General features: G+C 43.7%; 1 protein-coding gene and 2 non-coding genes across 3 annotated transcripts; all 3 read right to left on the bottom strand.

Annotated features, from left to right (window-relative positions):
• Window positions 1-18,249: 18,249 nt before the first annotated feature.
• Trnas-cga (transfer RNA serine (anticodon CGA)) lies at window positions 18,250-18,324 on the bottom strand. The gene has a single exon. It is a non-coding gene; the product is annotated as a tRNA-Ser (tRNA).
• A 19,937-nt stretch (window positions 18,325-38,261) lies between these two features.
• On the bottom strand, window positions 38,262-38,345 carry Trnas-gga (transfer RNA serine (anticodon GGA)). The gene is given in 2 exon segments: window positions 38,262-38,296; window positions 38,306-38,345. It is a non-coding gene; the product is annotated as a tRNA-Ser (tRNA).
• An 11,438-nt stretch (window positions 38,346-49,783) lies between these two features.
• On the bottom strand, window positions 49,784-64,022 carry LOC126234231 (uncharacterized). The gene is made up of 3 exons (XM_049942919.1): window positions 63,650-64,022; window positions 58,304-58,780; window positions 49,784-49,842 (listed from the first exon to the last, which is right to left on the bottom strand). The coding sequence occupies exons 1-3, from the start codon at window positions 64,020-64,022 to the stop codon at window positions 49,784-49,786; spliced, it is 909 nt and encodes a 302-aa protein (XP_049798876.1).
• Between the last annotated feature and the right edge of the window lie 8,067 nt (window positions 64,023-72,089).

The raw sequence follows: 72,089 nt of genomic DNA, 5'->3' as shown, positions 1-72,089 counted from the left end.
CGCGGTCCGTTAGTATACGTCGGACCCGCGTGTCGCCACTATCAGTGATTGCAGACCGAGCGCCGCCACACGGCAGGTCTAGTCTAGAGAGACTCCCTAGCACTCGCACCAGTTGTACAGCCGACTTTGCTAGCTGGTACTTTTTACTGGTGGTAATATTTGTTTCTCTTTCTCTCTCACTCACACACACACACACACACACACACACACACACACACGTCTCATTTGCAGAGACGGCAGTTCAGCATAGCCTTCAGCTACGTCATTTGCTACGACCTAGCAAGGCGCCATATTCAGTTACTACAATTACTTCAAGAATGTATTCTGAACCGATAATATTGTGAATCATGTACCGTCAACAGCGAAGTTAATCATTAATGGATTAAATTTAAGTATCAAATTAATTACGTCCGCTTTCTGAACTCTCATTCTTTGTCATGTTCCAGACCTCACGTCAGTATAGTTCTTCCCTCCTCACGCCAGCCTGAGTGAGCTAAAATGCGTGCATTTCGGCCTCCACTCGTAACACGGTGTTGGCTCTTCTGCTAACACAAAAGAGAGCTTGTGACAATACAAGCTGGAATAATTTTAATTCCCCTCTTGTTTTGGCATCTGCCTACTTAAATTCGTTTTGTTCCTTTTAACTATGTAACATTAACGTACGTGAATATTATCTGCATTTCCATAAAAGAGAAAGATAGGCCCTCAGTTTTAAAGAATATAACACCAGATCTAATTTTGTGCTTAGTTTTATCCATGTAATTGATTTTCTAATTTTTTTCGACTATTCCTAGTTTGTATCGTTTGTTACAGTGTGAAATCAATGATTGTTTCGTAACTTAAATTCTATTGTTGACATACAAACAAATATAACTTCTGTAATAATTGTAAACATTTGGAAGACGAAGTGCTAGTAATCTTCAAGTATCCATTTGGCTATATACGAAAACATGTTAGCAAAACCAGCCCTGAATTAATTCCAAAGTAATTAACAGTTTCGTCAAAAGTATTGTTTGCGCAACTCTATTTGTTAATTTCATTATTTAAACAAATAATTCGGCCTAACTCTTATAGTAGAAGAAACTGTTGAAAAGAACCAATTTTTCGATGTACTCAGTTAATTTAATGAGTTAAGTTTTAATTGTAATAATCTGTAAATTTAACTTCGAACAATGTGTAATTTCAGAACCGATTATTGAGATCATATATAAGGGCCCGATTTTTGGTCACGAGACAGTCAGTCCATGGCAGAGTTTCAGGCGAGTTCAAATGGCTCTGAGCACTATGGGACTCAACTGCTGTGGTTATCAGTCCCCTAGAACTTAGAACTACTTAAACCTAACTAACCTAAGGACATCACACACATCCATGCCCGAGGCAGGATTCGAACCTGCGACCGTAGCAGTCGCACGGTTCCGGACTGCGCGCCTAGAACCGCGAGACCACCGCGGCCGGCTTCAGGCGAGTAACCTGTGCTGTTTAGAACAACAACAATGCTTCAAATTAACTGTGGAATAAGTGTTAAACAATTAGGCCGTATGTAAAAAACAGTGACGGTGTCTGCTCTATACGTACCTGATTATTCTTCCAGAACTGTGAACTTTGTGGTTAGGTTTTACTGCTTATAGGTGTTCAACAGTATTCTACTGTAGCAGTATGTGGAGTTTCAGCTGCAAACTAATAATGAGGCATATCGAAGGTTAAACAATAGTGCACTGGCCATATAACTGCGTAATGTTGGGGGTTGTGCAAAGTGAAAATTAAAGCACTGTGAAACACAATTGTGCGCCTGTCCGTTACATGATTTACAACCCACTTTTTCAGCCAGTGTAGCAACGCATTAAGTCGACATCGAGGGCAACAATCACCAAATGAAGAATTAAAAGATGATGGAACCGCCAGAAGCTAATTGATTTCTACTGATGGTAAGATTTGTTTCTCTTTCTCTCTCTCTCTCTCTCTCTGTCTCTCTCTCTCTCTCTCTCTCTCTCTCTCTCACACACACACACACACACACACACACACACACACACACACACACACACATATGCACAGAAATAGGTGACAACAGCCAATAGAGAAGTAAACATCTCCATATAAAGGGTGGTTGCTCGTACTCGAGACAACTAAATATTTCGAAAACGACGCAATTTTGTGTTCTAACGTTTGATATTGATGTTCAAACGTTACTTGAGTGTTGCAAATGTGATTGTACAGCAGAAATAATATGACTAGACACTGACTTTTTTGGCGCATAAGATACGCTTATGGTAATGTACTTTTCTCTTTCCTCCAGGATTGATTGTGGTGACTCCTCGAACCATCGGAATGCTTGATTCAAGTGGTTGCCCTCGAACCCCTCCGTCAGTGTGTTTGCTTTCATTAAAGCGCCGTGACTCTCGCCCTGGCCGCTGCGCGGCTACGGGAGGAATACAAACATAACCATTGTAATGAGGTGAAATGTCCGTGAGGTGATAGTGCCGCACCTGCCATGGGTGCTCACCGAAATCAATCAGGGGGACTCAACGAAATGAAGCACCCCAATGGTGAAACCCAAGGGGCTCACCAATATAAAGCATTCCAATAGTAACAGAAAACTATTACATCAAAGTCGTTGTTCTTGTATCATTCTAAACATAGTTTCTAATCAGACATATTGTACCGTACAATTAAACTTGTCGCACTAACGTAAATTTCGAACATAAATATCAGCCTAACAACACAAACGTTCACATTTACATTGTAAATGAAATATAGAATCAAAAGAGTCGGCCTAGTGGTTTGAGAAAATCACATGAGTAAATTGCACTTTTGTTTTGGCGTAGAATTCGAATATACAATAAAATATGGGGGGGGGGAGGGGGCGTCCATTTGAAAATACAAAGGCGACCCCACCCAAGCAGAAGAGGTGGTAAAGAGGTGGCCAGTTGTCACAGAGAAAGGTGTCCCCTTTACTAATATTAAATTTTGACCAAGAACAACTTTTTTTTGATGCGTCGTTTTAGAGATATTTAGCAATCTGAAGGTTAAACAGACACCCTGTACATGGGATCTGGGTTGACATAGATTGGGACTTTCACACTGCTGTCCCTTTCGTCTAAGCGACCACAGTGAGAGAGCGCAGATATGCGTAATGTAAGATAAAGTGCTAAGATTTGCCCACCGTCTGATTTCTACTTGTTTTCTTTTGGGGTGGGGGGGGGGGTGAGGGGAAGAGTAATCAGGTATCTGATTTGATGCTCCCTGTCACGGCCTCTTCTCGTTTACCAACACCTGCATTTCAGGTCAGCGCTTACACTATATGTGAAGTTATTTATTTGTAACTTTATGTCATATGAAGCTGGCGAAAGGGAGTACAGACGTCTAAGACAATGAAATTGTCAGAAACTGCAAACTGCCTAAGTAGGAATGGCTTGAAGGTAAATGCAGTATTTCACAAGCATTCATAGCTAGGGGAAAGATAGAAGCCTTCTACTAGAAAAGTGGAGACCTTTGGAGGAAACCAATGCAGGTTTATGGAAATCAAGAGCTGAGATAGCAAGCCAGTACTAAGTAATGAAGGAAAGCTAAAATGTGACAGGCATTCACAGAGGGTCTATACAGGGTGTTACAAAAAGGTATGGCCAAACTTTGAGGAAACATTCCTCACACACAAATAAAGAAAAGATGTTATGTGGACATGTGTCCGGAAACGCTTAATTTCCATGTTAGAGCTCATTTTAGTTTCGTCAGTATGTACTGTACTTCCTCGATTCACCGCCATGATTTCATACGGGATACTCTACCTGTGCTGCTAGAACATGTGCCTTTACAAGTACGACACAACATGTGGTTCATGCACGATGGAGCTCCTGCACATTTCAGTCGAAGTGTTCGTACGCTTCTCAACAACACATTTGGTGACCGATGGATTGGTAGAGGCGGACCAATTCCATGGCCTCCACGCTCTCCTGACCTCGACCCTCTTGACTTTCATTTATGGGGGCATTTGAAAGCTCTGGTCTACGCAACCCAGGTACCAAATGTAGAGACTCTTCGTGCTCGTATTGTGGACGGCTGTGATACAATACGCCATTCTCCAGGGCTGCATCAGCGCATCAGGGATTCCATGCGACGGAGGGTGGATGCATGTATCCTCGCTAACGGAGGACATTTTGAACATTTCCTGTAACAAAGTGTTTGAAGTCACGCTGGTACGTTCTGTTGCTGTGTGTTTCCATTCCATGATTAATGTGATTTGAAGAGAAGTAAAAAAATGAGCTCTAACATGGAAAGTAAGCGTTTCCGGACACATGTCCACATAACATATTTTATTTCTTTGTGTGTGAGGAATGTTTCCTCAAAGTTTGGCCGTACCTTTTTGTAACACCCTGTATAAATGTAATAAACATGAAGACAATATTGTAGTAAGAGAAGAGGAATTAGTGACGATGATGAGGCAGACTTGATACTGCCAGAGGAATCTGACGGACCAAAGCCGAAAGAAGCCCCTAAACCAGACTACATTCCCTCAAAATTATTGAAATGCTTATGTGAGCTAGCTGTGACAAAACTATTCCATCTCGTTTGCAAGATACAGGCGAAATGCTCTCAGGCATCAAGAGGAATGTAATAATTAATATTATAGATAAGACATGTGCAGGCAGGTGTGAATATCATGGAAGCATCTGTTTAATAAGTCAAGTTTGCAAAATACTGGCACAAATTGTTTACGAAAGAACAGGAAAGGCAATAGATGCGAAATCGAGAAAGATTAATTTGGCTGCAGTACTGACCCTACGACTTACCCTAGAAAACAGACTCAAGAAAGGCAAATCTACGTTCATACCATCTGTAGACTATGAAAAAGCTTTTGATGATGTTGACTGGATTAAACTGTTTGAAATTCTGGAGGTAGCAGGGATAAAATACAGCGAATGATAAATTATCTACTCCTGCAGAAACTAGACTGCAATTGTAAGAGACGAAGAACATGAAAGAGAAGTAGACAGAGAGAAAAATCTGTAGCCTATCCTCAATGAAATTCGATTGTACATTGGCGAATTGTGAAAGAAACAAGTAGAAATATGGAAAGGGAATTAATATTCAGAGAGAAAAAATTAAAACTTGTTTTGCTGATGAGACTGTAATTCTGTCAGAGACGTGGAGGAGCAGTTGAATGGAATACATGGTGTCGTGAACGGAGATTATAAGATGAGCACCAATAAAATTAAAACGAACGTAATGGAAGTAAATCAGTCGATGCTGAGGGAATTAGGTTAGAAAATGAGACACAGAAAGTAGTAGTGATTTTTGTTATTTGGGCAGGAAAATGACTGAAGTTGGGCGAAATGCAGACAGGCAAAAAGGCCACTAGGCCGCTCCCATTCACCCCGCGTAAAGTCTGGAATGCGGATCTTTTATTCGTATATGGATAACCACAAATTGTCTAGAATTTAATATTGTTATTGTGCACCTATAAAATTTGGTTATTATGGTATGACTCGTCTCGAAAGTATCAACTCGTTTATATTAAAAAATTGGGAATTTTAGGCTCTTGTCCTCCCCCCTCCGTGCCGTCGATAATTTTCTGCGGACGCCCTTGACATTATTATTATTATTATTATTATTATTATTACTGATCGAGATTGCGCAGTGGTTACCAAACAGGACTGGCATTGCTGAGGACGATGATTCAAATCCCCGACTGGTTATCCGTGATTTCCCTAAATCGCTCCAGGCTAATGCTAGAATGGTCCCTTTGAAAGGGCACGGCCAGTTTCCTTCTCCATCCTTTCGTAATCCGAGCTAGTGCTCCGCGTCTAATGACTGCGCTATCGACTGTAATAAAATTCAGTTTACGAAAACGAGAGGTATGGGAATGTATTTGCTACAACATGAGTCGTTGCTGAAAACTATAGTTGATGGGACAGTACAAGAAAGGAATCGCAGGGGAAATATAGGTACAGATATGCGGGCGTATCGTTGGTGATGAATGCTACAGCAGAGATACTGAAACGAAGAAAATACCTGACAAGCAACTGCACTTGAGAGCGGACAAAATCAAACTCATGATTGATAATATAAAAAACGAATAAATACTATTAGTAAAAAAACTACGCGCAGAAAAAAAGTGTGCCACACGGGAGTACTTAATTTTAAATTATAAAATTTGCGAGATTTCCACACAGATGTCGATTATGCTGGAAGACCATTGGAAATGGACCACGCAGAAGCAATTCTCTCTTTGTTCACTAGTTAAACATGAGTTATCCAAATGCAAATTGTGTTTACTGAGTAAATGCTGCAGGTACTTTGAATGCGCTCATGTTATTAACCTAAAATCACCTGAAGAAATGTACAGAGACGGCGGGGATAGAATTCCGAACGACAAAGCTTCCAAACAGACACCATGCGAGGTTCTGACTGCCCTTTTCTGAGCTAAAAACGGTTATTGTGAACACACAGCATTGCCTCAAATGATGGTAAATGAGCAGAAGTAATCAAATTATACAATCTTACGTGGTTCAGTGTCGCTGACTGTGAAGATTATTCTTTAGCGCAGATTGTACAGGTAACTGAGTACAATATCAGTGTGTGATGCACTCTTCTTCGCAAGTCTACTTGACGACTGTAGTTTCTGAGTAAATATTACGAAATAATGTACCCTGTAAATTATAATCAGGTTATACACTATGTGATCAAAAGTATACGGACGCCTGGCTGAAAATGATCACTCCACACAACGTTTCTCCACTGTTCAGTCGCCCAATGTTTACGCTCCTTACCGGCGTGATGAGTGGCTTATGAGCAGCTGCTCGACCATGATTTCCAAGTTTTCTCACCTCCCGCCTAACTGTCATAGTACTTGCAGTGTATCCTTACGCTGTTTTGCCGGCCGGAGCGGCCGAGCGGTTCTAGGCGCAACCTTCAGGAACCGCGTGACCACTACGGTCGCAGGTTCGAATCCTGCCTCGGGCATGGATGTGTGTGATGTCCTTAGGTTAGTTAGGTTTAAGTAGTTCTAACTTCTAGGGGACTGATGACCTCAGAAGTTAAGTCACATAGTGCTCAGAGCTATTTGAACTCTTACGGTGTTTCGAATTCTAGTGTGATGGTCGTGATAGATGTGTGCCTGTTACACATTACGACCCTCTTCAGCTGTCGGCGGTCTGTGTCAGTCAACAGACGAGGTCGGCCTGTACGCTTCTGTGCTGTACGTGTCTCTTCACGTTTCCACTTCACTATCACGTCGGAAACAGTGGACCTAGGGATGTTAAGGAATGTGGAAATCTCACGTACGGACGAATGATATTTGTGACACCCAATCACCTGACCACGTTCGAAGTCCTTGAGTTCCGCGGAGCGCCCCATTCTGCTCTCTCAGGATACCTAATGACTACTGAGGTCGCTGATATGGAGCACCTGGCAGCAGATGGCAGCACAATGCCCCTAGTATGAAAGACGTTTATTTTTGTAGGTGTCCGGATGCTTTTGATCATATAGTGTATGCTGACTTTCAGGTCATAATTGTCTCCTGTCGCATCAAAACTGTGTGAAACTGTACTCTTCAGTATTTTATTAACTGATTCAGTTTCCTTCATGCTTATGTCCCGTAAGAAAGTATAACTATTCCAGAACACAGATCTTAAAATTTTCTCTTACTGACCAGTTCAATAACATTTTAAGTCGACTTGTGAACAATTAATGGGACATTCTTATTAAATTTATATCACCACTTGTGGGGCGGCGGGTAGACAATTTACTGTTGTATAAATGTTTGAATGTTGAAACACTTCCCGGCCGATTAACCATATGAGGGGCGGCGGGTGGAATTAATTGTTATATAAATGTTCCTATTATTTATGCTGTTGTTTGCCGTTCTCAACACTGGCTCTCTAACTACAATATTGGCAACCAGAAAGTGATTAGCGAAACGTGAAGCCTGTAATTAGAATTCCTAGTGCCCACTTCATCTGAGAAACACACTTATAAAAAAAAAGAAGAATCCACACAATCTAACTAACAGAGCAGTTCAGAGTCTAATGCGCTGATGCCACTATAACTGTCCAAATTAAATATTTAAATGAATGCTCGCCATAATTTGATGAATATGCTCATCAAACGCCACGCTAAATAATGGTAGAATGTTTGTCCCGCGGCGGCACGTGAAAATAGGACATACGCAAACTGAAGACATATCATTACAGTCATCCCAGAATTAACACTTCACTCGAAAATGATTTCATGGTTACGCGTATCCCGAGTAACTTAATACGGCATCCGAGGCTGTTTGTAGCAATGATACCGACGCGATGCGACTCCCGACACATATGGTGTGCTATTCAGCGTCTGGAGTGAACTGGGGCCTTGCTTCCTCCCGCAGCGTTCTTATATATAAAGCCGTGGTGCGGACGGCTAAGGGAACGCCTGATCAAATCGGCTCTCCCGACTAGCCGCTGGGCTAGTAATGCACCACTTTAAGTTACCGAATAAATCATAGCTTCTTTTGCTGATGGCCGATGAAGCTCTTAATTTAAATGTGCATTCAGCACACAGGTAAGTAATCATAATAAAAGTTTGACGAGGCTAAGTTAAATATTTTGGGCGAGAGAATTAATTTAATTACACTGCACGCAGTAGACGAGCTCTGAACTTTCCCTTTTGAGATACGCTATCGCTATAGTTTTATAGTTATTCAAATGAAACTTCTCACATATTTATGGTTATAGCGGATCTCCATTCTACTTAAATCTAAACATCATAGCCTTATTTATTAGCCTACTTAATCTATCTTGCTTCCTTAAGTTTTAAGACAAAAACCAGAAGATTATGAATTTCAACTAAAATCTTAATCTGTGAGATCCAAAGTACTGTTTCTATTAAATTATTATTGAAAAGGAATCTAAGTATAATTTTTTAAATCTCTAGCTCTTTTCTGTTGCGCCAATGATTTTTACAGAAAAACGTCCAAATTTCGAAAATGGTTAAAGTTATTGAACTGATATTCAACACATATTAATTTAGTATTACTCCTGACATGCTAGAAACATTTTAGGTTATTTACTTGATTTTTTAAGTATTGCGCAACATTTATGACGTCAGAGCTAGTTACAGCGAACTGGCTGGCACACAATGGAAAGACTGATGTGAATTTACTACAGCGTGAGTAGGCTGCTTCCCTACACACTCTGGTGGTTTTCTGAAGCATTCATTTTAGCAAATAATACCAGACTTTTGGAAACAATTTACTTGAAGCGCCACTGCATGACGTGAAAACTGGAGTGTGGCGTGCAGTTAGTGCAACAAAAATTATTAAAGAGACTTTTTTCCACGAGAACCGTAACTTCTGATAGCTATGTGTACAATATACTTCTAACGTTTCAGAGAACTAACTATGGATGGAAAGACCCTACCGTTGTTTTGTGCAGTACAATGCAAGAACATACACCCGTAATGAGTTTATGCTAGTTATATGAGGCGTTTTTGATGCCAGGAACTATCTCGATTGGTCTCTAGATGCACCACATAAATTTTTGTAAGGTTTCAGTTTGATTTTTTGCTCTCCAAGGAAGCTGCTAGTTCGACAAACGTTGGTACGTCAACGTGCCAAGTCCGAAGGACGGGCCAGGACACATGCGGCGACGACAGACTACTGGATTCTGCACGACGTCGCGTGTGAAGCAGCCAGTAGAACTGCACCATTCGACAGTAAAAGCGCACACAATGCACATTCACGCAGTGCAGAATCAAATTTGACACTTCACCTACAGGACGGAACGACACAATAGCAAACTCTGCTGCCTGAGGGAAGAGAAAAACCTCTTCACCGGTTGAGACGGAGTACAGTGTTATTTCAGTCTGGAAGCATGCTCTAATTCGATTGGGAAAGGTGTCACAAGGCCGTTGAATCCTCTTCTGAAACAATCTGACCCACAGCTGTTGTAACTGGTCCTTGCTATCCTGGATGCTGATACTGGAAAAGAATTGACGTCTGTGCTGGTACCACACATGTTCAACTACCTCAACACCACGCAGAAAGTTCATAGAGACACGTGGCATGTGTGAACGGGCGTTGTCCCATTGAAAAATGGCTTCACGGTACTGTCGAACGTGAGGTAGCACATGAGAATGTAGGATGTCGGTGACGCACAATTGTGCCGCGAGACGTCCCTCATCACAACTTTTGCGTGACCTCTAGTCATACCTGATGGCTCCCCGTACCTTATCGCCAGGAGTAATACCGCTGTGACCCTCCAGAACATTGGAAGAATGGGACCTCTCCCAAGGTCGCCGCCATACTCGCCGACGACGGGCATCCGGGATAGAGCAGAACCGCATTTTATCGCAGAACACAATGTGGTGGCATTCACTAGCAGCCCACACTTCCCGCTGACGACCTCACTCGAATCGCAGCCATTTGTGTTGTGATGTTAACGGCATCTGTGATCGGACGGTAAATACATAATGCTTGTCTCCGATCAATATTGAGGGACAATATAGAAAGTCGCAGGGAGTCCATTACCTGTTCTGGGATGGCGGGTTCGATGTGCTTGATGAACAATCCGGTGAGCTTCCATTGTGATGGTCAGACATGGTAAGTCAGAATATTAACAACGGCCATCATGTCCAAACGTTCCCACGCATTCCAATATCGGGCCTCAGTCGCATCCCAAAGCTCCACAAGTCTGTTATTGCACTATTCGATCAGCCAGCCAAATGGAGAGGCACAATGGAGGCCACTTTTCAAGCAGTTCCAGGTGCTGGTGACACTGTCTCGAGAGAGTACACGCCGTCTGCGAGTGTCTCACGGTGATCACTCAACAACTGACGCAGTTAGTGCCCGTCATGTGTCCTACCAGGAGTGGCAACGACTCCACACACGATCTAAACTGATGTTCTCTGCTGAATGTTCTACCAATCACAGCGTGTTGCCCTTGCAGTCATATACATATCTGACGATCGTGTGTTCGTGTACGAAGTTACACTGACATCGAACCATGCCTTCTGGATGTTTCACCTTTTTTTTTCAGGCAGTGGAAATCCTCTGTAACTTTCAGAAGAACCCACCATGGGATCAATCTTGGTTCAAATGGCTCTGAGCACTATGGGACTTAACTTCTGAGGACATTAGTCCCCTAGACCTTAGAACTATTTAAACCTAACTAACCTAAGGACATCACACACATCCATGCACGAGGCAGGATTCGTACCTGCGACCGAAGCGGTCGCTCGGTTTCAGATTGTAGCGCCTAGAACCGCTCGCCACCCCTGCCGGCGATCAGTCTTCGTCCAAGCATTTAGACATGAAGTGATGAACTGTTAATGAATTAATTCCTTAGGTCTCTGTTATTCCGTAATTTAAGTTTCCTTTAATTTACGTCTATGATCACAAACTTTTTGTTAACAGACTACCGGTTTCGGTCTATAATGACCATCATTAGATCTGTTTTGTTGTTGTGGTCATCAGTCCTGAGACTGGTTTGATGCAGGTCTCCATGCTACTCTATCCTGTGCAAGCTTCTTCATCTCCCAGTACCTACTGCAGCCTACATCCTTCTGAATGTGCTTAGTGTATTCATCTCTTGGCCTCCCTCTACGATTTTTACCCTCCACGCTGCCCTCCAATACTAAATTCGTGATCCCTTGATGCATAAGAACATGTCCTACCAATCGATCCCTTCTTCTACTCAAGTTGTGCCACAAACTCTTCTTCTCCCCAATCCTATTCAATACCTCCTCATTAGTTATGTGATCTAACCATCTAATCTTCAGCATTCTTCTGTAGCCCCACATTTCGAAAGCTTCTATTCTCTTCTTGTCCAAACTGTTTATCGTCCATGTTTCACTTCCATACATGGCTACACTCCATACGAATACTCTCAGAAACGACTTCCTAACACTTAAATCTATACTCGATGTTAACAAATTTCTGTTCTTCAGAAGCGCTTTCCTTGACATTGCCGGTCTACATTTTATATCCTCTCTACTTCGACCATCAATGTTATTTTGCTCCCCAAATAGCAAAACTCCTTTACTACTTTAAGTGTCTCATTTCCTAATCTAATTCCCTCAGCATCACCCGACTTAATTCGACTACATTCCATTATCCTCGTTTTGCTTTTGTTGATGTTCATCTTATATCCTCCTTTCAAGACACTGTCCATTCCGTTGAACTGCTCTTCCAAGTCCTTTGCTGTCTCTGACAGAATTACAATGTCATCGGTGAACTTTAAAGTTTTTATTTCTTCTCCATGGATTTTAATACCCATTCCGAATTTTTCTTTTGTTTCCTTTACTGTTTGCTCAATAGACAGATTGAATAACATCGGGGATAGGCTACAACCCTGTCTCACTCCCTTCCTAACCACTGTTTACCTTTCATGTCCCTCAACTCCTATAACTGCCATCTGGTTTCTGTAGAAATTGTAAATAGCGTTTCGATCCCTGTATTTTACCCCTGCCACCTTCAGAATTTGAAAGAGAGTATTCCAGTCAACATTGTCAAAAGCTTTCTCCAAGTCTACAAATGCTAGAAACGTAGATTTGCCTTTTCTTAATCTTTCTTCTAAGATAAGTCGTAGGGTCAGTATTGCCTCACGTGTTCCCATATTTCTACGGAATCCAAACTGATCTTCGCCGAGGTCGGCTTCTACCAGTTTTTCCATTCGTCTGTAAAGAATTCGCGGTAGTATTTTGCAGCTGTGAATTATTAAACTGATAGTTCGGTAATTTTCACATCTGTCAACGCCTGCTTTCTTTGGGATTGGAATTATTATATTCTTCTTTAAGTCTGAGGGTATTTCGCCTGTCTCATACATTTTGCTCACCAGATGGTAGAGTTTTGTCAGGACTGGCTCGCCCAAGGCTGTCAGTAGTTCTAATGGAATGTTGTCTACTCCCGGGGAGTTGTTTCGACTTAGGTCTTTCAGTGCTCTATCAAATTCTACACGCAGTATCATATCTCCCATTTCATCTTCATCTACATCTTCTTCCGTTTCTATAACATTGCACTCAAGTACATCGCCTTTGTATAGTCCCTCTATATACTCGTTCCACCTTTCTGCTTTCCCTTCTTTGCTTAGAACTGGGTTTCCAGTTCATACAATTGGTTCTCTTTTCTCCAAAGGTCTCTTTAATTTTCCTGTAGGCAGTATCTATCGTACCCCTAGTGAGATAAGCCTCTACATCCTTCCATTTGTCCTCTATCCAACTGTTTGGACTACTGTGTTAGTAATGGGATATACACTGAAGAGCCAAAGAAACTGCTACGCATGTCTTATATTGCGTAGGACCCCCGCGAGCATGCAGAAGTGCCGCAACACGACGTGGCAAGGACTCGACTAATGTCTGAAGTAGTGCTGGAGGGCATTGACACTATGAATCGTGCAGAGCTGTCCCTAATTCCGTAAGAGTACGAATGGGCGGAGACCTCTTCTGAACAGCACGTTGCAAGGCATCGCAGGTATGCTCAATAATCCCCCTGTCTGGGGAGTTTGATGGCCAGAGGAAGTGTTTAAACTGAGAAAAGTGTTCGTGGAGGCACTCTCTAGTAATTCTGGACGTGTATCGCATTGTCCTGCTGGTATTGCCTAAGTCCGTTGGAATGCACAATGGACGTCAATGGAGGCTGATGATCAGACAGGATGCTTACGTGTCACCTGTCAGAGTCGTATCTAGACCTACCAGGGATCCCACATCACTCCAACTGGACACGCCCCACACCATTACAGAGCTTCCGACAGCTCGAACAGTCCCCTGCTGACATGCAAGGTCCATGGACTCCTGCAGTTGTCTCCATACCAGAACACATCCATCCGCTCAATTTGAAACGAGACTCGTCCGAACAGGAAACATGTTTCCAGTCGTCAACAGTCCATTGTCGGTGTTGACGGGCCCAGGCGAGGAGTAAATCTTTGTGTCGTGCAATGATCAAGGGTGCAGGAGTGGGCCTTCGGCTCCGAAAGCCCTTATCGATGATGTTTCCTTGAATGGTTCACACCCTGACACTTGTTGATGGTCCAGCATTGAAACCTGCAGCAATTTGCGGAAGGGTTGCCACATTTATCACGTTGAACGAGTCTCTTCAGTCGTCGTTGGTCCCATTCTTGCAGGATCTTTTTCCGGCCGCAGTGATGTCGGGGATCTGATGTTTTACCGGATTCCTGATGTTCACTGTCCACTCGTGAAATCGTCGCACGGGAAAATCCCCACTTCATCGCTGCCTCGGAGATACTGTGTCCCAAGGCTCGTGCGCTGACTATAATATCACGTTAAAACTCACTTAAATGTTGATAACCTGCCACTGTAGCAGCAGTAACCGATCTAACAACTGCGCCAGGTCCTTGTTGCCTTATATAGACGTTTCCGACCGCAGCGCCGTATTCTGCCTGTTTATATATCTCTGTGTTTGAATACACGTGCCTGTAACAAGTTTCTTTGGCGGTTCAGTGTAATTGTGGATCCACGTTCATGTATGGTACATCATTCTGGGTCATAATACACTAACACTTTAGGGGTTTCGACAACCAGCCATCTTAAGGATCAAAAGGAAGGTAATTAATACAAGGTATCTTAGCAGACATTACCAGTATTTATAAAATTGTTAAATAATTTCTTCTGAGCGGTTCCTTCCCTTTGTTGGTGCAGTTTTAGTTCAAACCCAATAGAAGCTATATCTACTTATGCACTCCACAAGTCACCGTAGGGTGCGCAGCATACTGTATTTAGCATCAATATTAACAGCTTTCTGTCTAGACTATTTACATATAGTGGAAGGAAAATGTGTCTATATGCCTTGGTATGTCCCTTTATCTCTTTGACGTCTCTCCTTCCGCTTAGCTGAATGGTCGGCGTGTCTGACTTCCATGCACAGGGCCAGGGTTCGATTCCCGGCCGGGTCGGAGATCTGCTCCAATCGGGGACTGGATGTAGTGTTGCGTTGTGTTGTCCTCATCGTCATTACATCGACACGCAATTCGTCCACTGTGACGTTAACTGAAAACATTTGCGACTCGGCGGCCGAACGTCCGCAGGTGGGGGCTCGTGGCCGTCGATGCCATAGGATCATTTCTGTTAACTGTTTCTCATCTCTTATGTGTGACGTATCAGAATAGAATTCATCATAATTATTGTGCCTTCTTCTTCGATAAGAATTCTTTAATTTTACCCAGCATGGCGAGAACAGATCCGTCTTTGTTCGACAAATTAATAAAATGGTTCAAATGGATCTGAGCATTATGGGGCTTAACTGCTGTGGTCATCAGTCCCCTAGAACTTAGAACTACTTAAACCTAACTAATCTAAGGACATCGCACACATCCATGCCCGAGGCAGGATTCGAATCTGCGACCGTAGCGGTCGCGCGGTTCCGGACTGTAGCGCGTTAGAACCACGCGGCCACTCCGGCCGGCCCGACAAATTAATACAATGTTCCCTTGGCAACATGTAACAGACCTTCGTCGTTAAGTTTTAGGTCGCCACGAGTAGCATCACATTAAGCAGTTAGGGGTAGCGACTTACGGTCTAAGTTTTTGCATTCCGATTTTCATGATTAGCACATGTGGACCAGTTGATAGTCTATGACCCCGTAAACTACAGGCAGGTGATATGGTTTTGTTGCCCAGTCAACGCCAACCAGTAGCCCCATCGTTCAGCTCGTAAATTCTTAAATTCTTTAGCTCCAGTAGTTCTTTACATAGGGCCATGATTCTTCAAATGCCAGTTTCCTTAATGCTAGTCAAACCACTGTATATTCTTTATTCAGTTTTTCAAGAATGGCTTGTGCTAATCACAATGTGTTCGCTGACGAGTTACCGGTTGTCTACAAGTGTGTTAATCCTTCACAATACTCATCGAACACCGTATTTTCTATGCTTACGTCCATTCGTTAACAGTTGACCCACTTGTATAGTGTAACTGCTCCTCTTAAGATATATTGGAAATGTACGTTGATGAAATTTGTGTTCCGACTAACTAGCGGTAATATTGTCTTATGAGGAACATTACATAAAAAAAGTCTGTCCTGCTGCGCTGTATTCACGCCGAGTGCATATCAATGATACTGATCAGTTCAAATAACGCTGGGCAACAAATAAGAAAATGTTTGAATGTTTCGAGCACTTCATGAGGCAATTCCTACTAATTTTGGGTTGAGAAAAACAAATATGACAATGAAAAAATTAGCTCTAGTTTCTATGATATACACAGGGTGGAAGTATTAAATATTAATGGATTGAGAGAAAAGGATATATTTTAATTACATACATGCTAACAACTATGAAAGTGCATTTGATTTTTTTAACTGGTAATTACGTGCTAAGAGTTTTAATTTCTGGAAAAATACTTCGCAGGTGGTCGTGTCTGAAGAGAATCATGTGGTGGCCAAATGACTTCGTCTTTTAGCTTGCCTCTTGTAATGGAGTTCCGCAGAATCCCTACACAAAGACCAACAGTAATCTGCAAGCATTACTTCATTCCAACGGTACTGATATCTTTGTTCCATAACAGAAATGTCCTGATGGAATCTCTCACCATGTCCATCACTAACAGCTCCACAACTAGGAGGGGAAAAGTCTAGGTGGGAGTGGAGAAAATGGATCTTAAGGGACATGTTGCAACCAAGGTTACGGTATTTTTGCAGGAGCACTGTCACCAAATGCTTGTAGTTGTCATTTCTTTTCTGGCCTAAAAATCCATGAACAACACCGTTGAAGGCTTCCCAAGCTTCCTTTTCTTTCCCCTCCAAAACTTGGTCAAATGCAGGATCCTTTACAAGTTCTCTTATTTTTGGTCCGACAAAAATGCCTTCCTTAACTTTTGCATCACTTAATTTCGAAAATTTCTGTCTTATGTACTTAGAGGCCCGTCCTTCTCGGTTCATAGCTTTGACTAAGTTTTTCATCAAACCCAGCTTGATATGCCGGGGTGGAAGAAGAACGTCTTTTGGGTCCACAAGAGGCTTGGCAACGACATTTTTCTCACTAGCGTGAAGATTTCTTGCGGGCCAGTCTTCTTTAATATAATGCAGTTTCCTATCTCTACTGCCCCACATACATAAGAAGCAGCAATGCTTTGTGTAAACCAGTTGCATTCCTAAGAGTATGACAATGACTTTTAGATGACAACAGATTTTTACATTTGTGTTCATGATATTTAATTGAGTCCAAGAGAGCTGTCATATTTGCATATGTCTCCTTCATGTGAACAGCATGACCAACAGAAATAGCCGGTCGGAGTGGCCGTGCGGTTCTAGGCGCTAGAGTCTGGAACCGAGCGACCGCTACGGTCGCAGGTTCGAATCCTGCCTCGGGCATGGATGTGTCTGATGTCCTTAGTTTAATTAGGTTTCATTAGTTCTAAGTTCTAGGCGACTGATGACCTCAGAAGTTAGGTCGCATAGCACTCAGAGCCATTTGAACCAACCAACAGGAATAGACGAAAGAAGGTTCCCGTTGTGAAATAACACAGCTTTCGAACTAAGCTTGGAGGAGTCTATGAATAGCCTCCATTCAGTTGGATCATGGTTCAAATTCAAAGATTTCATCAAGCCATTAATGTCGCAGCAAACAACAAGATTATTTTTCTTCTCAAAAAAGGGAAGCAGTTCCATGTGACATTTTCTGTACTGTGAGATTCTCACATCACTTTTGAGAAGATTCCATTGCTTTAGTCGAGACCCAAGAATTTCTGCATTCTCCTTTGACAGGCCAAGGTCTCTAACGACATCACTCAATTCCGCTTGACTCAGTCTGTGCGGTTTATCTTCTTTCCCCTCAAAATCAGGGTCATGGAATGTGGAAGGCTTGTTTGGTTCTTCTTGTTCCACACTGCCTTCATTTTCTACTTCAAACACACAATTTTCGGATGGAGTAGGAACTGGTAAACTATTCGAATGTTGAATGGGTCGAATAGCAGATGGAAAATTCGGGTACTGAACTGTTCTTCTCTTCTTCATAGACAATCCAGCCTTTATAGGTGGAGTCAGGCAGAAATAGCAGTCATCTGTATGGTTTTTAGGCTCCCGCCAAACCATAGGCACAGCGAAAGCCATAGATCGTTTCTTCTTTTTAGGTCATTCTCGCAATGTAACTGAACATACGTTGCAACATATATGTGGAGCCCAAGACTTATCCTGGTTCCCTGCTTTCATACCGAAATAATACCGATAGGCAGTTTTTACAAGAGCCATCAGATTGCGTTTCTGCGAAGAAAATGTTATTTCACCACAAATATAACAAAAGTTGAAATTTCCTGGCAGATTAAAACTGTGTGCCCGACCGAGACTCGAACTCGGGACCTTTGCCTTTCGCGGGCAAGTGCTCTACCAACTGAGCTATCGAAGCACGACTCACGCCCGGTATCCACAGCTTTACTTCCGAGTTCGAGTCTCGGTCGGGCACACAGTTTTAATCTGCCAGGAAGTTTCATATCAGCGCACACTCCGCTGCAGAGTGAAAATCTCATTCTGATAACAAAAGTTATTCACCATATTTACACATTTTCGTGGCATTTTTACGAATTATACACTAAAAAAGCACTCGCGAACCAGAAATTTTGCATTAATTTGAGTAGAAACTACATGTAATTCACAGTCACAATAACAGTATCTATGTTTATGACTTACAAACAGCTGAAGAGCATTTGTGTTTTTTATTTGACAGGTGCACCAACTCCCCCCAAAAAAAAAAATTCCCCCAAGTTTAAAATCTTCACTCTAAAAAATGAAATGTCACTTTATCTTCAAAACAAGAGCTAATCTGTCAGTTTTATGGTGATTTTTGAATTCAGCAGATGGAAATACATTAAATTTACTATTTTTAAGCCCGAAACATTTTCATTGTTGCCCAGTGTAATTATATGCTCCCTGACGCATACGAGCACAGCTACACGTAGTTGCACACGAATGGCTATACATGTACTAATTATGACTACAGTCCACGTACGGCAATAGTTTCTCCCCTAAAGTTTTCAGTTTACGTAAGCTTAATAGTTCGAATCGGTAGGATAACTGTCTAACGCGGCAAAGAATATTTGTGCATGCTGCGCTCTGTTATTAAGCTATGTCGTCGCACAAACAAATATTTCATAAACACACAATATTAAATGGGTTGAAAGAAATTTCACACGGTAAATCCACTTTATGATTATTTATTCTATACTATTCACGTCCTATAATTGTATTGAGGAAGTAACTTTTCCCTAAACTGGGAGGAATTAGTTACGTAAATTTCAGTCGAAGAGGTTGTAACAAGATCCAGATTTCATTTGCTACTTTAACGAAACTTCAGTACTTTCTCACAATTCAATACCAGTGTTCACTTCCTATGTCGGTAAATAGCTAACAGTCTATTACTTTGGGGTAAAGTTCAGTCTACCCTGTACGATAATCAATTTAAGACAAGTCCGGAACTTTTCCTCTCTTGGCTTCACGTACTGAGGTACTCAAGGTTGCTGACCTACCTATTTCAAGTTTAATGATTCTTAGCAGATCGCAAAATTTCCAAAAATGCACCAAAAACAATCCCGTCGCGCCTACGTACAATAGCATACGTTGAGATACGACCTGATCCAGCAAGCGCTAGCAGCACATTAACAATGTATGACTTTTTTCTTCCGTATTGCGCAGTGTCCTCTAAGAGTACTCACAAAGAGTATTCTTTGAGTTCACTCGTTCTATTCCGTGATCTATAAGTACACAACTTTGCGATCTTCTATTATTTTAATGTGAAACTAATGGATACTGTTTCCTTTCTTTCGCTTTTTAAAACGGTACTTCACCTTATACTGGATTTCCTTTCTATATACTTTCTACAATTCAAATGGTAGTATTCCAGTGGGACTTGAAATTTCGATCTTGGATTTTGGGATTTTTCTTTTAGGTTTCGGGTACTATCTTAGATTTTCAATTTTGCGTCCAAGGGAAGCGGCGTTACAATAGGAAATCATATCATGACTTTTAACGGTAATTGCTTCACATTTAACACTTCTACAGATATGTTACAAACCTCTGAGCAATGGTTCATGGTGCACCTAGTCGCTTTTACTGGGACTGTTATATGCAATGTAATTTTAGGTAAAGTTCCAAAAATGTAACTAAGAGCCAATATGTTTTCAAGGGAACGCGTACTGTTCTCCTGCTTTGGGGTCCCGTTTTCCTCAACGAGCGGCAAATGGCACGCTGAGGGACGGTTGCATTCGGTACAACATCGTACTCCGCTTCCTGCTGCGCTACAAATTGCCGTCTGTCATGTTTTACGCAACGGGAAAGCCTCTGACGCGCACATTCTGAGACGAGGCGTGGACGTACAAATAATCGTCTCTTCTACTAGCCACTTCCTCGCCTTGCGTCAGCTGTGAATGGATACGGACGGCAGCGCAAATGTATCCTACAAGCGTGAAGGCTTGGATCACTTTCGTTCCCTACCACAATGTGAGTGACCGTGTTCTGCCGTCTACGAGCCGCCCTCATTCTTTCATAAACTTACAGCAGGTGGCGCTTAAATCCGGACAAATTTCAATTTAAATTTCCCGCCATATCGTAGTTCCGCCGGAGGTCGCGATTGGCGATCTTGAAAAGCATACGCATGTAGCAAATGGTCAGAACCTCGAAATGGCCGAGATGTTACGGACAAGTGCGGAGTACAACCGAAGAGCTGTGATTATCGGAAGTCATCGCTCTAGGCGTTCGCCCACTGAAATAGAACGATTCTTCGGGTATCCGAGATCAACTGCTTACGGTATTGTGGCCAAGTGTAATGCTTCGTAGAAGTCTTGGGAAGGTTCCACTAACCCGGCGAAATAATTTCATTCTAGGAAACGCGTGTCACGAAATACGGGAGTAATCTAAAAGGCCAGATGCTGACTTCTACATCTACATCTACATCTACATCTACATCCATACTCCGCAAGCCACCTGACGGTGTGTGGCGGAGAGTACCTTGAGTACCTCTATCGGTTCTCCCTTCTATTCCAGTCTCGTATTGTTCGTGGAAAGAAGGATTGTCGGTATGCCTCTGTGTGGGCTCTAATCTCTCTGATTTTATCCTCATGGTCTCTTCGCGAGATATACGTAGGAGGGAGCAATATACTGCTTGACTCCTCGGTGAAGGTATGTTCTCGAAACTTCAACAAAAGCCCGTACCGAGCTACTGAGCGGCTCTCCTGCAGAGTCTTCCAGCGGAGTTTATCTATCATCTCCGTAACGCTTTCGCGATTACTAAATGATCCTGTAACGAAGCGCGCTGCTCTCCGTTGGATCTTCTCTGTCTCTTCTATCAACCCTATCTGGTACGGATCCCACACTGGTGAGCAGTATTCAAGCAGTTGTCGAATAAGTGTACTGTAACCTACTTCCTTTTTTCGGACTGCATTTCCTTAGAATTCTTCCAATGAATCTCAGTCTGGCATCTGCTTTACCGACGATTAATTTTATATGGCCATTCCATTTTAAACCACTCCTAAAGCCTACTCCCAGATAATTTTATGGAATTAACTGCTTCCAGTTGCTGACCTGCTATATTGTAGCTAAATGATAAGAAATCTTTCTTTCTATGTATTCGCAGCACATTACACTTGTCTACATTGAGATTAAATTGCCATTCCCTGCACCATGCGTCAATTCGCTGCAGATCCTCCTGCATTTCAGTACAATTTTCCATTGTTACAACCTCTCGATATACCACAGTATCATCCGCAAAAAGCCTCAGTGAACTTCCGATGTCATCCACAAGGTCATTTATGTATATTGTGAATAGGACTTCGGAGGACCTTGGGCCATAGCTGTCGAACCTGGCGTCAGTACTGAATGTCAGCGAGCGAATAATGCGTCGGAAGGGAGAGGAGGACCTCATAGTAGCCACTCAGTCCAAAACAGGTTCTCGGATAACGTTGACATGTTCTGGTCAAGTGAGTTCTGGCATCTGAATAGCCTGGATTTGAAACCCCTCGACTACTATGTTTGGAGCGTAGTCGAAACAGTTGTCAGTAAGACGATTCGCCCTGATGTCTCATCTCTACTCACTGCTATCGAAGCAGCATTCGCGATTATGAACAGCGCTGTTTATAGAGTGTATGCGATTGCTTCAGGACAAGATTGGAGGCGGTCATTGCGGCTGAAGGGGGTTACATCGAGTAATGTTACTCTCGAAACATACCACTACCTATATGTGTACAAGGACTTGCATTTTTATTTGTATTTTATTTAACAAACTTGCATTATAAAACAGTTTCATTTGTCCGGATTTAAGCGCTGCGCCCTGTACATACTTCGCAAGTCAGCTTAGCGGAGGCTGCCTTGAATCACCAGTAGTCATTCCCTTTCCTGTTCCACTCGCAAATGGAGTGAAGCACAAAAGACTATATACAGGGTGGTCCACTGATAGTGACCGGGCCAAATATCTCACGAAATAAGCATCAAACGAAAAAACTACAAAGAACGAAACTCGTCTAGCTTGAAGGGGGAAACAAGATGGCGCTATAACGCGCTGGATGGCGCTGCCATAGGTCAAACGGATGTCAGCTGCGTTTTTTTAAAAATAGGAACCCCCATTTTTTATAACATATTCGTGTAGTACGTCAAGAAATGTGAATGCTTTAGTTGGAACACTTTTTTCGCTTTGTGATAGATGGCGCTGTAATAGTCACAAACGTATAAGTACGTGGTATCACGTAACATTACGCAGTGCGGACAGAATTTGCTTCCTGATACGTTACCTGTGTTAAAATGGACTGTTTACCAATTGCGGAAAAGGTCGATACCGTGTTGATCTATGGCTATTGTGATCAAAATGCCCAACGCGCCTGTGCTATGTATGCTGCTCGGTATCCTGGACGACATCATCCAAGTGTCCGGACCGTTCGCCGGATAGTTACGTTATTTAAGGAAACAGCAAGTGTTCAGCCAGATATGAGATGTCAACCACGACCAGCAACAAATGATGATGCCAAGTAGGTGTTTTAGCTGCTGTCGCGGCTAATCCGCACATCAGTAGCAGACAAACTGCGCGAGAATCGGGAATCTCAAAAACGTCGGTGTTGAGAATGCTACATCAACATCGATTGCACCCGTACCATATATCTATGCAACAGGAATTGCATGGCGACGACTTTGAACGTCGTGTACAGTTCTGCCACTGGGCACAAGAGAAATTACGGGATGATGACAGATTTTTTGCACGCGTTCTATTTAGCGACGAAGCGTCATTCACCAACAGCGGTAACGTAAATCGGCATAATATGCACTATTGGACAACGGAAAATCCACGATACCTGCGACAAGTGGAACATCGACCTTGGCATTATGGGAGGAAGGATAATTGGCCCCCATTTTATCGATGGCAATCTAAATGGTGCAATGTATGCTGATTTCCTACGCAATGTTCTAACGATGTTAGTACAAGATGTTTCACTGCATGACAGAATGGCGACGTACTTCCAACATGATGGATGTCCGACACATAGCTCGCGTGCGGTTGAAGCGGTATTGAATAGCATATTTCATGACAGGTGGATTGGTCGTCGAAGCCCCATACCATGGCAAGCACGCTCACCAGATCTGACGTCCCCGAAATTCTTTCTGTGGGGAAAGTTGAAGGATATTTGCTATCGTGATCTACCGACAACGCCTGACAACATGCGTCAGCGCATTGTCAATGCATGTGCGAACATTAGGAAGTCGAACTACTCGCTGTTGAGAGGAATGTCGTTACACGTATTGCCAAATGCACTGAGATTGACGGACATGATTTTCAGCATTTACTGCATTAATGTGGTATTTACAGGTAATCACATTGTTACAGCATGCGTTCTCAAAAGTTCACAAAGGTACATGTAACACATTGGAACAACCGAAATAAAATGTTCAAACGTACGTACGTTATGTATTTTAATTTAAAAAATCTAGCTGTTACCAACTGTTCGTCTAAAATTGTGAGCCATATGTTTGTAACTATTACAGCGCCATCTATCACAAAGCGAAAGAAGTGGTCCAACTAAAACATTCATATTTCGTTACGTTCTAGACGAATATGTCATAAAAAATGGGAGTTCCTATTTAAAAAAAACGCAGATGATATCCGTTTGACCTACGGCAGCGCCATTTAGCGGGTCAACCATAGCGCCATCTGGTTTCCCCCTTCAACCTTGACAAGTTTCGTTCTTTGTAATTTTTTCGTTTGATACTTATTTCGTGAGATACTTGACCCGGACACGATCAATGGACCACTCTGTATATGCTGCCTGGTAAGGGTATAATTTGTTCAGGAACTTTGCTAAATCATTATTCATAATTCCTGTAGATACTTACTCTCTTAGTCAGTCACTTATGTCAGGGAGGATTGTTTGCAACTTACAGATGATTTCATTTTATTCAGATCGAACAGCGAAACCAGTAGTGACTCCTTATCATTCAGTCTCGAAGGAAACTGGGCTTACATTTGAAATGCAATAGTCGCGTCTTATGATCTAAACCAATAACTCGTGCAAGCAGAAAGTACACGCAGCGTACCATTTTCACGTACCCCTTCAGTCTAAAAGTTTTGAGACTGGCTTAATAAAAAAAAAAACAGAGAAACATAACATGGTATTTGCTTCAGGAGTCTGACATAGTCCTCTCGCCCTCCCCCCTGCCCCACTCACCCTGCCCCTCGCTCCATTTCAAACAACTCAGAGAACTAGAATGAAATTTTCACTCTACAGCGGAGTGCGCGCTGATATGAAACTTCCTGGCAGATTAAAACTGTGTGCCAGACCGAGACTCGAACTCGAAGGCGAAGGTCCCGAGTTCGAGTCTCGGTCCGGCACACAGTTTTAATCTGCCAGGAAGTTTCAACTCAGAGAACGTTCATACTAACATGTAAAACGGTCAGAAAAGACATTCTTTGGGATGTTGTTGAACTCACGCGTCACTTCGGCCTTAATGTCGGTTATGTCGTCAACACCTTGACACTTCATGTGAATTTCTGCGTTTTGTCGTTTTGTGGGATGTTTGTGTTGATAACAGCAAACCGCGTCACCCGTGATAATTTTTGCAGAAAAGAACATATCGCATTTTGAATTCCAGTTAACCCGCGACAGGCGTCTGCATGTCGTTTATATTCTGGAGTAAGGCTGTACGGGACTAACAGTGCGTAAAGTTTTCTTTTCTTCAAAAGATTGTAGAGAATCTCTTGAACATTTTATTTAGAGATGCTACTCCAGTGCAGTTTGTGACACAACGATAAGACACTACGGTCGCACGTCCGCCACTTAACACTGCCTGCTCACAACTGACAGATCGAATGAACAACTCTTGTTTATAGTTGTTGATTCAAGCTGGCACAGTAGTTACTGCGCCGACGTTGCTTGTAAGCCATGGGGGCTTTCTAACACATGAGGTGGTGTGCTCGTGGCCCACAACTACGTACCCACTGACTCAGAGTTGAAACATCAAAAGTTCTGGCTGGTTTCGTTGTGTAGGGGCTGGGATACGTAGTTGCCGCATTACAAGCCAAATACTGCTGAGTCTACAGTATAAAATATGACTGTACACATGAATCGAATTTTATAAATGAAAGATTGCAATTAAATAAGATCTGCGGGTACTATGTTAACGACTTTAAATGATTACGATAGTATAAGTACTTTTGAGAATGCGGTATATTTCTGCAAAACACTTATTGGTGTCAATGGCCCAGCAATTAAATAAAATATAAGTTGAATAACAGGGAAACAATAGATTCCTACTGCACGTAATTAGTTATGATCAACAATGTAGCTCGTGAGATATTCCCTTCGAAAGGCATACTACGTCTTCACTGTAGAAACAACGGAAATCTCACAAGTTCACAAGTTGGCACTCTGAAGTATTTCTATCTCTCGCGACCACGCGCAAACCGCTCCACACTCTCCAAGACTCCCTCGTGACCGTGCGTCCGTCGCGCTGTATTGTCCCAGACTCTCTCGTGTCCTCTCCCGTACTACCCCTCGCGCCGCACTGTTCAAACTTCCCCTTCATTCATTTCGGTAGTCGTCTCCCTTAACAGCGAGCGCTGTGATAGATGATAGCACTCCCGTCATGTCTCCAAGCCAACACACACAGACACACACACACACATACATTTTGAAACACATTCGAAATACTGGAAATACATTTAAATAACTTGAAATTAAATAAATGTTCCTACGGCTGGACCATAAACAATCTCTAACACACATAATTATATACACCACTGGCAATTAAAATTGCTACACCACGAAGATGACGTGCTACAGACGCGAAATTTAACCGACAGGAAGAAGATGCTGTGATATGCAAATGATTAGCTTTTCAGAGCATTCACACAAGGTTGGCGCCGGTGGCGACACCTACAACGTGCTGACATGAGGAAAGATTCCAACCGATTTCTCATACACAAACAACAGTTGACCGGCGTTTCCTGGTGAAACGTTGTTGTGATGCCTCGTGTAAGGAGGAGAAAGGCGTACCATCACGTTTCCGACATTGATAAAGGTCGGATTGGAGCCTATCGCGATTGCGGTTTATCGTATCGCGACATTGCTGCTCGCGTTGGTCGAGATCCACTGACTGTTAGTAGAATATGGAATCGGTGGGTTCAGGAGAGTAATACGGAACACCGTGCTGGATCCCAACGGCCTCGTATCACTGGCAGTCGAGATGACAGGCATCTTATCCGCATGGCTGTAACGGATCGTGCAGCCATGTCTCGATCCCTGAGTCAACAGATGGGGACGTTTCCAAGACAACAACCATCTGCACGAACAGTTGGACGACGTTTGCAGCAGCACGGACTATCAGCTCGGAGACCATGGCTGCGGTTACCCTTGACGCTGCATCACAGACAGGAGCTCCTGCGATGGTGTACTCAACGACGAACCTGGGTGCAGGAATGGCAAAACGTCATTTCTTCGGATGAATCCAGGTTCTTTTTACAGCAACATGATGGTCGCATCCGTGTTTGGCGTCATCGCGGTGAACGCACATTGGAAGCGTGTATCTGTCATCGCCATACTGGCGTATCACTCGGCGTTATGGTACGGGGTGCCATTGGTTACACGTCTCGGTCACCTCTTGTTCGCATTGACGGCACTTTTGAGAGTGAACGTTACATTTCAAATGTGTTACGACCCGTGGCTCTACCCTTCATTCGATCCCTGCGAAACCCTAAATTTCAGCAGGATAATCCACAACCACATGTTGCAGGTCCTGTACGGGCCTTTCTGGATACAGAAAATGTTCGACTGCTGCCCTGGCCAGCACATTCTCGAGATCTCTCACCAACTGAAAACGTCTGCTCAATGGTAGGAACTGGCTCGTCACAACTCTTGATGAACTGTGGTATCGTGTTGAAGTTGCATGGGCAGCTGTACCTGTACACGCCATCCAAGCTCAGTTCGACTCAATGCCCAGGCGTATCAAGGCCGTTATTACAACCAAATGTGGTTGTTCTGGGTACTGATTTCTCGGGATCTATGCACCCAAATTGGGTGAAAATGTAATCACATGTCAGTTCTAGTATAATATATTTGTCCAATGAATACCCGTTTATCATCTGCATTTTTTCTTGGTGTAGCAATTTTATTGGCCAGTAGTGTACATAATCAATTTAAATAAACATATATCAAAGTAATTGAAACAAAAGGTAGGTCAGTAGACTAAAGTCTCTATGCTTTCTAAAACACAGTAAATATTTAACCAATTTCTTCATGAATAGTTTGTATCAGATATAAACAAAGTCGTAGACGAATAAATATATTTATAAGCATGCTGCGACCGTTTTTTCGTGTAACTGTGGAGTACTTATGGCCTGACGCGATCAATAGTAATCGGCCACTTTTACCTCCAATAACTCATGTAGTATTAAAGATACATGCCTGTAATTGATACCAATTTAGGTTTACATTTTCTAAAGACACGTCGATCAACAAAATCGGATGAACCGTTTAGATTTTGGAAATTCGTTGCTGGGTGTTATTTGTATAATTTATCGTCAGATACCAAACTTTAATAAAGATATTTAAGATCTTATTACACCATCAGAATCGTCGTGCAAATAATGGTAATGTACATGTTTCCTTTTGAGGGCTCATGATTCCTCTGGCTGCTATTAATTTCTATACAAACTGTAAAATGTCTGCCATGATGGTTTCACAAAGTCCGCACATCTTTGGCACTCTCGGCATACAAGTCTCTTACATCGACACAGCGTCACCATGGAATTCCCAGCCACGCGGCCGATGGATCATGTGCTGTGGCTACCCCTCATGTTCAGGTAACGTTCGGCGCCACGTGGTTGGTGCCAGGCTGCAGACATTCGAGAGGCCCCTGCGTGGCCACGCCAACTCCGAACTTAGAATATTTCCAGGGCGCCACAACTCGCCCATTACCTCACAGCCATTAGTCCGGGAACTTTTTGGGGGGACGGTGTCTACTACAAAGGAACTAAATTTAGTGACATGGAAACTACAGGGTTATTACAAATGATTGAAGCGAGTTCACATCTCTACAATAACTTTATTATTTGAGATATTTTCACAATGCTTTGCACACACATACAAAAACTCAAAACGTTTTTTTAGGCATTCACAAATGTTCGATATGTGCCCCTTTAGTGATTCGGCAGACATCAAGCCGATAATCAAGTTCCTCCCACACTCGGCGCAGCATGTCCCCATCAATGAGTTCGAAAGCATCGTTGATGCGAGCTCGCAGTTCTGGCACGTTTCTTGGTAGAGGAGGTTTAAACACTGAATCTTTCACATAACCCCCCAGAAAGAAATCGCATGGGGTTAAGTCGGGAGAGCGTGGAGGCCATGACATGAATTGCTGATCATGATCTCCACCAAAACCGATCCATCGGTTTTCCAATCTCCTGTTTAAGAAATGCCGAACATCATGATTGAAGTGCGGTGGAGCACCATCCTGTTGAAAGATGAAGTCGGCGCTGTCGGTCTCCAGTTGTGGCATGAGCCAATTTTCTAGTATGTCCAGATACACTGGTCCTGTAACGTTTTTTTCGCAGAAGAAAAAGGGGCCGTAACCTTTAAACCGTGAGATTGCACAAAACACGTTAACTTTTGGTGAATTGCGAATTTGCTGCACGAATGCGTGAGGATTCTCTACCGCCCAAATTCGCACATTGTGTCTGTTCACTTCACCATTAAGAAAAAATGTTGCTTCATCACTGAAAACAAGTTTCGCACTGAACGCATCCTCTTCCATGAGCTGTTGCAACCGCGCCGAAAATTCAAAGCGTTTGACTTTGTCATCGGGTGTCAGGGCTTGTAGCAATTGTAAACGGTTAGGCTCCTGTTTTATCCTTTTCCGTAAGATTTTCCAAACCGTCGGCTGTGGTACGTTTAGCTCCCTGCTTGCTTTATTCGTCGACTTCCGCGGGCTACGCGTGAAACTTGCCCGCACGCGTTCAACCGTTTCTTCGCTCACTGCAGGCCGACCCGTTGATTTCCCCTTACAGAGGCATCCAGAAGCTTTAAACTGCGCATACCATCGCCGAATGGAGTTAGCAGTTGGTGGATCTTTGTTGAATTTCATCCTGAAGTGTCGTTGCACTGTTATGACTGACTGATGTGAGTCCATTTCAAGCACGACATACGCTTTCTCGGCTCCTGTCGCCATTTTGTCTCACTGCGCTCTCGAGCGCTCTGGCGGCAGAAACCTGAAGTGCGGCTTCAGCCGAACAAAACTTAATGAGTTTTTCTACGTATCTGTAATGTGTCGTGACCATATGTCAATGAATGGAGCTACAGTGAATTTATGATATCGCTTCAATCATTTGTAATAGCCCTGTACAATATAGAACCATAATGTGATGGAAAGCGTCCCTTTACGACCTTTACGACGAACCTGCACCTACCTGTGAACATTGTCTCAGCAGATCATCAGTAGGAAAGCCGAGTGAAACCTACTGTACTTCGATGTCAACCAGGCTGCAATTTAAGTCACTAATCTACGTTTCGGGAGAAACACGAAATGAAAGATTGGAAATTTTGCCCTCAATTAATATATTCTGAAACTTAGGTGAACAAGTATCACTGCCAAGCCCGTGCTAGTCTCAACACAGTCACTCACAATCCCTTTCACTCACGTTAGCAAGTTTATGGTGTTGCATTTCCAGAAAACGTAATAGCTACAAAAGTACTGATTGTTTTTGATTGATAATGCTCGACAAATATTAAGTCTGTCGGTACGAAATGCAGTCACAGTTTTCAGCCACCGACCTGCTCAATACGCCACGCGGAATATTTGTCTTTTCTCGTCACAAAATTCACTTAAAAATTCCGAAATTTCTACACACCTTCGGAATAATTATGCCGTCACTTCCCAACACTTTTGATGTATGAAACACTGCTCGATCCGGCAACTTATGATTTACATCGGAACTACTACTGCACACGTCCGAATTCTTTCATGGCTAGGCTTCGACTCCTTTCTAGAATACCTGCAGAGAAAAGGCGCGCGAAGAATATTGCTTTACTATTGGTCACTTTACTCAACAGCCAATAGCAAAACAACATTCTTCCGCGTGAGTCCGCGCTTTTCATCCATAAATAATCGCAAAATAGTAAACCTAATGACTGCACTTTTTACCGACGTAATTATCTAATATGCTGAAGTTTTGTTTATGCATAAAGTTATTTACTGTTGTTATTTATACTTGAATTAACTTTCCCTTTACCATAAACTTACTTTACAAATCTATTCTACAAAAATCCCCTTTGTTCATATCCATACTCCTTCGAAATGTTCCCACACTAAATCCTACTACATAACTCGTTAAACAATTATCTTCATATTGACATTAATCCACACTCACCAATCATTCATACTGTTAAAACACATTTATAACATTTTACATACACAAAAAGACATAATAACAGTTTATGAAAATACTAGAACAGTTTATGAAAAACATTCTATTACTTTAGTGCACTCTACTGGGAACAATCGAAACTAAATTAGTCCCCTATCCTATTCTGTCCTCTATTGGCTGATACATAAACTACGTGCGCATCCAGTCTCGCGTCACCATTTGTCACTATCCAGCTCTGAGAGACATCTCCCACTTAACCGCCTCCAAGGCAGGATCGGCATACGGCGCTACGCCTCAGGTTGCAGGCCGAGTGTCCACGAACTGTCGGGACCAGATTGCTGGAAGCTGAGTCGAGGTCTAGAGCTGGCATACATACGTCGTTTAAAGTGTAGACCCTACCGCAGGCAACAGAAACTTGCTTGTTGAGCCAGAGTTAAAGGTCACATTGAGTATTTCGTGGCGTTCAGCGATGGGGTTCTCTTCTGTTTTTGGCCGTCACGCAGGTGCCAACGCGCCCGTAAACGACTTGGTAAAACGTGAGAGGAAGCAGCTATTCTCGAGGACCTCACCTCTGCAGCTCCTGAAGTCATAGCTAGCTGTGTGCAGCTCGCGTTGACGCCGTTCATAGCTTGGCATCTTGTAATAGCGATTGTGGCGTCTCGTTTTCTTAGTGTGTTCACTGGCGCCACTACGTTTGCTCGCTTTGTCTGTCCGTGAGTGGCAGCAGCAGCGCTTATCGATAGCGCATGCTGCGGTACCATCTTTGGAGCGGCCTCTAGTATTTCCGGGTCGTCGTTTGTGGAGGGAGTTGAGTTGGGACGGAGCAGCAGTGAGGTCTGGACAGCCAGTACTCGCCCGACCGCTGGCGACACACGTGCACTGTCCGACGGAAGGATGTGGTCGCGAGAGGGCACGACCTCGTCAAGGACCGGATTCAGCGAGTTTTAGCTGAATGGACCGTGATACGCGGGTAGTGCAACTTTCACTGGTGTGTGTGTGTGTGTGTGTGTGTGTGTGTGTGTGTGTGTGTGTGTCCGCCCGTCTAAGTGACCTCATGGCAATAAGTTGGCAGTCGACGATTTATACTGGGATCTTCCCCGTGCCCGACTTGAGTGGGGACGACCGTTGGTTGGTCGTTCGGTCGGTCGTCGCAGCGGACGACGAGCATTTGGTCTTCCCACCGCTTCTGTGTTTAGGCCGACTTATAAATCGTCCGTGTTGTTTCACAGTGACTGGTTTTAGTAATGTGAGTTGTTGGTGGAATTGTTGTCCCGCATCCATGTGTATCTTGTGGTTTTGAATGAGCAGTTATTTTAATGCTGTCTGCGTACTGGATTTGGAGGGAGAGTTACGAAGGGACATCAGTTCGTTTGGGGCGCAGCAGCGAGCAGGTCTGTGCAGCGCGTGGGCAGGCTGGGGCCGCTGGCGGCATGCTGCCACTGTCGGATCGAGGAGGCGTAGCTGCGAGAGCGACGACTTCGTTGCACACCGAACCCTGGACGTTTACGTTGAGTGAAGAGTTAACTGCCAATGCAACCTCGACTATTCTGAGATATCACCTTTGGTCGGCGGGTTGTTGCTCCCAGGGCCGCTGAGCCTGGCGGCAACGAGTGAAGTGTTTCAAGGTGGTGAAATATTGCAGCCGTCTTTCTCTGTTAGTTATTCATCATTGAATTTAGTGTTATTCTTATTAGTGAAGTGCAACCAGCAGTATTTTCTGCCTTGTGGCCTGGAGGTTAGCGTACTGTTCCGGCAGTGTACCTTTTCCTCGTCGTGTAGTTCGACAGCCTCTTGTATTGTACTGTGCATATTCTTTTGGGAGGTCTACCTTTGTTCTTTTTGTGTTAGCAGAAGAGCCAACACCGTGTTACGAGTGGAGGCCGAAATGCATGCATTTTAGCTCACGCAGGCTGGCGTGAGGAGGGAAGAACCATACTGACGTGAGGTCTGGAACATGACAAGGAATAAGAATTCAGAAAGCGGACGTAATTACTTTCATACTTAACTTTAATCCATTAATGATGAACGTCGCTCGTGACGGTGCATGATTCACAATATTATCTGTTCAGAATACATTCTTGAAGTAATTGTAGTAACTGAATATGGCGCCTTGCTAGGTCGTAGCAAATGACATAGCTGAAGGCTATGCTAAACTGTCGTCTCTGCAAATGAGCGTATGTAGACAGCGAACCATCGTTAGCAAAGTCGGCTGTACAACTTGGGCGAGTGCTAGGGAGTCTCTCTAGACTAGACGTGCCGTGTGGCGGCGCTCGGTCTGCAATCACTGATAGTGGCGACACGCGGGTCTGACGCATACTACTGGACCGCGGCCAATTTAAAGGCTACCACCTAGCAAGTGTGGTGTCTGGCGGTGACACCACAGTTGTAGTGTTTCCTTCGGCATTGGGTGTTTTATGAAGACGTAGTGCTGTCGGTCTCTTTGCCCTTGACTAAAAGTAAAAGTATCCATCGTTGTACCTGTGAACGGACGTTAGGCGGATTGGTTAGTCGGTCGGTCGGCGCTTAAGTTGCCCCTAGTTTGAGTTGCCATCCTGTTACGTGGGTACAGCTCTTGGCTGCCTATCTCACCGCTTAGACAGCTGTAGTCACCTTCCTCAGCTCTATCCAGGAAGCACTGTCTGTGGATCACTCTGTGTTACCTGGTCAAGTTGTCATAATTGTTTAAAATTTACCCTAATGTTTTAATGTGTGTAACATGGATAGTGGACTTCAGCCGACCAATAATTTGCAATTCTTTCTTAATAAGGCCTTCAGCCGTTACTATAGCTTGTTATAGTTTACTGTTTAAGAGGGAAATATCTTAGTATTTGTTAATGTGTAACTGCCTTCCTTACTTGAAATTCAGGCCTTCAACCGATGTGTATTCTGAAATTGCTTGTGGCCTTCAGCCGACGTATAATTTTGAGCCTTTCGTAATGAGGCTTTCAGCCGTTACTATAGCTTGTTACAGTTCTTGATTAACAACTCACAATACTAAAACCGGTAGTGCAGGTAATTTCGTTGGTACCCCAGGGGATAGGACCACTACTGTTGACAACATATATAAATGATCCATCAGAACTTGTCGGAAGCTCTTTGAAGCTGTTTGCAGATGATGCGGCTGTCTTTAATAAGGCATCAACACCACAATACTGCAACGATTTGCAGACTGACCTCCAAAGGGTTGATGAACGGTGTAGACTCTGGAACAATTGACCCTGAACGTAAATAAATGTAATGTATTGCGCATAAACAGGACAAGAAATACAGAACTGTACAACTTGACTTGTTGACAAATTGCTGGAAACAGTATCAACCGTAAAATATCTAGGAGTAACTATCCAGAGCGACCTTAAACTGGGTGACCACATAAAACAAATAGTAGGAAAGGCAGATGCCAAACTGAGATTCATACTGAGACATAGTTTCATAAAATCTTAAGGAAATGTAATTTATGCACTGAAGATGAAGCTTAGGAGGCCCTCGTTCAACCGATTCTTAAGTATTCACAATTCTGGGAACCTTACCAGGTAGAACTAATTCAGAATGGCGCGTTTCGTCACGGAATCGTTGAGACGGTGCGAGAGCGTTATAGATATGTACAACAAACTCTAGTGGCAGGCGGTAAAAGAGAGGCGTTGTGCATCACGGAGAGCTTTACTGTTGGCATATAGAGAGAGCATTTTCCGGGATGGGTCGGACGTCAATTACTCCCTTAAATATATGTCTCTCGACGGGACCATAACGAGAAATTCGAAAAATTAGAGCTAATACAGAGGTTTGCTGATAAACATTCTCCCCACCCGTCATTCTCGAATGGAACAGGGCGGGACTGGTCAGTTAGCGATACCAGAAGAGCCCTCTGCTGCACACCGTCAGGTGGCGAGCGGAATATTGAGGCAGATAAGTGAGCTTATACTGCCAAGTGTTTGTAAATTCATATTGCCGTCCCTGAAATAATAACGCAAACCCTTACCCCGTGAAGTTTCATTTCGTTTCGTCCTCTCCATCTGAATGCCTTGCTACTTTGTCAGGCAGTGTGTAATGAGATAGAAGTATCTAGTTCAGACGAGATATAGTTCGCCAAAAAAAGACTGATCAAATGAAAGAACATGAACGTAATTCACATAATGCCAGTCGCTTCCCAAGCAAGTGAAAAACTGCTCCCAAAACGTCACCTTGTCATTTTCTGAAAGTGAATATACATTTTAGTGCTGTTAGAAAAGTCGAAGTTCCAATTAAGTTCTTAGTCGACGTGTTAAAGTATGCTGTAGCCTCAATCCTATGACACTACCTATGGTTCCACCGAGCAAGGTTGACGTACTAAGACAATGGACTCCCAATTGGGAGGGGCGGCGGTACACTTCATGTTCGACCATCCGGATTTAGTTTTACCGTGGTTTCTCTACATCATTTAAGGCAAATTGCGGGGTAATACCTTTGAAAAGAACATGCTGATACTTTTTATCTGTTCGAAATTGTGCTCCAGTGACTTCGTCCGCGTGGACGTCCAAGCCACATTTTGTTCCTTTTTTCGAAGTGGTTTTTGCAGAGTGCCACTTGATTACTGATACAGCACCAGCTTTGATCTAGTGGAGTCGAAAGCGAACCTTCGAGCGAGGCAGCGCAATGTGTAACACACTGGACTCCCACTGGGGAAGACGACGGTTCAGATCCCCATCCGACTCTTGATTTAGGTTTCCCGTGATTTCCCTAAACTAGTCAGGGCAAATGCCAGGATAGTTCCTTTTTCCTTCCCCATCTCAGTCCGTGCTCCGTCTCTGATGACCTCATAGTCGACAAGACGTTCAACACGAACCTTCCTTCCTTCCTTGGACAGCGACCCGCCTCTTCGGAAACTCTAAAACGGAAAACAACCGAAACCACTTGCCACTCCAGTAGATCGAGCTGTGGAAGCTAGCAGTAGCGATCCGAAGGCTGGTGAAGCGTGCATGCTATGCTGCCTTCCCTTAAAAAAAGAAAAAGGACCTTCCAACACAGATACCAGCAACAAAGTAACCATCCAGCAGATGAATGGCTTTAACTTCGGTCGCTATGCATGTCGCTGATACGGGGCAATTTCAATTAGCCATTTGTTGAGGGGAGTATAAAGGGCCATTTTGACGAAAAATTATAAGTTTTCTTTTTTGTATGCAGAAAAATTACTTGGAATTTGCTGATTAATTTCGTGTAAAATTTATTAAATTTGGTTGACTAAAAGTGTATTTAATTTAATTAGTTGCTTAGGACTTTTTAAGATTTCATAAACTATTGCATAGGTTAAAATTAATATTTACAAAACCATAATGTCTAGAAGGCTGTGGAATGGTTTGATCTTAGTGGACACCTTGCAGCATAATTTGGTAGGGTTGGAACATTAGTTGTGATTCTCGTGTATGTTGTGCATGCGATGTTCTTGGTATAACGGAAAAAGCAGTGCTGCGGAAGAGACCGCTGTCTGCTAGACAATATCATCAATCAACTGAATACTGATTAGATACGTTTACCCACAAGAACTCTTTACCTAAAGCTACCAGAGTTTATAGAGATTTGGTAAATCCAGAGCTATTGAAGAAATGTCTGATAGGAAAACACAAAATGTCAATGAGTCATTCAACGATTTAGTTTGGACAAGAGTACCTAAAATTTTTTTTCTGGTTCGATACATTAAGGCTTCGCGTGTATGGTGCCGTCATCACATGTAATGTGGTAATACTGATGCACTGAAAATCTTGTAGGATCTGGGTTCGAAGATTAGTTGGATTACACGAACAATACTGGAGAAACTGGACAAGGAGCGAGGAGGCAAAGCTGAGCTACAAGCTCAAAAAGTGTCCAAGGAGGCAGGATCTATGAAGAGAAGGAAGAGGATACATTCAGAAATGCACAAGATGATGAAGACTACAGTACCGCTGCGTTTCAACTGTTGTTTCTATTAATAGGGAGTTCTAATTTATATTAATTTGTAATTGTAATTTTCAAAAAATATAATTTTCTATTACATATGACCCATTTGGTCAGGAACGGAAAATAGACTCTTTATTTTTATTTAATTTATAATATCTTTGCGGTTCTACGCCTCTAGAATAGAAATGATCGCATGTATATTGCCAGGAAAATGCACAACAATGTAATGAAAAAATGTAGCAAAAAGTACAACAGAAAAAATTTTATCCTAACTCCTAGATTACGTGCTTCAACCGAACTAGAAGAGTAAGTACACGAAGCGTGCCTAAGTAACTTGCACAAGTTTCATTAATTTGCATGAGGTAGTTCTTGAGAAAATGGGCATGAAATAAGCAAATTTAACATTAACGGGATGAGTCGTTAATACTGCCATCTCTTCACGACACCTTTACCTACTCCGTTTTTTCCACGTCACTTGCAGTCACGCGAGGATGGAGTGATCATTGGCATGGAGGAAATATGGGAAAAATATTCAGGGTGATAGATGTCGCTAACTGCTGTCAACATGCAGTAACAAACAGTATTTCTAGACAAATAGCGCGCTTTAATTTGGCTGTTGGTGGTACTAGAACAGGCTAAATATCAGATAGCTCAGAAGACCTTGTAACGTTTTCATGTTATTACGTTCTTGTAAAATTTGTATACTGTAGTGAGAACTATTAATTGTCAATGCCAAACGAATAAAAACCGATCATTAACATAACGAATCAGACGAACTGTGCCCATAAGGTTGTCGAATGCTGTTGCGCAACACACGCTGTTCAACTGCCAAAAAAGACATTGGTATGCAACACGCTCCAACAGCCTGGTAGTCTCACGTCGGCGAATTCCTCGGAATGGAACCGATCCCATTCTTTACGCGGATGATGCATATTGCAACAGGTGAGTTCTGCGTCCGTAGCTGGAAGCGGTTCGAAATGCGACCAGTTTTTCTGGTAATGAGGGTCCTTCCACGTTCTTCACGTACTCTGATGGACAGCGGTTTAGAGGTAAAACGAATCATTTACTGGAACACGACTTATGACGTCGATGGTCCACAGTTGGTTTTCCCTCGCAAGTGCGGTGCACTAATTCCGAGAAAGGAGCAGTTAGAGTTTTTTACCTGTATTAAAACAAAAAGGAATATGTGGTTCGGAAAGGTGTGTGGTGTTATAATTATTGTACTGCATCCAGAGTTCTGACTCCATACACTCTAAAAAGGACAAAAATCTCAAAAATCTCTTGAAAATGATAGCAGTGATTTGAGTAGGTGTTCTGACCAAATAACGGTTGTGCACATTTCTTCTTTTCCTATTCGATATCCCTCGTATTTGTTCGCATTTAGTATTTTACTGCTATTATTTGTTTCATTAAGCATCTGCTTGTCTACAGTGGTTCAAATGGTTCAAATGGCTCTGAGCACTATGGGACTTAACTTCAGCGGTCATCAGTTGCCTAGAACATAGAACTACTTAAACCTAACTAACCTAAGGACATCACACACATCCATGCCCGAGGCAGGATTCGAACCTGCGACTATAGCGGTCGCGCGGTTCCAGACTATAGCGCCTAGAACCGCTCGGCCACCCAGGCCGGCTGTCTACAGTGGACCATAGCATGTCAGAGCTAGATGCAGTATCCGCTTGGTAACATATGGTGCATAATCTGTATTTAATACAGGAAACAGAAGAGCTTTCTAAATTTATTGATTTATTTATTGCCAAATTATAGACCTGTTACCTGACGTATGAAAACAGGTCGTACATCTTACAATTTTCGTTTTTCGTCTTTTTACAGGTTTCTTTTCTTTTTTTATCTACAACATTTATAAAGAATAATACTTTTCAAAATAATAATAATTTAAGGTTGAAATATAAAGGTCATCGTCATAAATTGAGATGACCTTGGTGTAATTATTGTCTTTGAATAAAACTGTCATTTACGTTCGTCTCGTTGGGTATATCTTTCCGTTACTTTTTGTAATTGCATCAGAACTCCGTAGACAAACTTTCAGAAGTTGTTCAGGCATAGGTTATGAGTATTTGGATATAAGAATTCCATTGTCTCTGGCAGATCCTTACAGAGGAATAAGGTAATTACTTGTTCCGTTTGTTACCGCAATTACCTTCGTGAAAATACGGTTACAACAATGAAAATGACTGTAATACGCGATCACCAAAACGTAGAACACATCTGGTTTCTCGTAGAAGCTATTTTACAAATGCAAAGGACTGCTACGTGTGTGTTTGTTGGCACTGCAAAAATATCTTAGCATAGGCATCGTTGCGGCGTTCTTCCACCGCATTCAATGGAACCATACACGGAGTGCATATGCGTCATCTCTGCAACAGTAAACCTATCCATACTTCTGTGAGTCACTGTTAACGTACAACTACCACTGCCGGAAAATCAAACCCGAGGCAGGACACTGCGGTACTAAAGCGAAGCTTGAGGGCAGGGAGTAAACTGGCTTTATTGTTGTCAAAATTATCGTAAAATACGAATTTGTTTCGACGATTGATTTCGGGAGACTTTGCTGTCATCTGGTCTTCAAAACATTTTGTTTTACCAAACGTGTTCATTTTGAGTTGGAACCTCATACAAAATTGCATACTAGTGGATAAAATGTAGCAGAAACTGCAAAGGTTTATCAGAAATTAAAAGTTTAAATTAAAACGCATTTTGTGCACAAGGTCGTAACCGTATACATGGAGCTGACAAAAGCCACGGAACACCTACTAATATCGTGTCGGACCTCCTTTTGCCCCGCATAGTGCAGCAACTCGATGTGGCATGGACTCAACAAGTCACTGGAAGTCCACTCCAGAAATACTCAGCCATGCTCCCTCTACAGCCGTCCACTATTGCGAAAGTGTTGTCGATGCAGGATTTTGTGCACCAACTGACTTATCTGTTATGTCCCATAAATGTTCGATGGGGGTACGTGTCGGACGATGTGGGTGACCAAACAATTCGCTCGAATTATCCAAAATGTTCTTCAAACCAATCGCGAGCAATTGTGACCCAGTGACATGGCGCATTGTCATCCACAAAAATTCCATAGTTGTTTGAGAACATGATGTCCGTGAATGGCTTCAGACGGTTTGCCAGCAGTCGAAAATCCATAATATCTAGATCTTTCAATGTAAACACAGCGCACATCATTATGGAGCCATCACCAGCTTGCACAGTGCCTTGTTGACAATTGGGAACATGACTTCATGGGTTTTCCGCCACACTCGAACCCTGCCATCAGTTCTTACTATTTGGAATCGGGACTTATCTGACAAGGCCACCGTTTTCCAGTCATCTAGGGTCCAATCGATACGATCACAAACCCAGGAGAGATGTTGCAGGAGATGTCGTGCTGTTGGCAAAGACACTCGTGTCGGTTCATATGCAGTCACAGCCCATTAACGACAAATTTTGCTGCAGAGTTCTAATGGATACGTTGGTCGTACATCCCACACTGATCTCTGCTGTTACACTCCCGGAAATTGAAATAAGAACACCGTGAATTCATTGTCCCAGGAAGGGGAAAGTTTATCGACACATTCCTGGGGTCAGATACATCACATGATCACACTAACAGAACCACAGGCACATAGACACAGGCAACAGAGCATGCACAATGTCGGCACTAGTACAGTGTATATCCACCTTTCGCAGTAATGCAGGCTGCTATTCTCCCATGGAGACGATCGTAGAGATGCTGGATGTAGTCCTGTGGAACGGCTTGCCATGCCATTTCCACCTGGCGCCTCAGTTGGACCAGCGTTCGTGCTGAACGTGCAGACCGCGTGAGACGACGCTTCATCCAGTCACAAACATGCTCAATGGGGGACAGATCCGGAGATCTTGCTGGCCAGGGTAGTTGACTTACACCTTCTAGAGCACGTTGGGTGGCACGGGATACATGCGGACGTGCATTGTCCTGTTGGAACAGCAAGTCCCCTTGCCGGTCTAGGAATGGTAGAACGATGGGTTCGATGACGGTTTGGATGTACCGTGCACTATTCAGTGTCCCCTCGACGATCACCAGTGGTGTACGGCCAGTGTAGGAGATCGCTCCCCACACCATGATGCCGGGTGTTGGCCCTGTGTGCCTCGGTCGTATGCAGTCCTGATTGAGGCGCTCACCTGCACGGAGCCAAACACGCATACGACCATCATTGGCACCAAGGCAGAAGCGACTCTCATCGCTGAAGACGACACGTCTCCATTCGTCCCTCCATTCACGCCTGTCGCGACACCACTGGAGGCGGGCTGCACGATGTTGGGGCGTGAGCGGAAGACGGCCTAACGGTGTGCGGGACCGTAGCCCAGCTTCATGGAGACGGTTGCGAATGGTCCTCGCCGATACCCCAGGAGCAACAGTGTCCCTAATTTGCTGGGAAGTGGCGGTGCGGTCCCCTACGGCACTGCGTAGGATCCTACGGTCTTGGCGTGCATCCGTGAGTCGCTGCGGTCCGGTCCCAGGTCGACGGGCACGTGCACCTTCCGCCGACCACTGGCGACAGCATCGATGTACTGTGGAGACCTCACGCCCCACGTGTTGAGCAATTCGGCGGTACGTCCACCCGGCCTCCCGCATGCCCACTATACGCCCTCGCTCAAATTCCGTCAACTGCACATACGGTTCACGTCCACGCTGTCGCGGCATGCTACCAGTGTTAAAGACTGCGATGGAGCTCCGTATGCCACGGCAAACTGGCTGACACTGACGGCGGCGGTGCACAAATGCTGCGCAACTAGCGCCATTCGACGGCCAACACCGCGGTTCCTGGTGTGTCCGCTGTGCCGTGCGTGTGATCATTGCTTGTACAGCCCTCTCGCAGTGTCCGGAGCAAGTATGGTGGGTCTGACACACCGGTGTCAATGTGTTCTTTTTTCCATTTCCAGGAGTGTATTTCACGCGATGTCGCTTGTCTTTTAGCACTGGCAACTCTAGACAAATGATGCTGCTCTCGGTCGTTAAGTGAAAGCCGTCGGCCATTCCTTTGTCCATGGTGAGAGACAATGCCTGAAATGTGCTATTCTCGGCACACTCTTGATACTGTGGATCTCGGAATACTGAATTCCCTGACGAATTGCGAAACGGAATTTCCCCTGCCCCTAGCACGAACTATACTCAGCGTTCAGAGTCTCTTAATTGCCGTCGCGCGGCCATAATCACGTCGGAAACCTTTTCTCTGAATCACCTGACTACAAAGGACAGCTGCGCCAATGCGCCGCCCTTTTCTACCTTGTGTACGCGATACTACCACCATCTGTATGAGGCCGTATCGCTATCCTCGGACTTACGACACCTCAGTGTATCCAAAATGAGATTTTCACTCTGCAGCGGAGTGTGCGCTGATATGAAACTTCCTGGCACATTAAAACTGTGTGTGCCGGACCGAGACTCGAACTCGGGACCTTCGCCTTTCGCGGGCAAGTGCTCTACTGTTTGGAAGGTAGGAGACGAGGTACTGGCGGAATTAAAGCTGCGACGACGGGGCGTGAGTCGTGCTTGAGTAGCTTAGATGGTAGAGCACTTGCCCGCGAAAGGCAAAGATCCCGAGTTCGAGTCTCGGTCCGGCACATAGTTTTAATCTGCCAGGAAGTTTCACATCAGTGTATGTTTACTGTCTTAAAAAACAAAATTTAGAGTAAAATGTACACTGTCACATCTGTTTATGTTAGCTTGACATGTACCATTCATTCACGAATCACCTTAGACGGTGTATATGATACAACTGACATACGTATAAGGACATGGGAATGTGCACAAGTTGCTTTTTCATTGTTAACATTTCATTTCTGATAATCCTTTGCATAATGTCCTACATATTATCCACTAACATGACATCTTCGGATGAGGTTCCATGTCACAATGAACACGCTTTGCAGCAAAAATGTTTGGACGCTACAAGATGACAACGAAAACGGTTGTCGAAAATAAATAAAGATTTATGCGATCCTCGCTACAGAAAGATTTTTTTTCAAGTAAAACCGCTATTTCTCAGTTCTCAACATAAGAAATTTCAGTTTCAATTTATTTTTGTCAGCATCAAGTACCATCAGCGATTGGAAGACGCTGGTTTCCAAACAAGACACACAGCTCATTTACGATGCTGTTCATTTTTTCCAGTGCGGTGCAGATACAAAGCTACTCGGGGCAAGAAAACAAATGAAAGTCAATAACTCTGTAATGAGGCTCAAGAGATTGGGGGTCCCTTATACCGAAATACTTAGAACGTGCAGCTGAACAACCTCTGCGAGTTTGTCGGTTTTGTTCTGGTGCAAGTACAGAAAGTAACTGAAAGAGATGCGCAATGAGACGAATATAAATCACACTTTTATTCAAAGACAATAATTACGCTGAGGTCACCTTGAAACATGATGGTGACCTAGAAATTACAAAAGGCGTGACATGGTTCTTAGTGCCGATCGCCATGGACAACAAAGCATGCTCCGCAACGGACTCCAACGCTGGACACAAAGTTGGTGAGGAGATCTCGTTGTAAGGCGTTGCATTTCTGCGCCAGCGTGGTTGATAACTATAGTATGGTCGTTACGTGAGCTTGCTGCAATAAGTCTCTCTAATGTATTTCACATGTCCACGATGGGATTTAAGAGAGGGAAATGGGTAGACCAGTCCATTCTCCTAATATCCTTTTGGTCCAAGAGCTCCTGCACCTGTGGTGTTCGATTCCCCCTCGCGTTGTTATCCATAAAAATGAAGTGAGGTCCGAACCCACCCCTGAAAAGACGCACACAGCGAGGAAGCACTGTGGCTCAGTAACGTTGAGCAGTGAGTGTATTGTGTTCAAACATGTGGAGGTCATTAGGCCCATGCATGATCATGCCTCCACACACCATGACACTTGTATCACCAATACCATCATGCTCGACAATGTTGGGTGCATCTCATGTGGCGAGAGATGGGAACTCGTAAGGCACCCAGGAAAACTGTGTAACGTTTTGGTTGTGGTGGTGCAGGTGTTATGGCGTGGGGAGATGATATGGCGTGGGCGTACTGAGCAGCAAATCTTTGAACGTGGGACACTCACCGATCAACTTAATTGTGACATTGTAGGCCTTCCCCTATCAGCACTGTCCACGCCCAAGGCGGCTTTCGAAACGTACATCCTAGCTAGACCTGGATGTTTTGGAGTTGTCATGCCTCCGCTCGACTTGGAAACATCTCTTAGCCAATACTTGGTGCACCTATTATTTAACGTGTCTCCCGACCCACGTTGCAGCGTGGCAAGTACCGAACTCAGAGTACTCCAAACGTGATAGTTACGTTAATTACTCAGAAAACTAATCAGTGATCGGAACTGGAACTTTCTAATCTGTGGTCTGAAACTTACACACTATTAAAGCTGTACAGGGTTATTACAAATGATTGAAGCGAATAATTTTATTATTTGAGATATTTTCACAATGCTTTGCACACACATACAAAAACTCAAAAAGTTTTTTTAGGCATTCACAAATGTTCGATATGTGCCCCTTTAGTGATTTGGCAGACATCAAGCCGATAATCAAGTTCCTCCCACACTCGGCGCAGCATGTCCCTATCAATGAGTTCGAAAGCATCGTTGATGCGAGCTCGCAGTTCTGGCACGTTTCTTGGTAGAGGAGGTTTAAACACTGAATCTTTCACATAACCCCACAGAAAGAAATCGCATGGGGTTAAGTCGGGAGAGCGTGGAGGCCATGACATGAATTGCTGATCATGATCTCCACCACGACCGACCCATCGGTTTTCCAATCTCCTGTTTAAGAAATGCTGAACATCATGATGGAAGTGCGGTGAAGCACCATCCTGTTGAAAGATGAAGTCGGCGCTGTCGGTCTACAGTTGTGGAATGAGCCAATTTTCCAGCATGTCCAGATACACGTGTCCTGTAACGTTTTCTTCGCAGAAGAAAAAGGGGCCGTAAACTTTAAACCGTGAGATTGCACAAAACACGTTAACTTTTGGTGAATTGCGAATTTGCTGCACGAATGCGTGAGGATTCTCTACCGCCCAGATTCGCACATTGTGTGTTCACTTCACCATTATGAAAAAATGTTGCTTCATCACTGAAAACAAGTTTCGCACTGAACGCATCCTCTTCCATGAGCTGTTGCAACCGCGCAGAAAAATCAAAGCGTTTGACTTTGTCATCGGGTGTCAGGGCTTGTAGCAATTGTAAATGGTAAGGCTTCTGCTTTAGCCTTTTCCGTAAGATTTTCCAAACCGTCGGCTGTGGTACGTTATCTCCCTGCTTGCTTTATTCGTCGACTTCCGCGGGCTACGCGTGAAACTTGCCCGCACGCGTTCAACCATTTCTTCGCTCACTGCAGGCCGACCCGTTAATTTTCCCATACAGAGGCATCCAGAAGCTTTAAACTGCGCATACCATCGCCGAATGGAGTTAGCAGTTGGTGGATCTTTGTTGAACTTCGTCCTGAAGTGTCGTTGCACTCTTATGACTGACTGATGTGAGTGCATTTGAAGCACGACATACGCTTTCTCGGCTTCTGTCGCCATTTTGTCTCACTGCGCTCTCGAGCGCTCTGGCGGTATAAACCCGAAGTGCGGCTTCAGCCGAACAAAACTTTATGAGTTTTTCTACGTATCTGTAGGGTGTCGTGACCATATGTCAATGAATGGAGCTACAGTGAATTTATGAAATCGCTTCAATCATTTGTAATAGCCCTGTATTTTCAGACTGGTAAGCTCATGAAAACTTTTGCCTTCGTCTCGTGATGCGGGGAAGTGAAATACAGTGACTTTCGAAAGGCGTTCGACTCAGTTCCGCACTGTCGCTTGCTCCAAAAAGTGCGCGCTTACGGTCTATCCGATGACATATGCGGTTGGATAGAACGTTTTCTAACAGACAGACACCAGTATGTCGTCCTGAATGGGGTGACTTTAACAGAAACAAGCGTAACTTCAGGTGTGCCCCAAGGCAGCGTAATAGGTACACCGCTTTTTACGATTTACATAAACGATCTGGTTGATGGTATTGACAGCGGCATTAGAGTGTTTGCCGATGATGCTGTAGTCTACAGGAAAGTAGTATCACACGAAAGTTGTGAACAAATCAACGAGGATTTGCAGAAAATAAATGCATGGTGCAATGACTGGCAGTTATCTCTCAATATTAGTAAGTGTAACCTACTGCGCATAACAAGACGAAAATCCCCATTAATGTACGAGTACAAAATAAATGCCCAGTCTTTGGAAGCGGTAATATCCGTCAAGTAGCTGGGTGTGACTATTCGAAATAATCTAAAATGGAATGATCAGATTACACAAGTAACGGGCAAGGCGAACCCTAGATTGCGGTTTATTGGTAGAATCCTGAAGTGATGCAGTCTTTCAACAAAGGAAATTGCTTACAATACGTTAGTTCGTCCAGTATTTTTCGTCTGTATGGGACCCTTACCAGCTGGTTCTGATTCAAGAGATTGAGAAGGTCCAAAGAAGAGTGGCAAGATTCGTGACTGGTACATTTAGCCATCGCGAGAGCGTTACAAACTCATAGAAAGTTTGAAGTGGGACACACTTGCAAATAGACGAAGCGCTAAACGGGAGGGGCTGCTCACTAAATCCCGAAATCCGATCTTTGCCGGTGATGTAGAACATATATTATTACCACCAGCTTTCACATCGCTCAATGATCATCATTCAAAGATAAGGGAAATTAGAGCTCGTACTGAGGCGTTCAGACAATCGTTTTTCTCTCGCGCAATCCGCGAGTGGAACAGCGGGGGCGATATGACTTTAGCGCAAATTGTGCCCTCCGCCACACACCACTTGGTGCCAAGCGGAGTATATAATTATGTAGATGTAGATGAACTTCCGCGAGACATCCGAAGACAGTGATAGTGTCCAGAGCTTGCGCGAGACACTCAAAGTGGTATTTCTGCTGAGTAAGGCAATCTGGGGGAATAATCAATGTACAGGGTTTAGAGAATCAGTGAAGCAAGAGATTCTGTTAGGTGAAGTAACAGTGTTTTCCCTTCCGTACAGCATCACGATCTCATAACGGGTTTCCCATCCCGTTGTCCTTATCTGGTGCCGTCTCCAGGAAATCGGAAGCAAGTACTTACTCGCATAATTCTCGGATCCAGTATTGCACCGGTGAAGAACTTCCGATTAAGAATTACATTGCACATTTGAGCTGCGTGCTTGCATTTGGAATATTCAGTAGCTAATGTCGTGTACCAAAGAAAGCAAGACGCAAAATACGTTAGCAAATACAGAGTTTCAAATACTTGAGAGCACAAACTACTCAATACAGAGGCAATTACAGAGAGTAAAAAAAGTAACGAATTGTAGCTTACAGTTTGTAAGTTCGTGAGAGACCTTTGATTTACGGATCACTGTTCCATGACCTTACATGCACGTGCACATATCTTTATATTCAAGCGTAAGCGTAAGAAGACAAAGAAAGCAGGTAATCTGCAAGCCAGCTCGCCGCGCTGTCCAACGAAGCTGCTCTGCCAGTCAGCTGCATGGTAAAATACCCATTATTTCCTTAATGGTCATAGTTATTGTGATATTTCGCATTCATGTAAGCCACTGTGCAAAGTTCTAAAACTTTACAGTGAGAAATAAAGGTCACTATGATTTTGCGTTTGGTGCACATTGCATATTGCATCGTAAGTTTCTGCACATGAGATTTAACTAACGCATTGAATTTTACTGTAGACTTGGATGAAGGTCTCTATCTTCAGTCTGTTGAAAATAGATTTTATGTAGTGCACTCGATCACCCACGCCAGCGATAAACCCAGAATGAAATATTCACAACATGCGTCATACCACATTAACAGCTCAAGATATGGAAACGAAATGCTGGAAACTCATTACACACAAAGAGGAGAGCATTTTGCCGTATGGTGAATATGAGAAACTTCATTATCCACTGCGTTATTCAAACAACTATAGAGTTTTTCAATGAAACAACGTAATTTTTAATGGCCATCGATAGACGGTGAAACGAGAATTCCTGTGGGTTTTGCAACACTGTAAGTGAACGAAATACCACATTTATTTTTTTATGTCGAGGATGTGCTTTTTCGTAAGCTGCTGATCTGTCTTGTCCTCAGTTCCTCCCTTAATAAACCACTGTTCCCGTATTCTGTCGCAGCTGCACCTGGACTAGCATATTACTGAAGTGAAATTATGTAAACTCCTCTGTGCAAATTTTAACATGTCAACAAGAAAAGGTAGGTTTTTCGCCAAAAATTTGCTACTGATGTATTTTCTCTAACGAAGAAAATGGTTAAGAAGTCTACATCAACTAAATCGCTCCTTTTGTTGGAATTTCATGGAGCCCTGTAACCCTGTGTTATTTTATGATGAACAGCTGGTACTGAACCTCACCAAAGCATTTTCTTTCTACACGTCAATGATCTGAAAAGTATGAAAAAAAATGTACGTATTAGCACATGCACACCATCCTTTTGATCCTTTGAGCTAGAGATTAAACTTATTCAGCTCAAATGCCTTTTAGTTCGTCAAGCAAATGATAATCTGCTTTTCCCTAGGCGAATAGTATACAGGATACTGCAAGGTGCCAGAGTGAACATAGCTTCAGAGCTACAAAATATATTGACTCAACAATAACTATTATTCCAGAAACAATAAGGAGAATAGTTGTATTCGTAAGAACATGGTTATTCCGTCTATGAGCCACTTGAAATTGATCATCAACATGAAAAATGCATATACGAAAGACATTTGAGGTGAAACAGTTCAGGAATTCAATCTGAATGGGGGTAGGAACAAAAAGATGTTAGGTTATGAATTGTTATCATATTTTTCATATAACTGACGTGCAGAAAGAAAACGCTTTGCCATGCTTCATACCAGCTGTTCATTATTAAAACACTCTGCGTTACAGTATTTCGCTGGAAATACAACAGAGCAGCAATCTGTTTTCTACTGCGTTATTAACTTCTTTTTCTTACTTTCAGAAAAGTGCCATCAATGGCGGATTTTCAGGAACACATACATTTCTCTCGTTGCCACGTTAAAATCTGCTTATTTCGCCGAAAACACAGCAGAGTTTACAAGGATTCATCTCAATAACTCTCTAATGTAGATAAAATTAGGACAGAATCCTGAAATAGTGCACTATTAAACTAGCAGTTGAGCGCAAGACGGGTTACTAGTTTATAAACAAATCCTTCTCGGTATAAAAATAAACGAGTAATTGCTTCCCTTATATTCTTGTAAAACCCACAGGAAACCCGTTTCACCAGTTAATTAAAAATTACATTGTTTTATTGATTTAAATAATGTCGTATGTAACGAAGTTTCGCATATTCACGATATGGAAAAATTCTCTCCTCTTTGCGTGCTGTCATTTGCCTAAATCTCTTTCACATCCTTCGTCCCGGTTTTATCGCTGCTGTGCGTGATCGAATCTGAGTGCGCCACATTAAATTCATTTTTACAAGATTCCTCCCAATTCTAAAGAAAAATTCTGTATGTTAGCTAAATATCATACACAACAACTTATAGTGCTATATGTACCGAACTCAAAATCATAGCGATCCCTAATTTTCAGTGCAAAGTTTCAGATATTCGTGCTGTGGCTTCCTTAAATGCGAAACATCACACTAACTATGCACGCAAGGAAAGTAGGCCAGAGAGAGAGAGCTACTGTTCAGAGATAGGGCTTTCTCATCAGATTCGACAGGAAACCAAGGTCAACAACGATAGTTCAGGTGTACAGGCCTACGTCACAAGCAGCCATTGAAGAGATGGAGAAAGTATATGAGGATGTTCAAAGGATATTTCAGCAGGTAAAGATTGATTAAAGTCTAATAATTGTAGGGTATTCGAACGCGATTGTAGCGGAAGGAATAAAAGAAAGGGTTGTGGAAGAACATGGGCTTGGCTGTGGAAATGAGAGAGGAGAAAGACTGATTGAGTTCTGGAATAAATTTCAAATGGTAGTGGCGAATACTGTGTTCCAGAATCAAGAGAGGAGGGTGTACCTTTGTAAAAGGCCTGGAGACACTGGAAGATTTTGGCTATAGTATATGATCCATCAACAAGTTGACAGCAATACTTGAAGAATGTAGAGCCAACTCTATAAACAATATGAAAAAATGTGATCATAGCTACTTATATCGTGACCTGAGAGCTTAAGGCATTTTGCGTATCTCTTGCCCATCGTTAGGAATCCATTTTCCAACTTTTTTAGATGCTATCTTCGACACTGTTGTGGCTAATTCATCGACAGCTCCTCTGAACGGTTTAACCTTAGTCACACGCACAAGAGATGTTCTTGTCAGTAAGTGCAGTTTAACTATTACTTACAAAATCATTTCAGTGGCTTGGGATGGACTGTGATACCTTGTTAAAAACTTCTTGGTTTCATCTTTAGGTATATGTGGGTTTGTTAACAGTACCCACTGACAAACTCTGTATTGTGGTAGTTTTCTTACAGGTTGTCCCATATGTTTATCACATTTAAGGCTCTAGTGTTGGGCTCGTTTCTCTCTTTGCCAAACCTCTTGTAAACGTTTTGTGAATTCTTTTACCCTCACTATCAGCTCCAAGCATGAGTTTAATCAAGTCAAAAGGAAATGGTATCTTTCTGCCGCAAACCATCTCGTGTGGCGAAATGTTGGTACTGATGTGGATAACAGGTTTATACACTGGAATTACGAATGCTAGATATGTGTCCCAATCGCTGTGTTGGCTTTTGACATAGTTGCTTAACATTTCACAAACTATTATTGTACGTCCATTTGCTTATGGATGAGTAGGGTTGATTCACAACGTCGGAATACTAAGCAAATGACACAACTGTTTCATTAGATCCGATATGAAATATGTACCCCGGCCTGATATGATTGTATATGGCATTCCGAATTTAAGGATCGAGTTATTCACTACGGTTTATGCTACTGTGTTAACTCATTGGTTTGGTATTGCCACAATTTCAGTATATTGCCAAAAATTATTTGTCATTGTTCAAATGTACTTCTTTCCTGCAGGGGTTCCATTAAACGCTCTGAAAATATACAGTCCAGACATTTCAGATAGTTTGTTTGTTTCTGGCCAACATTGCATAGGATTTTCTGATAGCTGAAGTCAGCCTTCTGCGCACAAGATGTACGGTTCTTTGCATTCTATTCCACACCACGTCTTCTACTTTCCACTAGTATTTTTTGCTATTGTTCCCTCCATAGTTTTGCAACCGTTATAATCTGCTAATATGTGGTTATGCGCTTGTTGCAAAACGTCATTCCCAAACACTACCAGAACCACCGTATGAGGTCCACACTTTGTCAATCTGCAGAGTAGGTCATCAAGCTTCATAACTGGCCGCTATAGTCTGAATGCTTGTGCCTCCTGCAATTGAGCCACACTCTTATTTATTGGTTGCCACACTCCGATTTTTCTGCTTATCATATCCACATTTGTATGCTTCTTTCCCGGTTTGCAGATTACCTCATAGTCAAATTCACCCAGTTTGAGGGCCCTTGTCGGTATCCTACAAGGATCCTTTAATCCCAACAACCATTTTAGCAGACGTAAGTAATTTCATAGATATCTGCTAACCTCTCCTTTTCTGTTGTGGGGTAATATCATTCTGCCTTACTGAGTTTTCTAGACGCTGATGTCACTGGATATTCTTTACCATCTAGATCTTTGACTGAGAATGCAGCCTATAGTACTACTGTCAGCATCCCTTGAGAGCTTCACATCTTTTTCGAAACTTGGAAATATCAGTATGGAATCTGATATCAAAATTTTTTTCAACCCCGCAAATGCCGTTTGGCATTCCCTCATCCATTCAAATTTTATTCCTGTTCTTAATAACTGGTTTAACAGTTTGGCAATTTTCGTAAAATCCTTGGCAACTTTTCTGTAGTAGTTGCATAAACCCACAAATAAGTGAAGTTGCTTGATTGTTTACAGTACTATGAAGTCACAGACTACCGATTTTAATTGGGGAAGTGTTTTCACACCTTCACTATTAATAACATGCTCAAGGTAGTTAACTTCATCTGTGCAAAATAGCATTTATCCAAACTGAGCGTCAGATATGCTGTTCATAGCCTTCCCAAACATTTTACGTGATATACCACGTCCTTTGAAAATACAATGATATCATCCATGTATATGTACCAAACATTGCTTCTTTTTTAATCCCTGAAGTACGCCATCTAACACCCTCTGAAATGTAGCTGGTGCGTTTTTGAGACCAAATGGCGTTCTGCGATACGTAACTTGATGGTGTTGTGAAGGCAGTTTTTGCACTGTATTCTGGAAGTACTTCTACTGGTGATATCAGCTTCTTAGACCCATCGTTGAAAAATATTTGCTGTGACCTAGGTTTTCCAATGTCTCAGTAATACTGGGGGTAGGATATGTGTCAGTCACGGTTTTTGTGTTCGATTATTAGTAATTGCAATGAAACCCGTATTTCCTAGTATCATCCGATAACTTTCTCAGAACAGTGGCGTCGTTAGCACTCCATGGATTGTCACTATGTTTTGTTATTCCTTCTGTCAGTTGTAGACCAATGAATTCCTCCATCAGTGGCTGCAGGCACTTTGGTATATGGTATTTGGTAGCTTCCTATTAACTGATGCATTGCTATCTGTGGGTATGTGGTGTGTAACAGGTGTTGCTGGTAATGGACAATTTCTATTGAACAAGTATAGAAATCGTAGCAACAAAGCTTACATCGTTCTTAAATCACTATTCTGCAAGTTATTCACTTTTTCACGTTAAGCAGATGCACTAATGATTTGCTTGTGGCTCTGGTCATCACACGGCCTATCAATGTCCTCTACATCCATAACACCTAGGGTGACATTAATTAAGGCCTTTGGCAGACTTAACCTCATCCATGCCATAACTATCCAGGCTCACAGAAACCAAGAACTCTCCATCTACATTGCTAATGTGGGCCACTCTTCTATGCACAAAACGATGCATTTTATCTAACTTTGCTATTGTTCTACCATACACAAACTTCTTCTGGCGCTTCGGTATCTGTACCTAGCGGCACGTTATCATTGGAACTTATCTTTAATGTGTGTGTTTGCAGTTCAGTTGGCAACACCTTCATGATCGACGTACTTTGCAACATTGTTGCGGTTGCAATTGTTGTTCCCAATTGACACAAGACTCCACTGAATTAAATTGTATATCGCAAAAAATCGAGTTTAGCCTGCTTCCATGTCCAAATGATACATCGTACTCCTCACAAACACAGGCACAGCAGTATCGTATTTATCCGCTGATACCCGTCTAATGAGGCTCGATTAAATGTCACCCATGAGCGGGAATTCCATAAGTGTGCGAGTGCTGGTTAATGACGCATGGACGACGTATGAAAGTTTGGATCGGACTGTACTTCGTGCACGGATAGCCAAAATGGTTAAAATGACCTCTAGCAACAAGTGGGAAATCTGGGCTCCAGTCCCGGTTTGGTGCAAATTTTCAATGTCATCATTCAGTCATATAGTTGGAGGTTGTCCGTGTTTCCAACTGCGAATACATTTCCTCTATTTCATAACGGCTGTAGTAGCCACTGCGCCTGTTTCTTTGGACTCGCAAAAACGAATTGTAGGCTAGTCTGCTAACATTAGCAGCTGGGCTTTCCCATAAAGTTTGTATGTACTCTTTCCAATTTAGGTCTCTCTGGATGGCTACTTTGGGGTATTTTACAACTGTCACTGTTAATGATTGATCACCAACAGTTTAAATTCACAGTAATGGATTTTTTTAGCCTACTAATGCGCAGTATATTACATTTACCTGCTTCCAGGAGCAACTGTAAGCCCCCAGAGGAAGCTTCCAATGCCTCAATCCCCGCCTCCAGGAGAAAAACTGCTTCTGCTTAATCGTTCTACCTTTATGTATGCATGCATCTTCACAATTTTCGTTATTCTATCGACAGAACGTTTTCCTGCCCTTGCTGTACCTCATGAAGCTATATCCAAATGAATCTTGAGCTATCTCTTTCTTATGGTGCAGTATGAGACCCTCCATTAGCTGCCCCAATACAAACGTGCTCTATAACCCATCGTGATACCTAAGAAATGCTTTTGTTTGCCTCTGTCAAATTCAACTTGATGGTCCGCTGTGACTCCTCGCCCTTCCATGAATCCAGCCTTGCAACTGCCACTAGGTTATCTATAAGTGACAACAAAACCTCCACTGAGTTGTCAAAAAATTAGGTAACCAACATGATGGTAGCTCAATCTAATGGAGTGACCAAATTGGATGAGACCCCTGTCCTCCCCTATAGTAACTAGCTGCCTATGCTTCTCATCCAGGTCCAACCACACTACATCTGGGATAGTGTTCAGAGGAGAATCCAACTGAGATAGATCTGATATGGTCACTTGAGGTTGGTCCATTACGTCAGGGATGACGACTGGGGAGATCCACCGTCATCAGGTCCAGGGTAGAGACTGCAGATGGACTCACCAGAATCAAGTTTGGGGTGTAGCATGGATGCAGATCCTCCAGTGTCAAGTACGGGATAAGGTCCATGGGGTTTAAATTGAACAAGACAGTTCATCAAATTTCATTTCCATATATTATGTACATCTTTGGAGTAATATGAAACTTTGATAGCAGCAGTTGATTGTTATTCTCTGTTGTCAACATATGAGAATCTAAATTAATACCAACTTCGTCACATCACCATGTTAACGAGATTTTGTGAGAAATCAGTAAACATAAAGCTGCATGTAAGATAGCTTAAGTCAGCACACTAATCTATGATACGCTAACTCGGAAACACACAACACCTCCACTGCAATCATTGTGTTTCAGTATATATAAGGGATGGCTTTGACAGCTAGCATTGTGTTGATGTTAGTTTTCCTGGAGAAACATTTGGAAGAAGTTAGCCTGCAAATAGTTGGTTGATACTCTGACTGGGTGGGGGAATCGGAATCCTGTTCAGTGCCTCAGCTGGTAGGGTGGCGAATGAGAAAACGCATCTTCTCGTATGAAATCGTTATTATTTAATGGATATATAATTAAACACACGAAATATTGATGAAACTGGATATGATTGTGAATACAGGATATTAGCATTTAATTTAATTCCTAAAGGAAAGTGTAGTGCAGAGAAAATGTTCGTTTGATTTAAGTGAGTTCCTAAAAATAATGTTATTCCACAGGTATTAAAGAAGAAGTACCATAAACTGCTAATTCTCCCACAAATACTGTTATTCCAGAGGTCTTAAGAAAATGAGGCACTGTTTTAAAGAGACTTAGGTCAGTCTTTGTAAAAGAAATTGTTACATTAAGTGCAGTTAATGTGGCAAACTTTGCCATGAAGGAAAACTATAAACTACCACTCAAACAAGAACAGACCATTACCAATGGGTAAGCGAAGTTTACAAATTGCTTTAAACACAGTATGTGAAAAAAATCTGAAAACAAGATATCTGCATTTACTGTAAATATTAATGGAAAGTGATCACACCCTTGGAGTACTTGCAGGAAAGTGAGGGACACAGGGTTGCAAAGAAAATTTGTTTATAAATCTCTATATCCTTAAAGGCGTGCTTAAAAAGGGCTGGTTATATTGTATTGACATGTGATGGACTGTACATTGTGTATATCATTATTCCACAGGGCCTAAGAAAAGTACGATAAACTGCTATTGTAGTGGCCAGTGGTGGTAGTAGCTGCATAATGCGGTACAGTGGAGATGGCGTGGTATTTATTTAAAATAAAGATGCAGCTGTACCCATCCTATAGAGTTTTTCAGTTTCCTGCCATTCTAAACCTGGAATAGACAAGCCTAAGTGGGAAAGCTGAATTTTGAATTCTCCCTCAGAACAAATAAAATATCTCGGATTTTCCCACCATTTTTGAATTTAGACCCATTTCGTCTTTTCACGATTGCTTTATGTCATTTTTGTTTATCAGACGTCTTGGCAACCTCTTTTTTGGGTCATGCAGCGAGATTTTGTAAAGATAAACCCATATATAAGGTAGCTTAAAGTTGGCACAAAAACCAACTGTCCGCTAACTAAAATGTGCTACAATTGCGGTGTAAACTGATGTCTTTGGTGAAACAAATACCGCAAAGGGTTACTATAAACTGCTACTGTTTTTTCCTACAGATGTTATTCCACAGTCTCGAGGCTGCAGTGGGAGGTATTGCATGGTAAATATACACATAACAATTATACAACGGACAACAAAAAGCTGCATAGGCAGTAAGTTTCTATGAGGAAGGATAAAGGACTCATCCATTTTGGTGACTTATTTGTTACACACAGCTGCCATCAGTTTGGATACCTCGTTTTTCTGGCAAGTCAGCAGATGATCTGTTGTCATGCTTGTGACAGCTACAAGGCTGGGTTCCTTAGGGATGAACAATCATATCTTGTACACAAGAGTGTGGAGGTGCAGGTTGATACCCTGCTCCTCAACAGGCTGCGTGTTCTGTCTGCTTGTAGTTTTAATTATTTAAGTGGAAATCGATTACATAAATTAGAACACTGTTTACGATTTGATAGCCCATCAATCCGCTGTTGCTTTCTATCATCTATTTCACAGTTCTACACAATTAGTAATTTTTTGGCAGTACAATCTTGGTTTGGACACTTGTAACAGAAAATATTGTGCTGGAGTATGCCATCATACAGCCACGTGGACAATGAAAAGTAACCAACAGTATGTTAAAGAAGTAAACGTATTTAACAATTGATATAGTATCGTACCATCAAACGTGTCTCGGCTGAAAATCGAATAGCGGTCTGCAGAGAATCACATGGACTGCCGCAACTATTGCCTCTCAGAACTGTCACATCGCATTCCTCTAGCACAACGGAGTAATATTTTTCGTGTAGTGTGGGAGCCGTAGTTGCGGGCACACTTTTTACAAGACTGGTTGATGCAGCAGATGGAACCGACCCATACGGCTACATACGTCTTCCAATTTCATTCGCAGATGGGAGTTCTGAAGCTCTTATTCTTGTTTGCTTAACACCACAGTGCGGGTGTATATGTCTACGTGGGAAAAGATTGTCATCTCAATTTACGCAACATATCCCTCACACTCCGTTTATTATAACATGATAATACAGAGACAGCTAGAGGTTTAGGCTGTTACGCTGCACGGCCCAATGTGGGTGTGCGTGTCTAGGTGGGACAAGACTGTTATCCCACGTAACATTTCCAAGACACTCCCTCCACCGTTTCAAGATAATACAGGGACGGCAAGAGTCATAGAATATTTTAGTGCACTTACGCGAAACAGGAGTTTATTAACACACAGCATATTATTTTGTTGATCAGCTGGCTGTCACTCTGCATGTTATTCTACATCTCATATGCGTGATTACTCTGCTATTCACAATAAAGTGCCTGGCAGAGGGTTTAATCAACCACCTTCATGCTGTCTCTCTACCGTTCCACTCTCGAACGGCACGCGGGAAAAACGAGCACTTAAATTTTTCGGTACGAGCCCCGATTTCTCTTATTTCATCGTGATGATCATTTCTCCCTATGTAGGTGGGTGCCAACAGAATGTTTTCGCAATCGGAGGAGAAAACTAGTGATTGAAATTTCATGAAGGTCCCGTCGCAACGAAAAACGCCTTTGTTTTAATGGCTGCTACTCCAATTCACGTATCATGTCTGTGACACTATCCCCCCTATTTCGCTATAATACAAAACGAGCTGCCCTTCTTTGACTTTTTCGATGTCATCCGTCAGTCCCACCTGATGTGGATCCCACACCACACAGCAGTACTCCAGAATAGGGCGGACAAGCGTAGTGTAAGAAGTCTCTTTAGTAGACCTGATGCACCTTGTACGTGTTCTGCCAATGAATCGCAGTCTTTGGTTTGCTCTACCCACAATATTATCTATGTGATCGTTCCAGTTTAGGTTATTTGTTTTGTGGCGGCGTTCGTAGCGACAAACAATTCGCTGTAGGAACGGCTTACGAAGTCACCGCCACACTTTTAATAGCGGGCCGACCGGTCCGCTGGAACAGTGAACAGAAAGATGAAAACCCAAACACTCTGATTAAATAAAAGTCGGTACTTATCTTTATTAACGAAGATACAGAAACACAGTAGTGAACTCCGTGTCTACAGAGATCTGTCTAGTTAAAGTCGGAGCGGCTAGGTCAGCGTCGGCTGACGACAAACAACAACTCTGCTGCGATGAACACACAACTGACTAGCAAGTACACCATTCGGTGGCGAGTATACAACTGAGCGGCGAGTACAGAACTGTCCTAGCGCTCGCGACTCCAGCGCTTAAGAAGCCAGAAGCCAGCGGTGGCGCGCGCAGACTTGCTGCGATTTCCTGTCTCGCTGGCGCTGCTTATGCGGACGGCGTCCGGACTTCGATGCTGCCAACCTTTTGGCAGCGGGCTCGGGTGGCATTACTGGCTAGGATATAACACTCCTCCCCCCCCAAATCGCCGCACCGTCGTTGAATAATGACGTGGCGAGCGTCGACGGCGGGGGAGGGGTCTGGCCGCAGGCGTAGCAGAAGAGACCGGGGCGGAGACTGTTATCGGTGGCAGTCCCCGGTCCGCACCCCAGCATTGGCTGCGCGGGGCCTCGGGAAACACCGACTGAAAACCGAGGTCAGGGTGCACGCCTGTGACCACGGGCGCAGCTTCTGGTACTGGACGCGACGGGGCGTCGGGACCCACGAAGAGAGGCAGCGTCTCCTGACGCTGCGTCGACGGCTGCCGAGTGGGCGCCGGACAAGGCGCTGCGGTGTCAGACTCCTTGGGGGTGCCCAAGGGAAGCGGCTGCAGGACAGGCTGCACAGCCACCGCTTGGGAAGGCGGCCCGGCTGAGGGGTCGACGTCCAGCAGCTCCGAAGGCGGTGGCGACTGAAGAGGGACCGCAGGCGCCGGAGCAACCACCTGGGGCGCTCCCGGATGAAGCTGCGCGGGAGGCATCAACGGGACGGGCTGTCGGCGTGGTAGCGGCGACAGCTGCTGCTGCTGCCCTGGGGGCGGCAGCGAAGTCGGAAGGCGCGGCTGGAACCCGCCGCGGACCAAATCTGTGGACAACGAACGAGCGGCAGAATCCGGGCGGCCAGCGCGGCGCAACTGGTTCTGATGCCTCCTGTGCACCCCAGTAGCACCTTGAACAGTATAAAAACCGCGACCCTGGACACTTATCACGGTACCACGTTTCCAACGACGGCGACCGTGATAGACCCTGAAAAAAAACGGTGTCGTTGCGCTGAAAACGCGTGCGATGCTCAGAAGTGGCGGGACGATCCGGGGGGTGCAACAACCGTAGTAGGGTGCGATGACGACGGCCGTGGAGAAGCTCCGCAGGCGAAGGGCCGTCGCGTGGCGTGGTCCGGTACGACGACAGGAACGTGATGAGGGCCTGCTGACGAGAGTGCGTAGCACGAAGGCGGTCCATATGATCCTTGAATGTGCGTACAAAACGTTCCGCTGCACCATTCGATTGAGGGTGGAACGGCGGAGTAAGAACATGGCGAATGCCATTGGCAGAACAAAAACTTTCAAATTCAGCAGAGGTAAATTGTGGACCATTGTCAGACACTAAAACTTCTGGAAGACCCTCAATACAAAATATTGAAGTCAACGCCTGTATAGTTTGTGCAGACGTTGTAGACTGCATGGGCACAACAAACGGAAAATTACTAAATGCATCTATCACGATGAGCCAACGAGAATGCCAATATGGACCAGCGAAATCAATATGTACTCGCTGCCAGGGACCGGCAGGGCGTGCCCACTCAAAATAGCGTTGAGGCGGAGCAGCTTGGTGTTCCGCACACGTCGAACAATCTGTAGACATCTGCGTAATCTGCTTATCAATGCCGATCCATGTACAATGACGGCGGGCAAGCTGCTTGGTGCGGACCACTCCCCAATGACCTTGATGCAACAAGTCGAGGACCTTGGATTGGAGCACTTGGGGAACCACTACACGAAGCTGGTCATTCTCGGTGCGTAACAGCAAAACTCCGTGCGAAACAGACAACAGATGACGTTGCGGATAATAGCGACGAACCACAGGATCCGATATGTCCTTTGCCTTGGACGGCCAACCACGTTGAACAAAACGTAATAGTAAACTCAGATGAGGATCCGTAGCTGTCTCACGTGCCACCTGACGATAATCAATCGGAAAATCCCGGAGGGATTGATGCTCATCGGCGTCAATCTGATGGTAAGAGTCGTCAGAGGAATCGAAGACATCATCCGCAGCAATCGGCAATCTAGAAAGCGCGTCAGCGTTTGCATGCTGAGCTGTAGGGCGATACAGTATCTCATACTGGTATTGTGATAACAAAAGAGCCCAACTTTGTAGTCTCTGAGCTGTCCGCTGAGGAACTGGTTTAGACGGATGAAACAGTGACGTCAGGGGCTTGTGATCTGTTACTAAATAGAATGGTCTACCATAGAGGTAGTGATGGAATTTGGTGACACCGAACACAATAGCCAACGCTTCCTTGTCCAATTGGCTATAATTACACTGAGCTTTGTTTAGCAATTTAGATGCGAACGCAATAGGACGTTCGGTGTTACCGACTCGGTGAGACAACACAGCACCGAGGCCGAAAGAAGAGGCATCACAAGCTAACACCAGAGGCTTGTTAGGGTCGTAATGGACCAGACAACGATCATTCAATAAAGCCTCTTTAAGCTGCTGAAAGGCTGACTGGCAATCAGCTGACCATACAAACGGAACATTCTTACGGCGGAGACGATGCAACGGTGCAGCAATCTGTGATGCATTAGGTATAAACCTAATATAATATGTCAATTTGCCAAGAACTGCTTGCAATTCATGCAGATTGCGAGGGGCGGGCAAATCACGAATAGCTGCTAAATGTGACTGGGAGGGATGAATGCCTTGAGCATTAATAACATGTCCCAGATACTCCATCTCCGTAAGGAAAAATGAACATTTATCGATGTTGCAACGTAGGCCTGCCTGAGACAACACTGTAAACAAACACTCCAAATTACGGAAATGTTCAGCAGGCGTCCGACCGGACACAACAATATCGTCTAAATAGTTGCAACACGATGGCACATTAGCCAGAAGTTGTGACAAAAAACGCTGAAAAACAGCTGGAGCTGACGCACAACCAAAAGGCAAACGCAGAAAACGGAACAACCCCAACGACGTGTTTATGACAAAATACTGTTGTGATTGCTCGTCGAGGGGCAATTGCAAATATGCTTCACGGAGATCAATTTTGGAAAAGAAACGAGCTTCCCCTAACTTATCCATCAGCTCGTCCGGTCTAGGCAAAGGAAAAGAATCAATGACAGTCTGAGGATTAACTGTCGACTTAAAATCAGCACACAAACGTAACTTGCCAGACGGTTTCTTTATAATAACTAAGGGAGAAGCCCACTGGCTCGCTGAAACGGGTTGAATAACACCGTTGTTTTGCCAACGACGAAGTTCATCTGCTACAGGTGCCCGAAGGGCGTGAGGCACTGGACGAGCACGAAAAAATCGAGGCTGAGCATTATCTTTTAACGTAATATGAGCGGCAAAGTTCGCAGCACAACCTAGTTCGTCTTTAAATATGTCACTGTATTGTTTACACAAATCGGTTATGCTGTCTTGAGGAACAACAACAGAATTAATTTGCAACACATTGTCTTGGATAGACAGGCCAAACAAGTCAAAACAGTCTAATCTGAAAATGTTTACACTGTCTGTAGCGCGGAGCACTGTGAATGAAACTGTTTTTGTATTGCCACGGAATGTGGCTGGCACGCTACATACACCTAACACAGGAATTTGTTCTCCACTATAAGTAGCCAAAGAATGTTTTGCCGCTGAAAGTTTAGGGCGGCCGATAGCCGCATACGTAGCACTATTTATGAGAGTCACAGACGCACCAGTGTCTAATTGAAAATTGAAGGTCTTATCCTGGATGCGTAGCTTCACAAATAGTTTATTACACTGTCTCTGGATCGGTGCAGCGGAGGCGGAAGACACAAAATCAGCACGTTTAGCGCGTGTTCGCTGCTTACAACTCGTGGGTTGGGCGGGTGGAACAACAACTCCCGCTTCACTTGCAGTCTGTACATTACGTTTTACAGCGTTTGAATTACGCTCGGGTCGCATAGCAGAGGGCTGGGTGGGTGGCTTATTGCGAACAAGTTTGTTACCCACACGAACCGTGGAAGAGTCTTTAAACGCGACCTTCTGGGCGGGCTGGCTTTGAAGAACATGAATATCCATGGGCTGGGCAGCACTAGAATTGTTCTTGCGTTTACGCAAACAAACAGTCTGGATGTGTCCTTTCCTTTGACAAAAGTGACAAACCGCGTTTCTTAACGGGCAACGTTCACGAGGATGAGCAACGGCAAGACTTAACTCTATCATTTTGCACACGCGGCTGACGAATGTGTTTAACATGACGCGGCCGGCTAGTGTTTACAGTCTGACTCTGCCGGTGGGGCCGCGGGCGTGACATAACTTGCTTAGCACAGGGAATTTGAGAAATACATGGCTGATCTAACTCACACTCAGCATAGTCAAAAGTATCTTGGGCTTCAATAATGTTCATCACAGTCTCTAATGACGGGTCAGGCAACTTTAAGATAGCAGCACGAATACGAGAATCTGCAATGTTTTGAGTAATAGCGTCTCGTAACATGACATCACTGTAGGAAGCTCCACACACACAATTAAATCGGCACTGACGGGTGAGGCCCCGTAAATCTGTTAACCACTGTTTATTAGATTGATGTGGCAGTTTCTTTAATCTGAAGAACTTGAATCTGGCTGCTGCCACATGAACTCGCGACTCGAAATACTCAGCAAGCTTGTTAACAACAACGTCATAGTCTAAAGCTTCTGGCTTGGATTCCGGGAACAACTTACAAAGTAGTCGATAGACGTCCACGCCTGTAGTGGAAATTAAATAGAGCTGCCGCTCAGTACCCGTGATTTAGTAGACTGTCATGTGCGCCTGCAACTGCGCGAAATATTCTCGCCATTCTTCTCTTGATGCATCAAAAGCACGGAAAGGCGGTGCTGCCTGTGCTTGTTCCTTTTGTGTTGGAGGATTAGCCGCTTGTTTGGCGATTGCTTCCACCAGACTTTGTATTTGCTGACTCTGTAACAAGATCAACTGTTGTGATTCGGCAGACATAGTGAACACAAATTAAACCAGCCCCCAAAATTTGATCGCTATAATTAGTATAACCAGAAATAAGTTGAACCAGCCCTACACACGAGTTCGGAAGCCCTCGTCGCCAGTTTTGTGGCGACGTTCGTAGCGACAAACAATTCGCTGTAGGAACGGCTTACGAAGTCACCGCCACACTTTTAATAGCGGGCCGACCGGTCCGCTGGAACAGTGAACAGAAAGATGAAAACCCAAACACTCTGATTAAATAAAAGTCGGTACTTATCTTTATTAACGAAGATACAGAAACACAGTAGTGAACTCCGTGTCTACAGAGATCTGTCTAGTTAAAGTCGGAGCGGCTAGGTCAGCGTCGGCTGACGACAAACAACAACTCTGCTGCGATGAACACACAACTGACTAGCAAGTACACCATTCGGTGGCGAGTATACAACTGAGCGGCGAGTACAGAACTGTCCTAGCGCTCGCGACTCCAGCGCTTAAGAAGCCAGAAGCCAGCGGTGGCGCGCGCAGACTTGCTGCGATTTCCTGTCTCGCTGGCGCTGCTTATGCGGACGGCGTCCGGACTTTGATGCTGCCAACCTTTTGGCAGCGGGCTCGGGTGGCATTACTGGCTAGGATATAACACTCCTCCCCCCCCAAATCGCCGCACCGTCGTTGAATAATGACGTGGCGAGCGTCGACGGCGGGGGAGGGGTCTGGCCGCAGGCGTAGCAGATGAGACCGGGGCGGAGACTGTTGTCGGTGGCAGTCCCCGGTCCGCACCCCAGCATTGGCTGCGCGGGGCCTCGGGAAACACCGACTGAAAACCGAGGTCAGGGTGCACGCCTGTGACCACGGGCGCAGCTTCTGGTACTGGACGCGACGGGGCGTCGGGACCCACGAAGAGAGGCAGCGTCTCCTGACGCTGCGTCGACGTCTGCCGAGTGGGCGCCGGACAAGGCGCTGCGGTGTCAGACTCCTTGGGGGTGCCCAAGGGAAGCAGCTGCAGGACAGGCTGCACAGCCACCGCTTGGGAAGGCGGCCCGGCTGAGGGGTCGACGTCCATCAGCTCCGAAGGCGGTGGCGACTGAAGAGGGACCGCAGGCGCCGGAGCAACCACCTGGGGCGCTCCCGGATGAAGCTGCGCGGGAGGCATCAACGGGACGGGCTATCGGCGTGGTAGCATTACTGGCCAGGATATAACAATTTGTAATTGTAATCCCTAAGTATTTAGTTGAATTTACGGCCCTCAGATTTGTGTGACTTATCGTGTAACCGAAATTTAGCTGATTTCTTTTAGTACTCATGTGAATAACTTCGCACTTTTCTTTATTCACGGTCAACTGCCACTTTTCGCACCATACAGATATCTTATCTAAATCATTTTGCAAGTCGTTTTGATCATCTGATGACTTTACAAGACGGTAAATGACAGCATCATCTGCAAACCATCTAAGACGGCCACTCAGATTGTCTTGCTATGTCGTTAATATTGATCAGGAACAACAGAGGGCCTATAACACTTCTATGGGGAACGCCGGATATTACTTCTGTTTTATCGATGACTTTCGGTCTATTACTACGAATTGTGACCTTTCTGACAGGAAATCACGAATCCAGTCGCACAACTGAGGCGATACTCCGTAGGCACGCAGTTTGATTAGAAGACACTTGTGAGGAACGGTGTCGAAGGCCTTCTGGAAATCTAAAAATATGGAATCAATTTGACATCCCCGGTCGATAGCACTTATTACTTCATGAGTATAAAGGGCTAGTCGTGTTTCACGAGAACGATATTTTCTGAATCCGTGCTGACTACATGTCAATAAATCGTTTCCTTCGAGGTACTTCATAATGTTCGAATACAATATATGTTCTAAAACCCTATTGCAAAGCGACATTAGTGATGTAGGCCTGTTATTGCTCTATCGTGTTATCTATCTCTATGCTCTATCGTGTTATAGATCAGTGGTAATGGATTTGCTTATAAAATAACTGTTTTTCTGCTGTGAGCCATGATTTTCTTTTCTACAATACAGTGTGCATTTCAACAGGCTGGTGATGGTTGTGACGTGCACCATGTTCTTTGGTAACAGGTTCCGAATACTCACCTCACATGGCTTCGCAAAATTAAGTAGTCTTCACGAACGCGGTCTGCCTCAATAAATTTTATAATTGAATATCGAATTTATTAGGCATTATACATCGTTTTTAGAAGTAGTTGTGTTAATTCACTCTGGCTGCCTGTAGCACAAAAAAGGTGAGTGGCGACTGGGCTTGTTGTTGTTGTTGTGGTCTTCAGTCCTGAGACTGATTTGATGCAGCTCTCCATGCTACTCTATCCTGTGCAAGCTTCTTCATCTCCCAGTACCTACTGCAACCTACATCATTCTGAATCTGCTTAGTGTCTTCATCTCTTGGTCTCCCCCTACGATTTTTACCCTCCACGGTGCCCTCCAATGCTAAATTTGTGATCCCTTGATGCCTCAAAACATGTCCTACCAACCGCCCTTCTTCTAGTCAAGTTGTGCCACAAACGTCTCTTCTCCCCAATCCTATTCAATACCTCCTCATTAGTTACGTGATCTACCCACCTTATCTTCAGCATTCTTCTGTAGCACCACATTTCGAAAGCTTCTATTCTCTTCTTGTCCAAACTAGTTATCGTCCATGTTTCACTTCCATACATGGCTACACTCCATACAAATACTTTCAGAAACGACTTCCTGACACTTGAATCTATACTCGATGTTAACAAATTTCTCTTCTTCAGAAACGCTTTCCTTGCCATTGCCAGTCTACATTTTATATCCTCTCTACTTCGACCATCATCAGTTATTTTACTCCCTAAATAGCAAAACTCCTTTACTAGTTTAAGTGTCTCATTTCCTAATCTGATTCCCTCAGCATGACTCGACTCAATCTGACTACATTCCATTATCCTCGTTTTGCTTTTGTTGATGTTCATCTTATATCCTCCTTTGAAGACACTGTCCATTCCGTTCAACTGCTCTTCCAAGTCGTTTGCTGTCTTTGACAGAATTACAATGTCATCGGCGAACCTCAAAGTTTTTACTTCTTCTCCATGAATTTTAATACCTACTCCGAATTTTTCTTTTGTTTCCTTTACTGCTTGCTCAATATAGAGATTGAATAACATCGGGGAGAGGCTACAACCCTGTCTCACTCCTTTCCCAACAACTGCTTCCCTTTCATGTCCCTCAACTCTTATAACTGCCATCTGGTTTCTGTACAAATTGTAAATAGCCTTTCGCTCCATGTATTTTACCCCTGCCATCTTCAGAATTTGAAAGAGAGTATTCCAGTTAACATTGTCAAAAGCTTTCTCTAAGTCTACAAATGCTAGAAACGTAGGTTTGCCGTTTCTTAATCTTTCTTCTAAGATAAGTCGTAAGGTCAGTATTGCCTCACGTGTTCCAACATTTCTACGGAATCCAAACTGATCTTCCCCGAGGTCGGCTTCTACCAGTTTTTCCATTCGTCTGTAAAGAATTCGCGTTAGTATTTTGCAGCTGTGACTTATTAAACTGATAGTTCGGTAATTCTCACATCTGTCAACACCTGCTTTCTTTGGGATTGGAATTATTATATTCTTCTTGAAGTCTATTTCGCCTGTCTCATACATCGTGCTCACCAGATGGTAAAGTTTTGTCATGACTGGCTCTCCCAAGGCCATCAGTAGTTCTAATGGAATGTTGTCTACTCCCGGGGCCTTGTTTCGACTCAGGTCTTTCAGTGCTCTGTCAAACTCTTCACGCAGTATCTTATCTCCCATTACGTCTTCATCTACATCCTCTTCCATTTCCATAATATTGTCCTCAAGTACATCGCTCCTGTATAAACCCTCTATATACTCCTTCCACCCTTCTGCCTTCCCTACTTTGCTGGGTTTAGGTTGCACAATTACATCTGTGGGTGATAATATTTCAACGACTCTCTGGGCCCTGTTCTCGCACTCCAACCCTGCTTCCATCACCCATTGTGGCTGGAGAGAGGTTTGATTTCCACCAGTGGCTCTGGTCTGGCAAAGAACTGTGGCTTCCCAGCACACAGCAGCATGATATCGTACAAAGCATCGTGGGACACCTCGCTGGCGCCACCCACAGAGATGCCAGGTGAAACTGAGGCGTTCAAAAGGCAGGAGCAGCAGGATACTGCGCAGCGTGTGGTGTGTTTTTTTCAAATAGACTAACGAGAGTGGTGATGTTTAAACAAAAAAAAATTGCAAGTGCTGACCTCTTCCATTTCCTATCTTATCCTACATATACACGGCAGTGGCAAGTATGTGCTAATAGTACCAGTTGCACCAGTGAGTTACACAGTTTCAGACTTACGCCAAGTGAACAACACTCCTGGAAATTGAAATAAGAACACCGTGAATTCATTGTCCCAGGAAGGGGAAACTTTATTGACACATTCCTGGGGTCAGATACATCACATGATCACACTGACAGAACCACAGGCACATAGACACAGGCAACAGAGCATGCACAATGTCGGCACTAGTACAGTGTATATCCACCTTTCGCAGCAATGCAGGCTGCTATTCTCCCATGGAGACGATAGTAGAGATGCTGGATGTAGTCCTGTGGAACGGCTTGCCATGCCATTTCCACCTGGCGCCTCAGTTGGACCAGCGTTCGTGCTGGACGTGCAGACCGCGTGAGACGACGCTTCATCCAGTTCCAAACATGCTCAATGGGGGACAGATCCGGAGATCTTGCTGGCCAGGGTAGTTGACTTACACCTTCTAGAGCACGTTGGGTGGCACGGGATACATGCGGACGTGCATTGTCCTGTTGGAACAGCAAGTTCCCTTGCCGGTCTAGGAATGGTAGAACGATGGGTTCGATGACGGTTTGGATGTACCGTGCACTATTCAGTGTCCCCTCGACGATCACCAGTGGTGTACGGCCAGTGTAGGAGATCGCTCCCCACACCATGATGCCGGGTGTTGGCCCTGTGTGCCTCGGTCGTATGCAGTCCTGATTGTGGCGCTCACCTGCACGGCGCCAAACACGCATACGACCATCATTGGCACCAAGGCAGAAGCGACTCTCATCGCTGAAGACGACACGTCTCCATTCGTCCCTCCATTCACGCCTGTCGCGACACCACTGGAGGCGGGCTGCACGATGTTGGGGCGTGAACGGAAGACGGCGTAACGGTGTGCGGGACCGTAGCCCAGCTTCATGGAGACGGTTGCGAATGGTCCTCGCCGATACCGCAGGAGCAACAGTGTCCCTAATTTGCTGGGAAGTGGCGGTGCGGTCCCCTAGGGCACTGCGTAGGATCCTATGGTCTTGGCGTGCATCCGTGCGTCGCTGCGGTCCGGTCCCAGGTCGACGGGCACGTGCACCTTCCGCCGACCACTGGTGACAACATCGATGTACTGTGGAGACCTCACGCCCCACGTGTTGAGCAATTCAGCGGTACGTCCACCCGGCCTCCCGCATGCCCACTATACGCCCTCGCTCAAAGTCCGTCAACTGCACATACGGTTCACGTCCACGCTGTCGCGGCATGCTACCAGTGTTAAAGACTGCGATGGAGCTCCGTATGCCACGGCAAACTGGCTGACACTGACGGCGGCGGTGCACAAATGCTGCGCAGCTAGCGCCATTCGACGGCCAACACCGCGGTTCCTGGTGTGTCCGCTGTGCCGTGCGTGTGATCATTGCTTGTACAGCCCTCTCGCAGTGTCCGGAGCAAGTATGGTGGGTCTGACACACCGGTGTCAATGTGTTCTTTTTTCCATTTCCAGGAGTGTATGTTGGTCGCATGAGAGGGCTCCCATGATTTTAAACATGGTATGTTTTGTAGTGCTGGACACACCATGGTCAGCCATTTTGGATAGTGACTTCATAGTTGCTCATGATTTATACTAATTAAGATAATTAAGGTAACACTATCTAAAAAAACACCTGGCAGCCATACTGTGTCATAGGCTGCAGCAATGAAGATATGGGTGTACACGAGTGCACTGGGAGGGAATATGCTTCACTTCACAAAATAAATTGGAACAACTATTTTGGAGGGGCATATCTATGGCAGCCATTTTCGGGTCATAAATCATAGAGGGGGTGCGGCTGTAAATGTCTTAGAGATACATCTGACAAACATGCAAACTGTGCTCATTCTCCAACCAAATGCGGGCAGTGCCACGATTCGCAACCAATAGGATAACATTCCTTGGAATTACATGGAATATAGTAGCCATCTTGGATGTATCTGGGAACCGTGCAGGCTGCGCCAACTTTCTCGTCCATCTTGGGTCAAAAATTACAGAGGAGGCGTGAAAGGTAATCAAGTGTACTAATAAATTAGAACTGGAAAAATCTGGCAACCATTCAAATAGTGCCAGCTTTCCTTGTCAGTAGGAAACTACTTTTGAATTTGCTTCCCTTTTTAACTGACTCAGTTGGCCCAGAGATGTGAGGAAGGAGGAAGACGAAAAGGGTGAAGTGACTTTGAACTTTGTCTTGCAGGTTACCTATCTTTCCACTGCCTGAGCTACAACTGGCTGTGTCCCATTACTTATATCTACCATTAAGATTCTCAACTGTTCACAATAGGGAACTTGGCTTTCTAAACAGTGGCACTATGGGCATGATTCTTTTGCAGGAGAGTAAATAATATAGACAACTACAGCTATATCTATATGTACATGATTACTCTGAGATTCGTAACTATATGCCTGGCTGAGGGTTCATCGTACCACCTTCAAGCTATTCTCTAACGTTCTGCTCTTGAACAGCACGCAGCAAAAATGAACAGTTAAATTTTCCAGTGGGCACCAACAAAATGTTTTCATACTCCGAGGAGAAAGTACGTGACTGAAATTTCATGAGTAGACCCTGCCTTGTTTTAATCATTGTCGCCCCAGTTCGCCTATCATACCCACGGCACTCGCTCCGCCGTTTCGCGATGGCACAAACCATGCAGCCCTCCTCTGAACCATGTCGATGCCCTCCATCAGTCCTATCTAAAGCGGACCCCACATCACACATCAGAGAGATCAGGCAAGCATAGTGTAGTGTCTACATACTTTCTTTGCAATTCACCACATGGCATATGGCGGAGGGTAATACGTACCATTACTACTAATTTATTTTCCCATGCCACTCGCAAAAAAGTTCCTCTGTACAAACCCTAATTGTTCTTATCTTGCCTTCATGGTCCTTCCACAAAATGTATGCTAACGGCAGTAGAATCATTCTTCAGTCAGCTGCAGATGTTCGTTCTCTAAATTTTCTCACTAATCTTTCGCGAAAAGATTTTCTCTCTAGTAATTCTCATTCGAGTCCACTAAGCATCTTTCTAACACTCACATGTTGATCAAACGTATCAGTAACAACTCTAAAATGGCTCTGAGCACTATGGGACTTAACGTCTGAGGTCATCAGTCGCCTAGAACTTAGAACTAATTAAACCTAACTAACCTAAGGACATCACACACATCCATGCCCGAAGCAGGATTCGAACCTGCGACCGTAGCGGTCGCTCCGTTACAGACTGTAGCGCCTAGAAACGCACGGCCACTCCGGCTGGCGGTAGTAACAACTCTAGATACGTGCCTCTGAATTACTTCTGTGTCTTCCTTCAGTCCGACTTAGTGAGGGTCCCAAACTCCCGAACAGTACGCAACAATGACCTGCATAAATTTTCTGTATGTGGTCTTCTTTGTAGCTGAGCTACTATCATCATTAAATGCTTGTTCCATTTCATATCGCATATACAGATGATTACGAGAATACTTACATGAACTAACGTAATCTGTGTTTTGCATATGTGCCTATTAATAATTAGTATAAATATGTATCATGTCAATTCTTATTTATAGTCTGTCACATAGTGGAACTGTAAGAGAAATTAATGTTAGCTCACTAAGGAATGACTGCTGTGGTTTTGTATTTAATTCATAAAAGACTTTAGTTTACACATCTAAGATTATTTGTTTTGGCCATGCTGTAAGCGCTTTTTCAGAAATAAGTGCGAAACTAATACAGTTGCTGAAGAAAGACTGCTTTACAGAATCTGAATACTTTGTTGCTTTTTAAGTATATTCATTACACAGAATGTTTCTGAATCAATACAAAAAACTTCCGTAATACAACCATCATTCGTATTGTACGCTTTTTGCCCTCAAAAAGCAATCCAGTGTCAGGTCGATTTTATTACTGCAGGTACAACTTTTAAAACTTTGTTAACTGTTGGAGATGTTTAACATAACTGCTTGAATTGTAATAACCTAGTGTTTGTGATGGATGATATTCTAAAAAGTAGTGGAGTAAAAAATTTGTATGAAATTCGAGTGTTTCTACTGTGTGACGAAATAAAATGACAAATGATTATTGTGGCTTGACAAACTTGCATATGATTTTAGTGAATGTGTAAAAAAAATCAAATATTGACTATAATGGATTTATTGTGTGAAAATGTAAAAAACGTACAGTAAAATTAATACCTACTTTTTTTGGGTTTTATTTCATTCCGTGTCAATACAGTTTGTCGCATTGTTGACGACTCGTTCAGGCAACCATTACGTAGAGACAGAAATGAAATTTGTTGATAAGCCAGTAAAGTATTTGACATAAAGAGAGGTAGACGAAAGCACATTCGTAGTACCGTGTAAAGCTGACAGAGAGAGAGAAATAGATACACATATGTGTTTGTGTGTGTGTGTGTATGTTCGTCTTTGTATGTGTGCGCATGCTTATGTATTTTTCATAAAAAATTCGTATCGTTCGGATACTTTCGCACATGGCACGAATTTCCGCAATTCAAGTGAAGTTTATTGATTTTTTTTTTTGCGGTAACAAAACTGTGGTATTGGGAATATCCTTACGTATTTTTGAACATGGTGCAAAAAGAAATTAAGTTCGTTCGAATACTTGTGAATATGGCGATTACATATTCAATGCGTGTTTCGTTTTAATGCCCTTAATACCTAGCCGTGTAAGGGGCTGTTTCATCTTAATGGGTGCTAATTTTTTTAAATTTTCCACTAGCACCATTTTTCATTTCTTTTAATTTTCCCATGACCGCCACCTCGAATTTTTCAAATTTGCTGGCAGCGCCACCTTGGATTGTGACATTGTACCTGCATCATGGCAACATACAAATATTGCCACTAATGCCCTCAATAGTTCCTGAAGCCAGGATCTTTAGATATGAACCCCTAGCTACGGGATGTGCCAGA

This window comes from Schistocerca nitens, chromosome 2 (genome assembly GCF_023898315.1).
Source record: "Schistocerca nitens isolate TAMUIC-IGC-003100 chromosome 2, iqSchNite1.1, whole genome shotgun sequence".
In the NCBI taxonomy this organism is placed as follows: domain Eukaryota; kingdom Metazoa; phylum Arthropoda; class Insecta; order Orthoptera; family Acrididae; genus Schistocerca; species Schistocerca nitens.
Note: the sequence above shows the minus strand (reverse complement) of the source record. Positions and strands in the feature narration are given on the sequence as shown.

Coding starts and splice junctions, on each gene's coding strand:
- LOC126234231 (XM_049942919.1), bottom strand. CDS start 64,022: ATGCCTCCCGCGCAGCTTCATCCGGGAGCGCCCCAGGTGGTTGCTCCG. Junction 58,781..63,649: donor CCCGCGCAGCCAATGCTGGG/GTGCGGACCGGG, acceptor CGTTGTCCACAG/ATTTGGTCCGCGGCGGGTTC. Junction 49,843..58,303: donor CCCGCGCAGCCAATGCTGGG/GTGCGGACCGGG, acceptor TATTGTTTATAG/AGTTGGCTCTACATTCTTCA.